This window comes from Anabrus simplex, chromosome 1 (genome assembly GCF_040414725.1).
Source record: "Anabrus simplex isolate iqAnaSimp1 chromosome 1, ASM4041472v1, whole genome shotgun sequence".
Lineage (NCBI taxonomy): Eukaryota > Metazoa > Arthropoda > Insecta > Orthoptera > Tettigoniidae > Anabrus > Anabrus simplex.
In genome coordinates, this window is record NC_090265.1 from 920,126,936 (window position 1) to 920,199,024 (window position 72,089).

A 72,089-nucleotide genomic window follows, 5' to 3' on the forward strand; every position below is an offset into this window, starting at 1 on the left:
TCCCGACCTACCAAGAGAACGAGGAAGCAGGGTGAAATTCCTGTTAGGTGTCCTTCAAACACATGTGTGTGTACCACGTGATCGGGCGAGCAGCGTGATTACGATCGATCAATAAATGCAAGGCCGAGTGACATGAAACTAGGGCAGCCAATAAAAATGACAACCTTCACAGGAATGCAACAGATCCACCAATCAGATATAATTAAGAGACACACCTACGTCTTAAGACAGTGAATTGATGGTAATTCCAAAGGAAATTTTATAGAGGGTTTTTACTTCTGGACGATTGATTTGAGTTTTACTCTGAATGCAGCTACGGTCGAGACTGGACGTCGTTTGCTTTACTGGGAGACTTTGCATTAGAGAAGGCACTGAGGACTGAATAAACTGCAATTCAGACATTTGGAAAAATTCTCTACGATTTATTTATGACTGCCATAAGATAAGTGTCCATCTCCAAATTATTAAACATCGCGTGTGTATCCTGGACTATTGCTAAGACTTTTGTTAGTTTCAGCTTTTCTACGAGAACTCAGAAGAAGGAAGGTCGTTGGTTCGAGCTCTCTTCAAGATGGCTATCCATTTCCGAGATGAATACCACTGTTTCCTGTGCACCTTCAGCTCCTCCACGAGTCACTAATTATGTAAGGCGTCGGTCATGGGCAAGACTTTGTTCGATGGAAGATGATGTGACCACGTACTAGGTCATCAGCCAGAATCCAGTTAACACCAGCCACATGAGTATTCTTTAAGAATTTATCTTTCTATCTTTCTGTAAAATGTTTGTAAAACGTAGCCTTACCTTATTCATTTAGATTTCTATTAGTTTAGCAGTAGTTTGACTTTTCATTCTTCTTTCTTCGGTGGGAGGTAGTTTGTGCTCTGGAATGAATGTGTATTTGGTTCTATTAGTTAGAGATGAGAGTGAATGTCATCGAGAGAGACCTCAACTGTCCTAAAAATCTTAATCTTGAATGATTTTGAAATAATTTGAAAATTAATTGAGACAGATTAGGACAGTGTTCTAGCGTTTTCTAAGTGTAAAATTTCATTCTACGATTATACGACATGTCTGTGGGCTTTTGTTCGTTTAGAGTCATCTGAATAATTTCGTACGATAGCTTTGCAAGTGAGATTAAGCACGGTCAATAATATAATAATAATAATGAGTAAAAATAATTAAACCTAATTACGGGCTAAAAATTGAATAAGGTCATGGGTTTAATGTTGGTTTGTTCTTGGAAAGAATTATCGTGTGCTCACTTTATGTAAAGTAGGCCTGGAACATGGCAATCCTCCGGACGGAGTAATGATGAATTATACGTATATTTTACTGTGCTATTAATTTGAGTATGACTTGCGGATGGACATTATATTTTGTGTGATAATTTATGCATCCATTAGAGTCATTTTGGAAGTAATGTGTCACTGGACATGATTTCTTCGAGCTTGAGTGCAGATTAATCGAAAGCCACGACATTATAGGTGAATAAAAATAAATGCCGCAACTCATGTACCGTAAGCGCGTATTCTAATATTTTGACCTGTGTTGTAGGTATTTTACTTGCTTATTCTGGATGATTTCTGTTTAAAAGATTCCCTTGAACATCGTTGTATAATTAATTTCTGCATAAAAGTGATAACCTCAACTCTATCACATTCTAAATCGATACCTGGAATATACGTGATATTGTCATCTAGAGAATGATTTCCCTAATTTGGAATAAATCGAAAATTTAATAATAATGGGTTAGTGTTCGTGTAAATAATATTATAATATGGTCGTGTACCTATGTGTGAATGTGTGATGTGTAATTTGATTATATTCTGTGTTTTGTGAATATTTATTGAATGATTTTGTGATGATATTCTCCACTGTGCGCGTCAAATTTTGACCGATTTACGTTATTTTTCGCGTGTCCGTGATTTGATGAATTATGAATCTTTAGAAGATTTTATTATAATTTAAGGTAGATTAGGGTCTAATTCACTAAATTAAAGTGAATAAGAGAAGGCAACGTCCGTGGATTGATGTCACGAGACTGAATTATTAGTTATTGTACAGTCACTTATTGCATAAAAAACGAGTGAAGTTTAGGTTGATATGAGTTCAAATAAGAATTAATTAAGAGAAGTTTAGTCACTTAATAATTATAAAAATGAATTAATTGATGAAGGAAAAGTCTAAGGAAGACTTATTAACCACAATTTCTTGAATTAAATATTTTTCAATAATTTTAATAAAGGAAGAGAAAATGATCATTTTCTTGTAAAATAAAATGAAATCCAGACGGAATATTTTATTTTAAGCAATTTGATTATCATTATAGGAGAGTGTGATACCAGATATTATTTTGATTTTCAATCTATTTTACAGTAAATTAATGATCCCTATTATTATTATTACAGACAAGAACATTCGTTGAGCTTTAATTTGATCAAGATCCCTTATATACGATAGCACGAGGAGAAGAGATTTCAAAAATTAATCCCAGATTGTGTAAATTTAATTGTTTTATTGGAAGAGTGTTAGTTTTTAATAAATGTATAAACCTATTTTAGTTTCCTTTCATTTGTTGCTAGTCCTTCATCTATTCCTGCCTTTAAAATTTTCTGCACAGCCGATAGCGAACGGTCCACCTCTGAGACCCTCGCTCTCCGGCGAGCTGAGCCCGGCATGATGGGGGCGGTATATACTGTATATATAGGTTCAGATTACATTTCTTTCATATGTTGCATTAGAATTTTGAATAAAACTTCAGTGAGAGAAAAGTATTTTCAGTAAATAATTGGTAAACTGTTCACTGCACAGGTAACACTTACGTTGGCCTTACTCTCATAACAGTAACCCATGCCAGTGTTTAAGTTCAGGTTATCTTGAATTAAAACGTGTTGTGTTGCTGTCATATGGCAAAAATAACTCCTAAACGATTATTCAATGAAAGAAAATTTAGTGGTAGTAAATACCCGAAAATAGAAACGGAATATTAAAATGGAAATGCTAGTTCAATGGTGGTTGTAGGGAGCTATAATACAAAATTAGGTGTTTCAGTCATCCTTGTGCTTCTAATGTCATTTCTACTTCAGGCATATATTCACTTTGTGTTCGTTGTTCTACTGTTAAACTGACATTTGAAAACGAATTTGTAAGTAAATCTCAACAATATCAGAATTCATCAGATCATTGATTTTCACGTAGTGCTCTCAGCTTTTTGTCAGCTTGTTAGTTGTAGTTGGAGGAAATACCTTATTCCTGAAAAATTCTAAAACTTTGAAGTGATTTCCTGAAAGATTACAAATTTTACCGCCTAATATCATTATTTCAGAAACCATAGTATTGTGTACAGATATATCCAAAAGTGAAGTTTTAAGAACTGGAATATTATAAGTAATTTTCTAAAAAAACCCCGTACTGACACCCCTTACTTTTTTAAAATATTTGATTTAGAGAAACCAGTAAAATAGTGTTGTCCACATGTAATGAGTAATGACATACTACTAGTCTCAGACTGATAATATTATACTGTATAGAGTACGTTAGTCTGGGTGGATGTAGGTCTTGCCCCAATATCAAGTGTAGATTCAAACTTTTCTTCAGTACTCTTCTACTTTTGCCTACAATGAATAATAATGTTCTTTGAAAGGAAGGCTACAGACAACAGAAGAAGCAGAATTGGTGTTAGGGACAAAGTTATCGCGAGTAATTGCTTTGAGCCACTCCTTAGTTTTGTCCTGGTTTCCAGGGAATTCGTGGAATGATAGTGTCCCTTTGCTATTTTTCCTATTCGAAGTACAAAAAGGCATACAGCAATACATGCTCGAATATTTTCAAACACAGTTAAAGAAAAACAAATCACTACACTACATAATTAAAGAAACAAATTGGGGCATAAATTAGAATCCTTGGTTACGACGAAGTTACGGCGAGAAATCACATTGAGCCACTCATCACATTTGTTCTTGTTTGCAGAACATTTCTATTCGAAGTTCGAAAAAGGCGCACAACAATATCACATATTCCAAGATTTGAAAACACAATTTAAATAATCAACTCACCACACTACACAATAGAAAGTAAAGTAATCAGCGCATAACTATCAACTCTCAAAAACAAGTCAACAAACACCCCGTTACGAACACATTACCAACACGTACGACAGCAAACCAATATTAATTAAACTGGAAATGCGGTAATTTGCGGTATAGAGCTTCTTGCCAGTGACTTAGTTGGCCAGCGCTCCAGCGGCATTATGGTGAACCGTTCCAATTATAGCTTTACACTGGGCTTCACAGCGATTGTCCAGGTCGGTCTTGTCCTGGCCCTACCCTAACTAACACAAACCAATGGCCTTGTCCAGGCCCTACCCTAACCTGTCCAGACCAATGGCCTCCTCCAGGCCCTACCCTAACCAATCCAGACCAGTGGTCTAGTTCCTAAGTAGAGAGGTTGGTAGCCTTGTGCAGCGCGAAATCACGTCGTCGGTGAGTCGTCTGCGAGAAATAAACATAGGGCAGTCATACCAAATACAGTAGAGACAATACGCGGCACTCAGCGAGATATCGAGGGACAGTTATTAGAGCTCTCTTTAGCGGATTGACCTGAGAACTACTGATTCTGTCATAAGAGCACGTGTATTTGTGTGTGAAGTTCTTGGTGTTATTTATGCATTTTCAGTGATCTGACATAATTAAATAGTAGCGTGTGTCATTCCTTGATATCTCCTCTCAACATGACGGGAAAGGTATGTGCTGTGTTTGGCTGCAGTAACTATGAAGTAGAGAAGAATGCGCGGTCTTTCGTCCGTTTCCCTCGCGACAAGAAAATGTAATTAATATTGTGTTTGCATATATACCTCCAGTGACGAAGGTATTTTTATAGTACTTCATAATCTTCTGAACTGCTCGACCCATATTTTAACTGGCTTAAAATATAATACGCACATTTTATTGTATAGTGCAGCATTTAACCTTCAATACTGATGTGTTGTTGTAGGTGTGATCTGTGTGTTTGATTTAATTCAGGAAAATACATATGCATATGAGTGTGGCTGGTTGTGTTCCAAGTTACCCCATTTGGAATGCCGTAATGCGTTGTCAAGCACTGAAGAAAATATGGGTGATTTAAGAAATGTATACATTTTGTTGAAACAATATAATGACGTAAATTTGCCTTACCCTAACGTAATGGCATTATGGCAAGTATTGCTTATAGGGAAAGTTTGAATGTTTTTGAGGCTAAATTTATGGATTTTCTTTCTGTTAGTAAGCTTCACGTTAAAAGGAAAATTGTCTAGCTCTTAAATGTAAATTCATTGAATCATGTGTGTAAGGAATGTTCCGATATTTTTGTTGACAAGTGTTTTAATATGATTCAATGCTTTTAAATGAGAAAAAAAAGAAAATCTAGCTGTGAACGTTCAGGGAGGAATTCTAAAGCTAATAAAGTAATCCATAAATGAAAGATCAAGGCCTTTCACAGCAGTCTATTTCACATCTTGTTTATATGTCTAATTTCAGTCTTGAAATACTAACCTGTTAAATAATTCTTCTTTCATTTATCCAGAATTGCTTTTGCAACTTTGAAGTTAATATCTTAGTAACACGTACTTTTTAGACGCGATTTATTTATCCATTTCCGTATATACATTTCCATTGATATTAATTAATTTAGCGCGAATATTTAGGTCAATCCACTAGGAGCGCCACTTGCGACTTGTCTCCCATTTTAACAAGGCTAAACCCGGAAGTGTCGCTTATTGTCTCTACTGTATTTGGTCATACCGCGTGTAGATACTGGCGGTGCAAGTGGTAACCCATGGTACTAACGTTACGTGAACAGGACTGGAGTTATAGTAGGATCGCGTTTCTAAGACATAAGTTTTGAATATCTTCTTATGTTAAACATGGAACTTGTGACAAGTGCTCGTAAAAATTCGCAAATATTTAGCTAAATGGTACTTACGGAGAAACCACGTGTTCTGAATGTTGCTTATGATCAATTTTTGTTATGGCGCAAATAATTCGTCAATCATGTCTTGTTGGAAACCCTTTTACTTGAGTATTTTGAGGTTATGAGTCGTCGTAGTATGGGCCCACACTCAACACGAATTTATACATATTTACAAAGTAATTTTAAAGTGTTTGTGAGAATATATAGTCAATTTACACACACTTAAAATATAGTCTTTGTAATGGGTCTCGAGTTGAGGAAAAAGTAATTATCACTGCTGAGTTAAGGATGAAATCATTTGTAGGCACTTTTAAAAATGTTTTGTTAAATCAATGACATGAAATTTTATGACCATATATTTTCATACTCTAATGGCTTATATAAACAGATATTCCGTAGGCCTTCCTTGAATTGGTTTTTCAAGGATGTGTAGAACAGGAGGGGGGATGTTTGGAATTTCAATGCCTCCATTCAATTGCACTTCTGATTCCTTTCCCTGTTTATTAGTGGAGGCAAATCAGATTTGCTACCATTCCTCCTAAGTTCCACATTGCCATGATTAGAAGCTGCAATGCTGCAAGTCTGCAGTGTTGCATTCATAGCGTAGAGACATGATCGCGTGTCCAACATGTCACTGAAACCTCCCTTTTACCTTAAGGGGGCGTTACACGAGAATGTCATATAGAGTCACAGATTTCTCGAAATGGATGTATCATCAAGAGTATCAGTTGAAAAGCCGCAGAAATTGGCACATTTGTGAAACACACTTTGGAAATTAAAATTATACTGTCAAAATTTACAATTTCTAATAATTGTTTAAACAATTTCCATTTAAATGTTTACAATAATTTCTACACGTATGCCCTTACAACGTATCTTTTCTCAGCAACCAGTTAGTGAACGTGGTTAATTTTTAATATGATTATACCTAAGTCATATACAAAATATCTGAATCAATTATTTTATCTACTCTACTAAAACATTTTAAAAATTATCTCTTTAATTTTTTACAAAATTGGATGACTACTACTTTTTAAAATAAAATGTAAATCAATTTTCAACATTCCGGCCTGAGAGACGGCCTTACCGTCTAAGAGTCCACCTCCCTCTTCAGGGGTGAAATGACGGAATGACATCGTTTTAGTAGTAGCAGTTTCAGCGAACTCCTGCAGTTACTTTATTAAGGCTACAAAATTCGGTTGTGGGTATCGAAGTTCTGCTCTGTCCTGATGTGCAATTTCGACTCACTCTGAAATGCGATGCGTTTTTGTCTTCCGGGACAGTATGTAATTAGGACAATGCTAGGCACGACACCGGCTTTTAATATTTTCTTTACACATTTTTAAAAGTTTCATTGCGAATATGAAGGGTGCAGTACAAATGCAAGAGTAATTCGTTGGAACCCACCTGCCTCCCGTACTGAGGTCTTGTCTAAATTAAGTGGCGCTGAGAATGTGATGGGAGTGGCGGCCGTATTCTATAAAAGGATCTATCCTGGCATTCGCCTTAGTGGAGGAGAAAGGAAAACTACGGTAAACCATTCTCAAGACAGCGGGCGGTAGGGACCTGCCCCTCCACCTACCGAATGCTTAGCTGCCAGGCTAATAAAACTTGCCGCTATTAAGCCAAAGTCTACCGTGCCCGGTGGGTCTCTCTTATTGTGTTCGTTGCGGTGTTTCATGGAAGCATAGGCCTATTTATTTCCTTTGATTGTGAACTCATGTGTCGAGATTTCAGTGCGGAACGCAACAATGAACCGTTTTGGAAGGTACCGGTTATTATGCACAAACGAAGTACAAATTAAAGAATACACGCCATTTTGCACCAATACCAAGTGTTATGATACCACTCTATTTACAAAACATTGTGCGGTAGTACGCCTATCTTCAAAGCCCACCTGATGACCATAGTCGTTAAGGCGTCAAGTTTTTATGGTCTGACACCGAGGTCCCGTTTCTCGATCCCTCTGTGGATGGGGCGGTAGAGTAACATCCACGGTATCCTCTGACTATCGTAAGAGGCGACTAAATATGGTCCCAGGGTCCCTTAGCTTGGGATCGTGAGTTGGCGTTCACGGGCTGAGTCCTTGCCTTACTTCCACGTACTTGTATCAGGGTCCTCATTTCCATCTATCTTATCCGACCTCCCTTGGTCAACTCTTGTTCTTTTCCGACCACGGTGGTATTACATGATGAGGCCTAGTGAAAATGAAATACTCACTCCTCGGATGGCCCATGCTTTCTTTATCCGATACCATCAATTTTTGAAGTATTGAATACCTTCCATTTTCCCTCTGATCAGGTTTTTACAATCGGCTTTTCGTCGCACCAACTGAGATAAGTCTAATGGCGACGGTCCTCTGATTAGTCTTCATAGAGGTTGGTTGCCTAGATGTACTTCCTCTCAAAATAATAACCACCACCACCATCACCACCACCATTTCCGTTGGTCGAAAAGATTTTCACCATCAGAATGTTGGCCGGCAGGATAGAAGAGGTGGTGGTATACAATGTCTAAGCAATGTATTGCGTGCCAGAAGTCTGGATTCAATCCCAAACCTCCCTGCAGTGTTCATGTAGGGTTGCTATGTTTCATAACAGAAAAGCGGGGAAATATTACAAGTACTCTTTATGAACTACAGTTACATAATCAGTTGTCTCGCTATTATCTGTTGCATAAGTCACTTTTGGCCGAGTGATTTTTATTCTGTAGGCCTGTATGTTTAAAAAAGAAAAAATTAGGACATGCATATAAAATATTAGTAATTTATTAGTATGTGGAAGTTAATGATACAAATGTGACTATTACAGCTAATTTGGCCTCATATTTCTTCGCCTTCCAAACCACTGGTAATGTTTACTTCTGCCTTTCTGGAAAATATATTGTACCATTGAACTTACCGTTACATTGTTGGTCGTCTGACTCGGCTGCTTCAGTACAGCAATATTGTACTCTTAGATCTTGGGGCCGTTGTGATTTTTTCTGTCAATTCATCGACCAAACGTTAGGGTTCAGAGGAGAGCATAACTAATTTAAATGAGGGGCAAAAAATGTGCTTACTAAAATATTTATTAAGTTTAAATCACGATCATTCATTTATTAAAATGACAAGAAAGTCACTTAAAATATTCGCAACAATTTAACGCAGTCATAGTGGTTAACGTGATTGATAACATTTTATTGATATATTTATTATTGTTTTCCAAAGAATGAAAAATGGACAGCAAAACCAAGAAAACGAGGATAAAACCTGAAAATCGGGCACCATTGTTCCAAACGATAACTGAGAGATAATCCACACGATCCGTGGAAAATGAGACCTTCAACAAGTAGAATTCCAGATTTACATTTAATTAAGGCTATCCAACAGTTTAATATCCTATCGGATATTGGAAAATCAAGCGAATGGATCCTTAATCCAACGAAATCGACTATCAGTGACTTTGGATAGGTTGCGAAATATTACTCGAAGAATGGTGTTCATTACAAATTAACAGCAATTGTCACAATAAAAAATAAAATTCAACCATGTATCATCATCTCGTGACTCCCTTAAGTTACAGAGGAATCCTGATGCTGAAATATACATCACCCCAAACAGATTTTCAGAAGTAACCAACAACACTTAATCCGAGGGGATGTTACGTTACGTCGTCCTGAAGGAACAAAACTGCGAAATGAAGGAAAACAACTTAATTCATTATGCATTTAGAAGAAATGCAAAACACTGAAGTTAAAGAAAAGTGATAAATCACTTGAAATTGTTCTTACTAAACCAACTTTCAAGTTATAAAACCATTACGTCGTTAAGTTTGTTAAAATAGCAGTCCACAATATAACATAAATAAAAGGATATCTTTCCAAATTTCTATAACTACGACTACAATTATAAATCTGTCTACCTACACTTGTCTCATTAAACTAAACTACAAGTGATCGGTAGATCAACGTCTCACACAAATAATGTGAATAACGAAAAATGAAAATGAAATATATTAACAGCTGACGAATCGAAACCCCATTCGTAGTGTAAATCCTACATAAATCAACTAAGTGTCAACACATGGCATTATCATAATATATCGGACATCCGAACAATACATTTTAAAGTAAAGAAAATAAAATAAATATGAATGAAAGTTCATCGAACTTGAACACACGCGGCTAAGCAGCAATGATCAGTTTCCATTAGCTAGGTTTCCACGTGGGACAACCCTTACGTTCATGCCATTACTGATGCAACGCTCTTATGGGAGCACCTTCTGGCTAGTAAGAATTATGGCGAAACATGGCGTAAATACTACCTACTAATACCTTTCACATTCGTATCCACTACTGCAAATACTAACATCGTTCAAGTCGATTCGCAAAAAATTGACTAACCTATGACTTGACTATGTGCAGATGACGCCCTAATCCTGTCGTTGAGTCAGCGTTACTGTGTCTACTCATCCTTATGTTATACGATACACGCAGCATCCTAAATCTATCGTTGAGCCAACGTTATGGTATCTACATACCATTCATAATGCCAGGCGAAATCGAAACTTTTAGCACAATGTCCGGATATTTCAATCTGATCCTCGTTGAAACTCTAACACATGAAGTGAAATTCGCTACAAAAATGAACTCGAACCTGGAAATATTACTGTCTATTTCTTACAATAAAGCGTGAAATCGAAATTAAACAACATGTCCGAATAGTTTAATCTATTCCTCAATACAATCTCAACACATGCAGTGAAGTTCGGTAAATAAAAACAAACTCAGCTCTCGTTTGATATTACGTAATATCACTAAAACAATTATCACTACCATCATGATATTCACGCACAACTCGAGTGTGAGGCTTCAAACTGACCTTTCATGTTAACACTCCAAACAGGCATCACCGTAACTGTCCAGTGAAGTAACTTTTCATCAATCTACACAAGCTAAACTGTCATTCTAATAAAATTCATTATCCACACTCGCAATGTTTCTAGTCAGCAACATTTTCGTCTCGTAAAGGTACAGAATAGAATTCAATTTACAATAATCAAGTATTATTTAGACCGTGTGTCAGAATGTATTTCGTTCGTGAGGTCGGCTATCACAAAATGCACTTCGCTGGTATCAAATAGAACCGTCACTTAGACTTAATTGCAGCTACCTACGGTCTTACAAAAATAATAATTATGGGAGAAACATCAACTTGTACTTAAAATAGGCGTTACAACGCGCTCACTTGGATTTGGCAATCTTTAAATTCATTCACCGTTCTGGAATGATACAGGACATCGTTCCTCTTATACAGCCTGTCTCAGAAATATTACACCTCAACTTATACACCATGTCACAAAAATTCCTCTCCGACGAAATACAGGAACTTTTATCCTCGGCATCCTGTTCATGTATATCCCTCATAAAATACAGGCTCACTTTGCCTTTAACATCTTCCTAACTATTCTCACAATATTTCATTTCCATTACAATCCCTTTTCTTCTTGCTCGAAACTTTTAAATACAAGCGATCCCATGACCAAACAACTTTATAATGATCTCACAATTTGCTTCTCTAAATTTTCCCTGACCTCAGAAGCAAAATAGCATACCGTGATTTTCTGTATCACAAACACACGGTGTCACAAAATTTAAGTTTCCCCAAAACGCCAACCTAATCATACTTCACTGGATTTCGATATAAGCCGCAAATCTCGTTTGACATTACTGCTGAACACATAATTTATCATCTCAATTTTATCGTGACGTGATTATTATTATAATTATTATTAGTATTGTACCGTACCCAGGGGTAAATACCCTCTAGGACGATGCCTCCATTCCTGTATGAACATCCGACTAACTCAGGATTGGGCAGAGAGTGGGTTGGTCGTCATTGGGTCAGGCTAAAGTCGAAGTTCTACACTTAAATATAAGTAAATGAGAGGAAAATGGAGGTATAACTCGAATGAGAAGCAATAATGTGGGGTAGGATGAATTAATTCATAAATATACCCGAATCATACTAATGAAAAATCAAGTAAATCAATCATAAAATGTCATTACAAAAATGTCAACATTAAAGTAAGAAATGGACATTATAAACGTTAATTGATCAAAGAAACAAATATGAAATGAAGTATCAAGCACAACATGAATACTTGAATGCTTTAAGAAATAATCTTCTTCTTATAGTCCATTGTTCATGTTATATGATAACATATGTACGCATATACTGTTACGTATTTATTTCGGATGGAGTCACCCTTGAAAATATCACATCGATACGGGTTACGAATTTAATTTAGATTAGATTAGAGTCGTCGCAAGAGTAAACGTTGAAAGGAAAATTACAATATAAAAGAAAGTTACGATGAAAAGAAAAATTAAGATAAAGGAAAATTTAGACGCAAATAAACATATGAATTATGAAATACACTAGTGGTATTTCCTACGCTATATTTACACTGAACAAAAATAAGCAAAATATCACATCTATCTACATCGGATAAAAAGAATGAGTCTTACATACTGCACTGATTCTATGTGAATCGCGGTTCACCACAAAGGATCTAGTGAGAATTAGATTGACCGTCAAAATAACTCAGCACTCGGGCTGTTCCCCATTAAACAATAATACAACATATTCAAACAACATGAAACATCATTAAACACCATTTGTCAGAGAAAAGCATGTAATTATCCTTCAATATTCATGTGGAAAGCAATGGAAAACATTGCCTTCTTCTGCTGCATTTGCGCACTCAGCAGCGCGATCATCCGTCACGTATTTCCTGGTGTGCTGTGAGCTGAAAGGAAATGTTGGAACTCAACACTGTACTAAGGTTTGGTTTCTGTTCCCCGAGATTGTAACACGGAAATACCATCTCATTCACGCGTCTAAATAAACACGGCCAATATATCAGCTTGCAATGCGATATCATCTTTCATCGGCTATAAGGAAACTCGCGTACAATCATATTCCTTCCTAGCTTGCTTTCCACAATTTAACACACATCAGACTCATTGGTCTGGAATCAATTCCGTCAATTCTGGTAATTAATATTCTCTCAGAAGACAATAGCAGGTACATATCCACTGCACATAATTCTTTCACTTATCAGGCATGCCATCGGCCTGCATAATCACTTTATAACTCCGCATGCATTATAACTTCTCATATCTCTTACAAATCACATCAGCCTTTTACGTTATGAGACCGAGTTCAATTCCTGTGCAAATCTTTGGACAAAAACAGATTCCAACCTAAATTCGAAGATTCTATTCTTTCAACGTTGTTATACAGCTCCTTACGTACAGCTTCTGAAATACCATGCGTCATGCAATTTAACGGTAACTATCTCACTAAATAACCAAAATTAAATAACGTAGCAAGTGTTTAACTTTGAAATTGGATGAACTTGTCAATCTAATCCTCCTAGCACTAATATACAAGGAAAAATCGGAATAATACTAAACTAAATTTTTTTTTTGCTAGGGGCTTTACGTCGCACCGACACAGATAGGTCTTATGGCGACGATGGGATAGGAAAGGCCTAGGAGTTGGAAGGAAGCGGCCGTGGCCTTAATTAAGGTACAGCCCCAGCATTTGCCTGGTGTGAAAATGGGAAACCACGGAAAACCATTTTCAGGGCTGCCGATAGTGGGATTCGAACCTACTATCTCCCGGATGCAAGCTCACAGCCGCGCGCCTCTACGCGCACGGCCAACTCGCCCGGTGTAAACTAAATTATCATGCTTGAATGAACAACAAATAATCCTAACAATTCCCTCATTATCCCAACTATCTAGTCATAAATCAAAATAAAAATGTAGAGAACATGCATTTCTCTTTTATCCGTATATACAACAATATAAAAATGAAATAAACACATGCCGTCAGGCTTACTTTACGTTCAATAAAATCCCTATTCGAAACTGCACTAGTATTTTAACATAACCCATATAACATTCCATAATTAACACATGCGCCTATTCTTGAACGACTCTCTGGATACATGGCAGCGGCTCACATCCCTGCCTCGTTAGGTGTCTACTCCATGTTGATCACTGCTTCATCACATAAAAATACACTTCCTTCTTCCATAGGCGAAGCCATCTTCTTGCTAAAAGTTATTGAACACTGCAACACAGAAGGCTTTGGATGAATATCTCTTCACCGCTCAATTCTGCACGTGCCGAACAACCCTTTCTTGGCTACAAGCTCAGCTAACACACTGACATATAAATACACTGTAAATTTTACACTTAAGAAGTTATGTAAACAATTATTGAGAGCGGCACGCGGTACGTATCGAGAGTTCCTCACGAAACACGACCGACACGAAAGTATGAGACCACTGAACGTCTCTGCTGCACTTTCTACACTGCGGCTAATTATCACCGTCTATATATTGGTAGTGAACTTTTTACTATAAAATAATCTGCAGTTAACTCTGCATCAGTTAATTTATTCAATTGCACGACCGAAACACTGTTTATTGGTCTTAAAAACCATATACTGGTTCTGATATATTCACGTGGCAACTTTTAAGTACAATTCTCGGAGCACATCGAACAACGTCCACCTCACGTCAGTATCCGCGATTAGAGATGCACTTCTTCACTATCCAAACTGCGCGACCAAAGTGACGCTCTATTTCACTATCCAAACTGCGCGATCAGGGTTGCACTTCTACACTATCCAAACTGCCCGATCAGGGTGACGCTCTCCAGAGCTTGGGGTGCTAAGGAAGCGTGGGTAACCCCCGTTGTTACTATGGGATTCCCGCTTGTCTAGACAAACCACCAATCAGAATGCTTGCCATTCATAATGACACAATAGTAATTATTACGTATCAATAAAACACAGTTCAAATAATAGCAAATCTCTTCCTATAATTTTTATATCGTACTCCTGATCATATTTCACTTATAGACCTGTGGAAATCCGTTAAATGACAGAATTTATCTCAAGCAACTGTACATGTTGGCCAACCTGGGGTTATCTCTTCGCGCGATGTAGCCTATATATTTGCCACATACTCACGTACTCATTGGCTGAATATTTCTCATGGTCAGCATCGTACACGTGCCAAGATGTGCCAATTCCTAGTTAGCTAAGCCATTCTCACGGTCCCGAGGAGGTATGATGGCTCCCCATCGACTTCCGGTCTCAGCTATCCTGCGTTTCATTACTTTACCATATATGACTAAAATTCATATATCATGTCAAATAATAATCTGGGTATTTCTTATGGGACGGCAGGATACGGCTCAGTATTATTATGATTATTACTGAAAAAAATTTATATTTGACTTCATCACACTCACAACGGTTATTTCATCATTATCACTAATATAACTTTTATCGGCCCGAACATTATTTCATTGATTTTCATTGCAATATTTAACTTCACTTCTTAATTTTTTAAAGAAATTTAAGCACATTTTAAAGTACCGCACGCTGATATAAATAATAGACAATTCGCCTCCACACTAGAATAACGACGAGACACTTCCTCATCATCGCAATATACTTGATTATAACGCCACTTTTACAACGCGATGTTCTGATCCGTCTCTAGCCACATCGCTAATATTCCGATACACATCGATGGTGATGGTGGTGATGGTTACAACAAGGCAATCATCATCTAAATAACACGAATCAGAGAGAAAAAGAGAAGGGACCTGACACTTCAGACATGAAGAAAGGCAAGGCTCACGAAGGGAGTGAAAATGAAAGGCTTGCTATTTCTCAGAACCTAACAGCGACGGGGTCGGAGGAGGATAGATCGACGTCGGATAGGATAGATGAAAGTAAGGAACCTGAACCTGGCACAAGCAAGTGGAAGCACTTCCAGGGCTCAGATAAGGGCTACATGGTCATTAACCCACGCTCCCAAGTTAAGAACACCTGGGACACCGTTTAGGCAGGAGATGCTGTGGGTGTTATGCTACCCGCCCCACTCACAGAGGGGCCAGTACACTTTACCCGAGCTACAAAAAGGAAGCTAGCCGCGAACAATCAGTCAATGTTGGACTAATAATTTATTGGAGTCAGCTGGTTGGGTTGAGGGGTGAAAACGGTGTTGTCTATCGCCAGTGCCCCACCGTACTCTGAACGAGGAGTTTTGTTGTTGTTGTTGTTGCTTCGGAGTGTCAAGGGAGTACGTGGACAGAGAACGGCTGTTGGCTGACGTCAGTGTCCTACAGGTGTTATACAGTGAGTTTCTCTCATCGGTTGGCAGGCAGGCGCGCCCAGCTTATCTGCCTTCCCGTTGACTCATCACTCCCCGCTCCGCGGCATAGAAACAAGGACAGCACTTCGCTCACTTTATCCATACATGACATGAGCTAACCTTTAAAATTAAGAAAATAAGAATTAAGAAATTGAGTAATTAATATTTCAGAGAATGAGCTCGTACCTTATGACAGGAGATGTAGGAAATGTTCTCCTCCTGCATCTACACATTTATGGCATCGTCTTAGGAAACTCCGATTCACACGCATACAGTAAGTTCCTCTTCTGTAATTGAAGGTTCCATTTCTAATATTTTCGTAGCCAGCCATGCTGAGCTCTTCTCGGAACGGAACATTATCGTTGCACCGCCCAGAAAGCAAGACGTCGAACCCCGGCTTCTTGTTCAAGTCGTCTTAGGGATTTTTAGGTGTATGTTCTAATCTTTCTACGATTTAATTTACTTTTTCCTCGGTAAGTACACGTTTTTTAATACTTCGCTTCTTATCGGGTAAAGAACCAGTTCCTCTCAATTTGTTTAAGAGTTTCCACACGGTCTCTCTATGTGGAGGGCGTACACCTGGAAATTGTGTTACAAATCACCTAAATAATTCCCTGAAAGACTTTAAAATCACATAATGATCGTACATAAATACCCTTTCCTCTACCGTATATATACACATTTGAAGGCATTATGAGAAATATAGTCCGAAGTAACACTTCACAACTCGAGAACATTTGGAGCGACAGATCAACACTTAAGTTTGGTTGTCAGTATTAAGTAACTCACTGTATTCAACTGTGTGAAATATTGAACTTTCTGTGGAGTCGAACCAAGGAACAGTGCTGATTACTTTACTTTTACTTTATTTCTTTATTTTCCTCCAGATCTACAGTATTTGCTACCTTATTGATCCGTTAATGGAGAAAAATAATAATGCCGAACCTAGACAAGTTCTTTCAACAGCAACTCTACCTAAATATCAAACTATATTCCTACCCAATCTAATAACACTAACTGGTCAAATAAACAGGCAAACAAACACACCAAAATAAATTATCATAAAATAATCGGCACATGCTGACAAATGTCCCGCGGACAACTGTCTTCCGGAGAACCGATAGCCATGTTAATACAGCAATTAGAGGAACAACTGGCGAAATGGCAAAAATAAAATGAAATAAGGTAATACGGCATTCAGGTACCCTGGCGCAAGGCTACCCATATGGAGGATAACGCCCTCGTTCTCCTCTCCTGACTGACACAGCAAGTCATTACATTTCACACCTACATCTCCACACACCAGCTACAACAACTTGCTGCACAGTCATCATATTGTACAACTGCTGAGTTTGTGTCCTACATTACCCTCATGTTTCTACATTGTGCATTGTTCTGCTTTCATGTTACCTCTCATTACTCATTATACCACCATTAACTAACTTCTTGTCATATTACAGATCATCATCATCATCCAACTTATTACCATTTAAATAAATTTATCACTCTTTGCCACCCAACTTTACCAACTATACTTGACTACCTCCCTTTTCATCACACTTTCCACTGAAAATTACCATATACCAGCCATAATTACACATTAATTTCCTCCCTCCAGTACAATTATGACCACCAACAACTTTTCGTAATTTACATACAAAAAAGCAGCAATAGTCATCTTACCATTCATACATATACCAACGAACCCGTAATTTTTAAACTATGCGTCACTACCTCTCTTTTCATCTCTCTTTCCATCACAATTATTATTATAAACATACTCACTCTTAACAGCCTTCACTCAGTATTACCATAATCATCTTACCATTCATACATATAATCACATATTAATTTATACCATCATCCAACTTATTACCACTTAAATAAATTAATCTCTCTTGGCCACCCAATCTTACCAACTATAATCCACTACTTCCCTCTTCATCACTCTTTCCACTCAAAATTACCATATACAACCATAATCACACATTATCCTCCCTCCAGTACAATTATGTCCACCAACCACTTTTCGTCAACTATAATCATACCTATCAAAATCACACTTAACCAATAAATTCACTATACATTTCAAATCCAATTCACTCTGCATTTCAAATCCTCACAGCCAATACAACTTCCTCATTCTTAACAAACTGAACCATCTTTCCTTATATTACCACTATGTCTCCACACACTATTCCCTTACCTACTAACTTTACTTGACTTTTTACTCCTTGTTACTATGCCCTCATCATTTTTTTCATTCCCCACAGATCCCTTAAGCTGCTGCTGCTCCATTTGTTCATAAAAATTCTATTCTGTCCCTGTCTGACCTTTTATTTCCACTCTGCACGTCCATTCATTCACTGTGTTCACCTCTCTGCCTTTCCTCTTCCCTGGCTATGTCCACAGTTGCTTCCCTAAATATTGGTTCTCACCCTGCTGTCCACTGCTCTTTCCTTCTCACTATACACAACCACTCTTTCACTATGTTCATCTCCCTGCCTTTCCTCACTCAGCTTCCTGTTTCCCTTGGTTCTTTCCATGTCACTATGTCCGTCTTCTCCGACATTGCTTTTAATAACTTGCCTTTCTTCCACTCTTTTCCCCATCACTTCTTCTTGCTTCAAATTCTCTTCTAATTCCCGTAATTTTGTCACTGTCCAAAATCTGGTCCTTTGGCCATTGGTTACTACTAATTCCTGACCCCTAATGTGAGCTCTTAATCTTTGAAGTCTGGCACTCACTAAATGTTTCTTAAGGGTTTTTATATTCTTAATCCCTTTTCTTCCCATGCCTCTCTTAACCAAAATTTTTGTACTGTGCAGATTATCCACGTTTCTTGTTACTATTTCCGCCACAGGGTGGATAACAACTTCACTTCTATCGGCCTGTTACCCTGTGCTTTACCTATCCTTTCCACATCGTCTATATCAACTTCACAGAAGTTAATTTTCATTCTGTTTTGGATGACTTCCACAACTTTGTAAATTGTCATCACTTTGTCATCTCCTTTTTCCTCCGGCACTCCGTATATAAATAAGCATTTCTTTCTGCGTTTCTGGCTACTGTCTTCTATTTCTCCCTTCAGTGTCGCCACCTCTTCTTCCACATTCCTTATTTTCTCTTTGAGTGACACAATTTCTCTCTCGTTCTCCACCTTGGTCATTATTTCGTCTGTTTTTCCCTGGATCCATTGCCTCGTATTTTCGAACTCTTTCGCTTGTTTCTGAATCATATTTTTAATATCTTCAAATGGGCATACTTCTTCCACAACCTCCTTTACCACCCTCCTTATGACCTCCACATCTTCCCAGCTCATAATGCCACTGGAAGTCAGGCCAGGGTTTACTTTCACGCCCCCCATAACTATCAGTACCATAATCACCGCTACCACCAATATCATCTCACCCTTCAATCTTATTTCCACTTTACCTCCTTCTCTTTTGGTTGTTTCCTTCTTCCTTCTCCCCTGCCATCTTCCGATAACTACCCGATATTGTTCCACACCAATCACCCGCTCAACCGGCACACTCGACCTAGCACGTTTGCACTCGATGCTTGCTCAGGCTAGACTGACAGTGATCATTATGTTGTGTTGCCAGTAGCCCTTTGTTCAATTCTAGCGGTCTGCACGCAGCTGCTGTACGGGATGACTGACTTGTGAGCGGAAGTGAAAGGTCTGTCAATAAGGGTTACCATCTCCCAGGTAATACCAACGAGCCTGACTTGCTACTGTGTGAAGGGACAAAAACTTGTAAACTGTCGTGGCCCTTATCTGAGCCCTGGCATTGCTTTCACTTGCTTGTGCCAGGTTCAGGTTCCTTACATTCACCTATCCTATACGACCTCCATTGGCCACTCTTGTTGTTTTCCGATCTCGAAGCTATTAGGTTCTGAGAAATAGGGAGTCTTTCATTTTCACTCCCTTCGTGAGGCTTGCCTTTCTTCATGTTCTGAAGTGTCCGATCCCTTCTCTTTTTCTCTCTGATTAATGTTATGTAGAGGATGGTTTCCTTGTTGTAACCACCACCACCACCACCACCGATGTGTATCGGAATATTCGTGATGTGGCTAGAGACGGAACATTCTCGTTGCACCACCCAGAAAGCAAGCGGGTAAACCAAACGAAGAGAACAATACACGGAAAGGCCGGCCACGCCCTCAGGCTAGTTGACTCACTAGTCCCTTTTAGGAAGTTCCGAAAGGGGATACCATAGGGCTAGCTGTTCCTCGGTATGGCTCGTCGGTTTAGATACCGCCATCTTGCATCTTGGCCTCCGTTGTACTCGATGGTTGATGGCATTTATTCCCGTCAGAACGTGGTAAAGGCCTTTCCACGTCGTCTGGCGCTTCAGAGACATGCCTCTCTTCCTTACGCGGTTTCATATCTCCCTCTATTATAAAATACTCTCCTGGTTAAAAGTCCATAAACTACGATATCTTAACATTGGAACTGTCGTATTTCGTCTGTTGAATGAATAAAAAACCCCAGTATCTATCCTCAAAGTTTAATTTACTCTCCTCCTCTCATGAACATAACACACGATCGACTTTAATACCCGTGCATCGTTCATCATCATATAACCGCTCCTTTCAAGTGTCTGGTTTAGACTATGGAATCCCCTTCCAGTCATTGTTAGGAATTGCACCCCTTTAGCCTCTTTTAAACGGTGTTACCGAGATTATTTATGAAATATATAACCAGCTTGTGTAAATGTCAGTATGAATGGAAGAATTAATGTGCTTAGGATGTTTGATTATTTCATTATCAGTTTTCTGAAGTTTATATTAGTTATTATGTGGTTAAGTGTAAGAGAAGGCCGTGAGCCCTAACTTCGTCACAAATGAAGACAAAATAATAAATAAATAAATAAATAAATAAATAAATAAATAAATAAATAAATAAATAAATAAATAAATAAATAAATAAATAAATCTTTCTTTCTTTCTTTCTTTCTTTCTTTCTTTCTTTCTTTCTTTCTTTCTTTCTTTCTTTAACCTCCAGGCTTGGTTTTTACCTCGCACTCAGCGAGGGATCCCACCAAAGGCAGTGTCCTGGAGCGTGAGACTTTGGATCGCGGAGGATACAACTGGGGAGGAAGACGGGAACCCCACCCAAGCGGCTTCACCTGCTATGCTGAACAGAGGCCTTGTGGGGGATGGGAAGATTGGAAGGGATAGACAAGGAAGAGGGAAGGAAGCCGCTGTGGTCTTAAGTTAGGTACCATCCCGGCATTTGCCTCGAGGAGAAGTGGGAAACCACGGAAAACCACTTCGAGGATGGCTGAGATGGGAATCGAACCCACCTCTACCCAGTAGACCTCCCGAGGATGAGTGGAGCCCGTTCCAGCCCTCATATCACTTTTCAAATTTTGTTGCAGAGCCGGGAATCGAACCTAGGCCTCCGGGGGTTGCAGGTAATCACGCTAACCACTGCACGACAGATGCGGTAAATGGATGAATGAATGAATGAATAAATAAATAAATAAATAAATAAATAAATAAATAAATAAATAAATAAATAAATAAATAAATAAATAAATAAATAAATAAAAACTTCGTTTGGCTATTGCTAGCCTGCTGCAGCCCTAGTAATGTAGTCATATTCATCATCATAAAAAATAAAATTATTGTAAATAGTGCTGATGGTTTGATACACTTATTAAAATTAAAACATTCAAGACGACACAATTATGTGGAGTTTTAATATTTTAATTTTAATGATACACTAATGGTGGAACTAAAATTCCGATAACCGGTTTTGAATTCGAATATTTTAATGTGTGCGGATGTAGGCTGTTTTTAATCTCAATAATAGTATCTAGTGAGATAGACCCTCCTGGGAGGTTGGGTGTCGTCTGCTTTAGTCCTGGGTTGTGACAGGCAGAGCCCAGGTAGACGACTCAGGAATGTGTTCTTGGAATAACTAAACTTCTGTGCATTTGAACCAACGTATGGCAGGAGATATGAAGGGAGGAATTTGAGGTGAAATGTAACAGTATTGTATATATTTTATTATCAACGTTACGTTTGATGCTCCACAATTCACAATCTTTCGTACTCTTCTTCACTTCTTTAATACACATTTAAAATGCGGATAATCGAGGATTCACCGTCTGAGGAAATAAGACCAAGTAAACACGTTTGACTTTAAAGGGCTGTTTAAATGTTACATGGCTATGAGCATGTAAGCTGACCAATGTTCTGCTTGTATCTTGCAACATGATCCAGTGGGCTGTGTCCATTGTTGCAGCCAACTGGAACAACAGACTGCTCAGCACAGTCTCAGCATAATTGTATTGTTAATTAAACCCCAAACGTAACCGGAGATGGTTCATTAACCAAGCGCCTCAGGGCCTGACATTGTTTGATATTTTCCGATACGAGTCTGCTTCTGATCGTACGGAATTACTCAGCCAAAATAAAACACAGGCAAATACTGTAGCTGTAGGCGGACACTGGTGCCACCCTGTGCGTCGAGCGCAAGGCGGCCGGGGTACTGTATTCATTAGGATGATGGGAACTCCACCGAGAATCCCGTAAATAAATAAATAAATAAATAAATAAATAAATAAATAAATAAATAAATAAATAAATAAATAAATAAATAAATAAATAAATAAATAAATAAATAAATAAATATTCTGTAAATTTTGTACAATTATGCTATTTACATCATTCACACCGGCCATGATAACCTGTAGGTTAGCCATTAGGTGTTTTTTGGCACTGTGTTCTCCACATGTGTACACAGTACATGTATAAGTTAACTATTGTTGGAGATGGTGGTGGTGATGATTATTGTTTTAAGAGGAAGTATAACCGGGCAACCATCCTCTATTAACACTATTCAGAGGAAGAAATGGAAGGTATCCGACACTTCGAAAAATGAAGGTATCGGTCAAAGAAAGACAAATTCCACGAAGAGCGTGAAAATGAAAGACTCACTAGGCCCCGAATGCTCTAATATTGTCGGGGTAGGAAAAGAACAAGAGTTGACCAAGGGAGGTCAGATAGGATAGATGAAAGAGAGGAGCCTGGCACAAGTAAGTGGAAGCAATGCCAGGACTCAGATAAGAGCCCCCATAGTCAAACCAAACTACGCTTCAAAGTTCGGAGTCACTGTGGCCCCCTTTATTCGCCTCTTACGACAGGCAGGGGATACCGTGGGTGTTATTCTACCGCCCCCCACCCACAGGGGGTTGTTGTTGGAGACGATGGTGGTGGTGGTGATTATTGTTTAAGAGGAAGTATAACCATCCTCTGTTAACACTATTCAGAAGCAAAAATGAAAGGTATCCGACATTAAAAATGAAGGTATCGGTCAAAGAAAGACAAGGGCCACGAAGGTCGTAAAAATGAAAGAGTCCCTAGACCCCGAATGCTCTAATATCATCGGGGTCATAAAAGAACAAGATTTGATCAAGGGAGGTCGGATAAGATAGATGAAAATAAGGAGCCTGGCACAAATAAGTGGAAGCAATGCCAGAGGCTGAGGTAACGGCTCCGTAGTCACCAACCCACGATCCCAAATCAAGAGCCCCTGGGCCCCTTTTAGTCACCTTTTACGACAGGCAGCTGATGCCGTGGGTGTTATTCTACCACCCCCACCCACAGGGAGTTATTGATGGAAAGCAGTAAAAATCTAGCCTCTACTAGTGAAGATGGTGGAGTACTTTGCGAACAACAACAACACCAACAACAACCCTAATAATAGTCTAATAATAACAACTCTTCAGAAAATGCAGCTTACTCTTAACCAGTTGCATAGCCAGGATCGGCCGATTGGCGGTAGTTAGAAATGATGGTAGAACACAATGAAAATGCATGAATGTCTTGTCATTATGACACCGATATAAGTGAATTACAGATCTGTTGGTTCTACAATTATATCTCTGAATATTTTTATTTAGTTTATTGTTTATTGCCAGTTTCTTTATATATTATTTTTGTAAAAGTTCCATGGAGGGAGAGGGGGTCTAACGCCCAGTAACCCCCCACTGGCTACGCCCGTGCTCATAACATTATTCTGAAGATACCTTATTATGAAGTTTAAATTGAACTCACTGTGACATGTGATTTTATTTTTATTTCGTTTTTAGAGTGGGATTTTATGAAAGTACGACTCACTAGAATAACTGAGGGGTATCATAATCTTTTATTCAACTTCGAAATTGAAATACGTAGTTTACTATGTAGTATACATTCGGAAGTGAAGTGATGTCATTGTACTGGACGATAGAGCGTAGCCTGCATCTCCATGACTAAAACACCACCACCTGTTGTCCCAGGCGTTGTGGGTGGAACTTCCATCTGAAACACAATATCAAACAGTCTCTACACAACAAATGTTAAGGTGCACTCATTACGAAAACTATGAAAATAAAGCAATAATAATATTAAAAACAACCATTGTGCTACAATACTGTACATTAGCGACAGCTATTGCTGCGAAAACAGACTAAAAATTAACTGATGATATAGGAAGTCTGAGAAAAGTAACGGAAAATGTACTGAACTCCGGAAGACCATTTATTTGCCTTTAAACTTAACTTCCATTGTGGCTATATGAAAATGAAAATTCACAGCCTGTTTCCAGTCATTCGACCGGGTCAGGAATGGAATAGATGAAGCCCCCATTTAGCGGCGAGGATAGGAACTGTGCCGCCTGCTGAAGCCTGTCGCACTCCTCTGGGACAATGATTAATGAATGGCAGATGAAATAAAATGATATTGGAGAGTGTTGCTGGAATGAAAGATGACAGGGAAAACCGGAGTACCCGGAGAATCTCACATGAACTGATCGCGATTTGAACCACGGAACCCAGCGGTGAAAGGCCGGCGTGCTGCCGCCTGAGCCACGGAGGATTCGTTGTGACTATACATATGGAATGTTTGAACCTTGGCAATTTATAGAATTTGTACAACGAATTTTGTTCGCAAGACTATCACATGTATAATGCTCGATAATTTTCAGTAGGCAACAAATCTGAAATGTACCTATAAATCATTCCCTGAGTCATAAAAAAGCAGTTGCGGCTGGTGGTATCTGAAGCTGGGTGTTGCACTAATATTTTAGTGTCACAGTTTTATAGCTTACAGAAATAACAAGAAACTCTATTATCGTTAATTAATGAACTACATTCCTACTAAATCTGAAATATATCTGGCAATTACAACCCAGGAAATAAGAGGCTAATTATACACTGTAACTACAGTTACTCTTAATAATGTTATTGGCTTTACGTCCCACTAACGACTTTTCACGGTTTTCGGAGACGCCGAGGTGCCGGAGTTCTTTTACATGCCAGTAAATCTACTGGCACGAGGCTGACGTATTTGAGCACCTTCAAATACCACCGGACTGAGCCAGGATCGAACCTGCCATATTGGGGTCAGAAGGCCAGCGCTTCAACCGTCTGAGCCACCCAGCCTGGCGCAGTTACTTTTGCCTCACTTGAATTGAAAATTTGCCGTCCTATTTTTCATTGAAGCAAGATGTTGGTAATATTGTGGGTCGTCTGGTATGACGTGGAAAAGAAATTACCCATCAAGTTGGCCGTGCGGTTAGGGTCGCGTAGCTCTGAGCTTGCATTCGGAGTATAGTGGGTTCGAACACCGCTGCCGAAAGCCCTGAAGATGGTTTTCCGCGGTTTCCCATTTTCACACCAGGCAAATGCTGTGTCTCTGCCATAATTAAATCCACGGTCGCTTCCTTCCAGCTCCTAGCCCTTTCTTATTCCATCGTCGCCTTAAGACCTATCTGCATCGGTGCAACGTAAATGGAATTTGTAAATTTAAAAAATGGAAATGAATTACCTTTGTGAGAGGAAAGTAGGAATGAATTAATCTCCGCAGAGTGGCGCAATCTAACGGGGATATTTCGAACTGTTTCTCGGTGGGGGACTTGCTAGTCTAGTGCAACTCCCCGAGACCGATACTGGCGAGCATCCTTCCTGATGATACACAGGCTTAGGCTCGTCCCTGCTGAGGTACATTGCGTCGCTCTGTCCGCTAGGGAGTTGCCGTAGGAAAGCCAACCCCCTGAGTTAGATTAGAAGCCAGGAGTGTTTGTTGGTCCGTTACGAAGCATTAGTACAGCGAACGACCGAAGATGGTTAATTTTAACATGTTTTCGAATACATGTTAGGTTTACTAAACTAAAACATTAGAAGAAATGACTACAAATGAAGTGCAAAATTATTGGGAGTTGTGCAACCGTGTAACAGTACCACGCACCGCCCCTGTAAAACAGTAAGGAGCTAATCCTGGAATGTGGCTACGGTTAACAGAGAAGGATGCAAAGGACATTGTACTATTATGCTGCCTTACATGGTTCATGAAAGCATTATCATGTAGCATCGTGCCTCTAAGTATGTGGTTTACTTGAGGTTGTGGAAAATAAACCAAACCATTGTGGCAACACGAATTAAAATGTCAATTTACAATTTACTCAGTAAAATGTATTTAGCCGTGCATACATATTTATTTTAATAACCCGTCACTGAATAATTCATTGTAAGTTTCATAATAAATAACTTTTTGAAATATATAATATTCTGAGATGGATTTCTTTCTGTTTCTTGCTTATTAGAAACCAACATGGACAAACAACTAACATTCTGGCGATATCTTGATTTTACAGAGCCATCTAGCTATCTATACTCTGTATAGAGTAATAAATAAGTTACAAGATTGTGAGCAACTCGACAATGTTGTGAGATGAACAGTAGGCAATGGTATGATGATAAACGGGGTTAAAAGTCAGGTTGTGAGTTTCACAAATAGGAAAAGTCCTCTCAGTTTTAATTACTGCGTTGATGGGCTGAAAGTTCCTTTTGGGGATCATTGTAAGTATCTAGGTGTTATAATAAGGAAATATATTCATTGGGGTAATCACATAAATGGGATTGTAAATAAAGGGTACAGATCTCTGCACATGGTTATGAGGGGGTGTTGTAGTAAACATGTAAAGGAGAGGGTATAAAAGTCTCTGGTACGACCCCCCTCCTAGAGTATGGTTCCAGTGTTTGGGACCCTTACCAGGATTACTTGATTCAAGAACTGGAAAAAATCCAAAGAAAAACAGCTCGATTTGTTCTGGGTGATATTCGACAAAAGAGTAGCGTTACAAAAATGTTGCAAAATTTGGGCTGCTCAATTAAGTGGTATGTTCCGAGCTGTCAGTGGAGAGATGACGTAGAATGACCTTAGTAGACGAATAATTTTGAGTGGTGTCTTTAAAAGTAGGAAAGATAACAATATGAAGATAAAGTTGGAATTCAAGAGGACAAATTAGGGCAAATACTCGTTTATAGGAAGGGGAGTTAGAGATAGGAATATCTTACCAAGGGGGATGTTCAATAAGTTTCCAATTTACTTGAAATCATTCAAGAAAAGGCTAGAAAATCAACAGATAGGGAATCTGCCACTTGGGCGACTGCCCTAAATGCAGATTAGTGGTGATTGATCAAATCACTAACATAGAAAGATCCGCACAGACAACTTTCGGGGTGGCATAGGAAGATCAGCGGAGACAACTTTCATAGAGACATATATCGGCGAATACAGTTAACTGCAACGATCTAAGCATCGTATTATTAAATTAAATGACAATTTTTTGCAAATAAAGGAATTAATAAAATCAATAATATTTTTCTAGTAATCCTGACATGGAGACCTTTCTTTTGATGTGTAATACATAGGTTTCAGTATTGCAGTTTTCTCACAATATTATGTTACACGTTCAAATTATATATAGATTGTGTTCCACATTAACGTAAACCTTGACTTTATTTTTCTGAAATGTTGTGTTCTAATACAGTGAGCTCTCAGTTGCGATAAACGGTATTCTGTAAGAAATAAGACGATCCCAGACGAAATTAACTTTACACCAGTCTGTTTTTAGACCGACTTTTATGTACGTAAGTGAAAGTTGGGTGGACTCAGGGTATATTATTCATAAGTTGGAAGTAACGGACATGAAATTATGAAGAGTGATTGCTGGGTACGAACAGGTGGGAACAATGGCAAGAGAGTACTCGGAATGAGGAGGTAAACGCTAAGTTAGGGCAGATGAAACTGTGCGCATGAAATGGCTTCGGTGGTGATGTCATGTGAGGGAACGAAGGAGGACAGGTTACCTAGGAAAATAATCGACTCGGCCATGGAGCATAAGATACGATGGTTAGACTCGGTATTTAATGGTTCAATGATACGAGGAAAAGCAAAGCAGAGTCATCTCCCTACAGTCCATGAAGGCAATTGGAGAAGTGGAAGGTAAAGGCTTCCACTATTCGTAATCTCGGCACTTGATGGCTTAGAGTTATTAGCTGAAGGCCCGGCCGCCTTTCTCCCCGGGAATTAACCTGATATTCATTTTTTGAGCAGGCTGAGTAAACCTTAGGACCATGTGAACCTCTGGAAATGGAAATCTCGCTTCTTAAATTTTTCAGCTTCTTGACGGGGATACAGTAGCGGCGCTAAGAAGCAATAATTGAAAATGGGCCCCATGTTTCCTCATAAGGAACGTCACAAGTTTATTTCGTAGTGCATGGTTATATATTATTACAATGAACAGCAACGACGATAATAATAATAATAATAATAATAATAATAATAATAATAATAATAATAATAATGTTACACAATTTAGCTTTCAAATTCGAAGGAATTAAAGTAATACACTTATATGCTACGGACACACACACACACACACACACACACACACACACACACACACACACACACACACACACACACACACACACACACACACACACACACACACACACACACACACACACACACACACACACACACACACACACACACACACACAAGAAATGCATATTCGAATTATAGCAGCCAAAACACGCTGACCATCACAATATTAAGAAATAATCTCGTTCCGAGAGGACCAAATAATTTACAATTCAATCATCCATCGTAGGCCCACTTGGCTACACTGACTGCCAAGAGTTTATACACAGGCTTGAAACCTCAATATTTATAGTTTAGATAAGGAGGGTGTCTTTGTTATCGCATCTTCGCTGACTACTGGGTTCTCAGAACTGGCTAATTACTTCCAAAGCCTTGTTGCTTGTTGTGAGTGGCCGCAAGACATATTTATTATTGGAACAGTTTGGAAAACCCACATTCTTTCAGAAATAACTACCGTACTCCTATTGATGAAAGAAGCTCTGCACTACGACGGCTTAAGTTTGGAATAACCCTATGTAATACAAATAATAATGTGTTGTGTGCTGTACCTTTATCAATATGTAAAATTACTCTTCAGCTACTGAATTAAGAAACAGTCATGGGCCCCTCACAAGCCATGGGCGGGATCTGCGGGGTCCTTATCGCCGCCACTGACGCGGAATCGAACCCACGTCTTTCCGGGTAGGCCGAGCTCGCCTTTACCACCTCGGCCAAGCAGCCCCTTCAGTGATAAGAGGCGTGGAACTAAACGAGACAACAGAGCTAGCAGCAAATAAAGTATTATGGAGGCGCTTATTTAATTTACAGAGGCTTACAGACTGAACACTGAAAGATGTTTATCACGGTTGAAATACATAGTTTATTATGAAAGCAGAAGTTTCCGTGGCTCAGGCGGTAGCGCGCCAGCCTCTCACCGCTGGATATCGTGGTTCAGATCCCGGTCACTCCATGTGAGATTTGTGCTGGACAAAGCGGAGGCGGGACAGGTTTTCCTCCGGGTACTCCGATTTTTCCTGCCATCTTTCATTCCAGCAACACTCTCCATTAACATTTCATCTATCAGTCATTTATCATTGCCCCACAGGAGTGCGACAGGCTTCGGCAGCCGGCATATTTCCTACCCTCGCCGCTAGATGGGGGCTTCATTCATTCCATTCCTGACTCGGTCGAATGACTGGAAACAGGCTGTGGATTTTCATTATGAAAGCATAACAACGATGCATGTATAGTATGTTCTTTTCTGCAGTCTCTATGTTGCTTCGAACTCATCACCGTAGAGAATATACGACGACTGTGAAAATCTTTCTCCCAACAACATTCTGAAGAGTGTAAAATTCCAAATTATTCAAATTCATAGGAATTGAACATGGGCAGACAAAGGTGTCTAAAAATAATCTTACCGGGCGAGTTGGCCGTGCGCGTAGAGGCGCGCGGCTGTGAGCTTGCATCCGGGAGATAGTAGGTTCGAATCCCACTATCGGCAGCCCTGAAAATGGTTTTCCGTGGTTTCCCATTTTCACACCAGGCAAATGCTGGGACTGTACCTTAATTAAGGCCACGGCCGCTTCCTTCCAACTCCTTGTCCTTTCCTATCCCATCGTCGCCATAAGACCTATCTGTGTCGGTGCGACGTAAAGCCCCTAGCAAAAAAAAAAAAATCTTCGTTTTCCTATCGTTATTCCCGCACTGTGGCGTGGTCCGCTTGCCGGCACATCCGTTTCCATTTGACCTGATCCAAGGCATCTTCATGTGTGACGCCCATGTACTCCAAGTCATAATAATAATAATAATAATAATAATAATAATGGAACAGCCGGTCGGCATTTAAGAGAGCTTAATGAGAGAGACTCTCGTAGATTTACAAGAATGTTAAAGAAACTTTTGTCAGAGAAAATTTCCAGCACTTCTTCATCTTTCTTCTTCTTCTTCTTCTTCTTCTTCTTCTTCTGCTGCTGCTGCTGCTTCTTAAACAGTTTACCCTCCAGGGTTTGTTTTTCCCTTGGACTCAGCGATGGGTCCCACCTCTACCACCTCAAGGACAGTGTCCTGGAGCTTGAGACTTTGGGTCAGGGGATACAATTGGTGAGGAGGACCTGTACCTCGTCCAGGCGGCCTCGCCTGCTATGCTGAACAGGGGCCTTGTGGGGAAGTCGGAAGATCGGAAGGGATAGACAAGGGAGAGGGAAGCAAGCGGCCGCGGCCTAAAGTTAGGTACAATCCCGGCATTTACGGGGAGGAGAAGTAGGAAATCACGGAAAACCAAATCGAGGATGGCCGAGGACCACGTTCCAGTCCTCGTACCACTTTTCAAAATTCGTGGCAGAGCCGGGAATCGAATCCGGGCCTACGTGGACAGCATCTAATCACACCGACCACTACACTACAAAGGCGGACTCCAACACTTCCATGTTTCATTATACCGATAGAAGTAGAAAATACATCATATTATTATTATTTCGGATAGAGGGAAGCCTATAATTATGTATGTTTCGGGGAGTCCAGACCCGATCTGTAGCTGAGAAATATATCATAAAAATATCATAAATATCATAAAAATGTTCATTTAGTTCGAAACACCAATAAGGAATGAATTCAAAGAGAATGAAAATGTTCTGAAATGAAAGGCAGTACGCGAAGGATATACCGATTAGTAGACCTATATGTAAATGTAATCGAATAGAAGCCATAATGGTATGTAAGCATGGACTTTAATGACAAGTACATTCGACTCTTTCTGTGGATCATCCGTGAATACATCATCCACATTTCACAACCAGTAAACTATGATTTTCTAAAGAACATACTTCCCTTCTCTGTCAATTACTAAAATTCATTGCTTCAATTGTATAATCTTTCTTTCTTAACCCGTTTACCCTCCAGATCAGTTTACCCTCTCGGACTCAGCGAGGGATCTCACCTCTACTGTCTCAAGGGCAGTGTCTTGGAGCTTGAGACTTTGGGCCGGGGAGATACAACTTGAAAGAAGGACCAGTACCTCGTCCAGGCGGCCTCATCTGCTATGCTGAACAGGGGCCTTGTAGGAGGATGGGAAGATTGGAAGGTATAGACAAGGAAGAGGGAAGGAAGCGGCCGTGGCCTTAAGTTAGGTACCTTCCCGGCATTTGCCTAGAGGAGAAGTGGGAAACCATAGAATAAAATCACACAAACACTCTGTGTGGCCTCTCACACATGAGCGGATAGCCAGTCTCATATGCAAGATGCCACCCCTATATTTAAAACATTGACCTACTCTACCTACTATGTAGCCCCTCACACGGGCGGAAACCACGGAAAACCACTTCGAGGATGGCTGAGGAGGGAATCGAACCCCCTCTACTCAGTTGACCTCCCGAGGCTGAGTGGACCCGTTCCAGCCCTCGTGGCAGAGCCTACAGGTGATTATTTTTCCGTATCGGCGCCAAAACATCGCAATGGAAAACATGGATAATATGATTTCTCATATCTTTCCACACAGAAGTATATATCAGGATTCGGTCCTCTAAACACTCCAGAAAGAACATCAAGAAGAATTACAGTATAAAATGAGCATTTTGACACAAGTTTATCATTGACACAAAAAGTGATTATCATTTCACTGACCTGCGAATTCAAACTTTCCGATCATTGCATGACGTTTTCATAGCGATCTTTTATATTTCGGGCATGCTGATTCCGGAACTGAAGTCAGTTTTCCCTTATTATATCAGGTTTTTGTGGAAATTCAAAATGAAAATTTGATTTGCAGCACGCGCACATGCAAGATTACTATTATAACATGTAAAGAACGCTTCTTTCTTAATACTTTCACCCATCTGAACACTTCCATCTTACACTGGTATACTTATTAACGTAATATAAAGATATGTAGTGTATTGTGTTAACAGATCTGTTAGAAAAACACAGTCAAATGAACCAAAATTTACCACGCATTAAGCCTCATAACGTACTGAGAATGGTAAGTCTACGGTTTCAATTTTATAATGTCCTACCTTAGTATAAGAAACGTCTTCGCCTTGCTTTTTGTGTGTGAGGAGTAGTTGGACCTTCTCTCTTTAGTAACCAGCAGAAATATGCCAGCATGTTTTTGTTCCATTTCCCTTGATATCTGCGTTCCATTTCCTTGCTCTTCGCTCAGCATTCCTAGGTTCTCAGGGAAATAGTCCAGATGTGAATGTAACATGTGCACATTCAAGCTCATTTTGCAGCCTAAATCTTGGAAAGAAACAAGCAATATAGCCATCATTTGTTTGTAGTCTGAATCCTTTGTGTTTCCAAGAAAGTTATTGAGCACATTACGGAATGCTGTCCATGCCGATCGCTCTGCAGCGCACACAACGTCTTCAACATAAGCATCAGAAAAAAGTTTTCTGATATCTGAGCCTGTGAAAATACCCTCATTGATTTTGGAATCACTGATGCCTGGGAATCGATGACACAGATACTGAAGGCATTCACCTTCATTGTTTAGGGCCTTAACGAATTACTTAATAATCCCTAGTTTGATAAGAAGCGGAGGTAACAAGTATTTTGCTCTTGTGAACAAGAGTTTCTTGGTTTATGTTTTCGACCCTACAATCCATTGTGGCCATTCTTTTTGAGTTCAGTGATGTAACCTTGTTCGAGTGTCCCAATCACACAGAATATCTATCAGAATCACTTTGAAATCACCACATACTTGCCACTTGTGTTCCTGGCACTTCAGTTTACACAACAGCATTTCGAGATTTCCATATGTTTCTCGCATAATAACTGAATGAGCAACGGGAATGGATGCAAGTTTGTTTTCATTGTGAAGAAGGACGCACTTCAAACTACGCTTGGAGGCGTCGATGAAAAGTCTCCAGTCAATAGGGTCATACACTACGGTGCTTCTAATTTTAAGATAACATCCGGAATGTTGTTGCAGTAAACCAACGCTCCCTCTTCAGAAAATAAGGGTGTAAATTCTTGTTCGCGATGTCTGTACCAATAGTACGTCGTCCATGGTGCCAACGTGTTCCTTTCATGGAGTCTAGACCCGAGTAACTCGGCAGATTCCTTTGTAAGGCCAAGATCTCGAACGACGTCATTTAATGCTCGAACAGTCTCGGTTCTTTTTCAACACATTCAGGGGAGAAACCACAGTCAGAATTAGTGCCCGCCATTTCTGCGTCAGATTCAGAAGAGGGGCAGTCCTGTAAATGTTCTGGACCCTGTGGTACTGGTGTATCAGGGCCATGAGGAGCGGGTAAAATTGCAGATCGAATATTGCTTGGATACACAATGTTACCTTTGTTGCTGCTGTTAAATCCCTTCACATTCACAGAACAGAAGTAGCAGTGAGCACTATGGTCTAGGGGTTCTCGCCGCACCATTGGAATACCGAATGGCAACGCAGTTCGCTTACCGTTCACCCACTGCCGTAACTGCCCTACTGTATACAGGTTCTACAAGCCTTATGTGGTGCCCACGGCTTGTCTTGGTCTCCAAGTTTCAAGCCAAAGTAAGCATAGTAGGTCTTTCTCACGAACTCGATTGTATTGCGCCGCTGTCTCATCGGCACGAAACTTCCACATATATAGCAGAATGTATCTGGATTGTTCTTGCAGCCACGTCGTGGCATGTTGATGTAAGTTCAATAAAAATATTAACACAGTACGTCGCTCACATATAGAACGCTTATGAAGACAAACATCTCTTTTCACTAGCAAGCGAAACACAACTCAGACTGTCGCGGACGAAGCACAACGAGAGAAACAGAGAGAATGACGCCACTCAGCCAAAACCGCGCGCTGCCAGCTATGATGTACATAGTTGCCAGTTCTACACTCTGAGCGTGATAATACAGGACTACGAGATGGCTAGAAGACGTCGAATTAATAAAGTAATAAAAATAAATTAATAAAATAATATGGAAATCTAAATTAAAGCAACACTGTTCCTAACAACGTAAGAAGTGCATGAGTGCATGTGATGAAATAAACGTAATATAGAATTTTTGAGAAAATGTGATGTGATGGGGAAAAGTTGACATCGGATCCTGATTCAGGATGCAGAAGTCTTCATAAAAAGCAATACAGGATGGCGGCAATAAAACCATCGCAGGACAGTGAATCAGAACGCAGCACATAAAAAGAGCTGTTTATCATATCAAACGTTTTTAAAAGGTACATTAAATTTTAGATAATTTTTAATTCATTCATGTGAAAATGACAGCAATTTTTTTAACAGCCAATTACTTGAACATTTGTATTTGCTACTCCTAAGCCTAGAAACTCTAAGTACATCCTTATCATAAATCACTACTTACAGTAAGTAAGAGTGAAGGAGAGAGTTCTCATTTTTCATTTTCAATTTTTGTTAACATTTCGTGCAATTCATGAAAACAGTTTATCCGATTTACCCGCAACTCGTAAAAGCATTACCATGACGAATATATTTATTTTATCGATTTCTTTTACTAATATTAAATGAAAGTGAAATATTAGCTCATTTCAATGATGATGTTTTGTAAGATAGGAAAAGGGGATGGCTGTGATCAATGATGTTTTAAGTTTTCAGAGCAGATTTAATTAATTGATTTCAGAATTTTAATTCCTTAATTTCACTTTTCTTTATCCCAAACTTTACATTTTCGAATAAATGATGGTATTTTAGATGAATTTGAGGTGTTATTTATAATTTCGATAGTATGGCAAATTAGAATTAAGGCATTAGATAATTAATATTCTTGCATCCCAACGATACGTCGGATGGAGACGTCTATCATTATTAATGACAGATAGGATATTTATTAGTGTATCGTCGTTACCTTGGATCCCATGTAAAAAAGAAAATATGAAACACCCTGAGAAACCGGTCGGGATTTCTTTTGCGTGACCCATCCTGAACGCAGAATGGGTGCAATAGGATAGGACAGAATTTACATGGTGTACGAAATTACGAAGATTTACAACATGCTTTGAAAAATATGTTGGGTTTGAATAGTTAACCACTAGTTAACCACCCGTGTCTTTAGGCAATCAGCCAGATTAGTTCACAATAAAGAATTTCAATAGCACAACTGTAAAGATAAACTTAAATAATCGGTTTTTAATTAATTAGATTTTACTAACGTGATTAATTGTCCACTGCATTGCCATTCGTTTCTTACTGTAGTTATCATCGGCCACTTGTAAAGAAAATTGTGGTGAGTTTCTTTTTTGAGATTGACTTTGAACACCATTTTTTCAGTTGTGACAGAATTGCGCTTGGTGCCGTTTATATCAAAGCCGTCAATCAATCAATCAATCAATCAATCAATCAATCAATCAATCAATCAATCAATCAATCAATCAATCAATCAATCAATCAATCAATCAATCAATCAATCAATCAATCAATCAATCAATCAATCAATCAATCAATCAATCAATCAATCAATCAATCAATCAATCAATCAATCAATCAATCAATCAATCAATCAATCATGACCAGCATTTAGGATTGAACCTAGGTGGCAGATTCCCCATCAGTTGTTTATTTTCATAAATTATTTCAAAGAAGTGGAAATCTATCGAACATATTGCTTGCTAAATTATTTCAAATTCCTCTCCCTATAAATGAATATTTGCCCCAACCATTCCTCTGGAATTCATACGTTTAAAATCTCCGTTCAAACTTACTCTTCAACGAAAGCCATTCCAAGCCATCCCTCCACTGGCAGCTCGGAACATACCGCTTAGTCGAGCAGCTCGTCTCCTTATTCCCAAGTGTTTTTTCGGAAATCGCCAAGAACATATTAATTGTTTTATTTTCATTTTTTACAATTTGTGTTACGTCTCACCAGCACAGATAGGTCTTATGGTGACGATGGGGCAGAAAAGGGTTAGGAGAGGGAAGAAATCGATCGTGGCCTTGATAAAGGTACAGCTCGAACATCTGCCTGATGTGAAATGGGAAACTACGGAAAACCATCTTCGGGGCTGCCGGCAGTGGGGGTTCGAACCCAGTATCTCCTGAATACAAGCTGACAGCTGCGTGACCCAAAGCACGCAGCCACTCACTCGGTCACCCAGAACAAATAGTGCTGCTTTCCTTTGGATCTTTTCCAGTTCTCAAATCATCCAGATGAGGGCCCTGAGTCTCTTCGAAAACCGTAAAAGTAGTTTTAGTCGAAAGTGAAACAAATAACATTGCTAAGTGAAAAAATAAAAGAAAGAAAGAAAGAAAGAAAGAAGAAAGAAAGAAAGAATGAATGAATGAATAAGACGTCGAGATTGACGATGTGTAACACCTAGTACTTACGTTCAAAAATATTTTTTAACTCATAATGAAACTCGGGATTTTCATATGAGGCATCAACCACACCACTAGGTCCTAACATTAAAATGCTTTCGGTAGTAGCAAATTTAAACATTCGAGATCTGCTCGGTGTGTATCAGACAGTTTTGATTGATTGATTGATTGATTTATTTATTTAATGAAACACGATTATCAGAGGAATATGTTCTACCTTTACCGAGGCACTGGAAATATCTGAAGAACGAGCCATCATCTCCCAAGATTGTATTAAGTACCGAAGTCTGCAGTTTCTTTCGTTCCTTACGGATTTATACAGGGTAGGCCCTATATCTAAAAAATTCGTAACAAACGTCGGGGGGGGGGGGGATTCCTTGGATCAAAATAAGAAGAAAGAATGTTTATGTACATACGTCCGGCGATGCGTTGCTGTCTTATATCTGCGCTGGAAACGTGATTCAGGCTGGTGACACCGGCTGAACATCTCAGCTTCTTTGTCTCCATGATACCTAGTCGACATTCTACATCTTTTCGGTGTTTGCCAACAACCTAGGGTCGTGGTCTGCAAGGTTGCCTTCCCCCCCGGGCAGGGAATAATGGAATAGTGTGCGGCTTTTATCGCAGGTTCATATAATACTAAAAATGCAATCTCTTTTGTGGATAGTTACTTCTGTTATCAGATTCTCAATACAGTAAACCCAGACAGGACGTTTTTCCATTACTATTGAAATTTGTTGTGCTTTTAGGATATTATTTAGTTTTAATTTAACTGAAAGTTATGAATTAGCTCTCTCATTTGTCAAGTGCGTAATTTTGATTTTTATGATCATGCACAAATGTACATTTTCTAAATTATGATTGTTAAACATAAATGTTTTACCGCTGTTATCGGGCATTTCTGAGGTCGAGATGGGCACCCATGCTCCCTTTGGATTTGGACAGGAATTTAAGGCCGAGTGTCATTTCCTGAGGCCTCTAGATTTTTCGCGTAAAATTCCCAATCCCATATGACAGGTACTGGAAGCCCGGCCGTCCGCAAGGGTAGCGAGCAACAAAGCCACTTCGCTATCGTGCTTCAATAATAATAATAATAATAATAATAATAATAATAATAATAATAATAATAATAATAATAATAATAATAATAATAATAATAATAATAATAATAATAATATAGATAGACCAAACAGACGATCTCGTTAGACGAGTCTTCGTTCACGGAACGGGTAATGCAAAGAAATAAAGAATAAGTGCTTTACGTCGCACCGACACAGATAGGTCTTATGGTGACGATGGTATAGGAAAGACCTAGGAGTGGGAAGGAAGCGGCCATGGCCTTGATAAAGGTACAGCCCCAGCTTTTTCCCGGAGTGAAAATGGGAAACCACGGAAAGCCATCTTCAGGGCTGCCGACAGTGGTGTTCGATATAAAAATTTTGTGGACCACTGCCCTGTGTAGTACGACAGGGCGAAGAACAGAGCGATAATAATACGATCTCAGCTACCAGGTTGCAGACCTCCCGAAATGTAGCACAGGTCAGGGATTTTTCTCTCGACCCTACGGCTGGTTCCAGGTCCACTCAGCCTATGTGATTAGAATTGAGGAGCTATCTGACGGTGAGATGGCGGCCCCGGTCTCGAAAGCCCAGAATAACGGCCGAGAGGATGCGTCGTGCTGACCACACGGCCCCTCGTAATATGCAGGCCTTCGGGCTGAGCAGCGGTCGCTGGGTAGGCCAAGGCCCTTTCAAGGGCGTTAAGTGCCGTGGGGTTTTATTATTATTATTATTATTATTATTATTATTATTATTATTATTATTATTATTACCGAGCTCGATAGCTGCAGTCACTTAAGTGTGGCCAGTATCCAGTATTCGGGAGATTGTGGGTTCGAACCCCACTGTCGGCAGCCCTGAATATGGTTTTCCGTGGTTTCCCATTTTCACCAAGCAAATGCTGGGGCTGTACCTTAATTAAGGCCACGGTGGCTTCCTTCCCATTCCTAGCCCCTTCCTGACCCATCGTCGCCATAAGACCTATCTGTGTCGGTGCGATGTAAAGCAACTTGTATTATTATTATTATTATTATTATTATTATTATTATTATTATTATTATTATTATTATTATTATTATTATTAACTTTCAACTGAATAAATGAACAGGAATATATTACTTCTGGTCAGATCGTCTGTTCAATGAATTTAAATATTCAAACAGTGTTGTGGTACATTGAACCATTTAAGCCTACTAGAAAAACTTGTATAAATTGTGGGCACCAATTTCTTATTATATTCGTAGACAACCTCTGTGGTGGGCTCTGTACATTTTTCTCTGTTTCTTAGCGTTTTATTTTGTATCAAATAGACAGGAAATGGATTTATTACTGTGTTTAAAAATGTATTTTGATGCAATTTATTTCAATGATTGTACGCGCAGGTAGAGTCTACCCGCTTTCGTTAGCGGTATGCTGTGATGAATGTAGAAATAACCTGATAATGAAAAATGATTATGAGGATGAAATTAAATTAGAGGCCAGGATATGGTGAGCGCTTGGGATACCTGGAACACTCATGATGAGAGCTGTATATTGCCTCTATATTCCAGGAAGTGAGCTGTAACAAGAATGTCCCACTTGGAAATCTCTATAAGCGACGCGTTGTCAATTAATAACTTCAACTGTGAACGTTGTGTATTCCTGACTTGTATGTGAAACATTATAATGTAGACAGGCAAGGGCGTTATTAAAATTTAAAACAATATTATTGACCCACAGGATACAGTATATTATTACTTATTTGGAAGTAATAGATATGAAGGGAGCGAGAATGATTTCTAGTGCCAACGAATTGAGCAATGGCAGGAGCGTACTCTCAATGAGGAAAGAATAATGAATGAACTCTATGAATGAAGCTACGCGCATAAAGTAGTTTCAGTGATAAGATCATGTGAGGCGAATGGAGGAAGATTAGATTACCTATGAGAAAGATGGATTCGACCAATGAGGGTAAAATAATTAGCAAGAGACCAAGGCGACGATTAATAATTTCGTATGGCTATTTCTAGCCGGGTGCAGCCCTTGTATGGCAGACCCTCCGATGAGGGTGGGCGGCATCTGCCATGTGTAGGTGACTGCGTGTTATTGTGGTGGAGGATAGTGTTATGTGTGGTATGTGAGTTGCAGGGATGTTGGGGACAGCACAAACACCCAGCCCCCGAGCCACTGGAATTAACCAATGAAGATTAAAATCCCCGACCCGGCCGGGAATCGAACCCGGGACCCTCTGAAACGAAGGCCAGAACGCTGACTATTCAGCCAACGAGTCGGACAAGGCGACGATAATTAGAATTAACAAGCACGAGCAGGTCAACTGCTAGGGTGTCCGCCATCCAGACAAATGAGGCACCATCATTATAGTCCCCTGTGTCTGACCGAATAATTTGTCCTATTTATTATTTAAAAACCAGAGATGAGGAGCTAAACGAGGCTAAAAAACTAGTTTGTAATTAGAAGATTTTGAAGGTGTTTAGTTCATTCACGCACGCTTTCAGAATGAACGCTGAAAGTCTGTAGTGAAGAGTATGTATGTATGTATGTATGTATGTATGTATGTATGTATGTATGTATGCATGTATGTATGTATGTATGACAAACTTGTCTACACCACTTTGTTTACCTCCCCTGGCGGTCCAAGATGGTGTAGCTACTGTAGCCTTCTTTAGATTAATTAATACGACAGTCCCGTGTCGGTAGATTTACTGGCACGTTAAAGAACTCCTGCGGGACTAAATTCCGGCACCTCGGCGTCACCGAAGACCTTAAAGAGTAGTTAGTGGGACGTAAAGCAAATAACATTATTATATTATTATTTAGATTAATTTATAACTCTGAGGTAGTTCAGTCCATCGAAACTAATTCAATACAACTTACATTTAGAAAATACCTGGAAAAGAAAACATTTATTAATAGATTGCACCCAGTAGCGTAGGTAAGGTTTATATCCACCCCCTTCCCCCATGAGGCAGTTGTGCTCCTTATTATAAATAGATACTGAAACATATTATAAACATCCATTCGCATAAACATCCGTTTTAAATGTGTTTTATTATTTGTTGTTATTATTCATTTCCCTCCTGTAAGAGCCTCCGTTTGACGTTCAAACAACGTAACACTATTTTGAAGTGCTATCTCCAAGTGGATTTTGTTTTATTAAGGCAGGGCCTCTCAAACGTCCAAAATCTCACGCTTGCAAACAGCGGCGCAAAGTTCTGTGCACAGTGCATCGGTCCCGCTCGGCTCGGCTCGGACCAACGCTTCGTCTCTGGGCTACTCGGCTAAGCTCGGCTCAACTCAGCTCGGATTTGGAGCGCTACGGAGCAAGTGAGGAAGAGGGAGACAGGGGGAGCGAGCGAGACAGGCGTGGGGAAAGGGAGAGACAGTGCTATTGCTCCAAATCGAGGATTAGGGGTCTGCACTCTGGTCAACCAAGCGAAGTCGTCTTTTGCACCGTGCACAGTGCATGCACCAGGCCTGAGAGGCCCTGATTTAAGGCATGGCTCTTAGTGCCAGGAGTGTTCGAGGACATGTTCGGCTCACCTGGTGCAAATATCTCTATTTGACACCTATGGATGACCTGCAACTTTGGGTGTGAGATGATAATGAGGTAGGTAGAGGGTAAACCCGGTGTCGGCACATATCCCGTCAAATAACTCCAAGGCTTAACGTCTCCATCCAATGGACGAATCACAACAGCGTCACATGTCTTCGCTCCATATGAACACTTTGGAGAGGTCTAGAATTGAATCCAGGCTTTTGGCAAGCAGCCTAGTGATTATAAATTTTACACCACCACCTCTTCTACCATCCAGGGTTTTAGCTATTTTACTGTTGCCCTCATACCCTAAAAATGAAACAATTAAATGTTATTAAATGAAGTTAATGCAGAATCTTTAAACCTCTATCAAGTAACACAAATAGTATGGTAACTCCTTTTAACGTGATGCTCAGTGTGTCACCAAGTAGTTCTCCATGTTTTCCATTGTGAGGTTTTGGCGCTGATCCGAAACATCTCTTGTAGGCTAAGAAGGAGCGTTCAACACCGCAGGAAGTCACTAGTGCATATTTTAAGATATAAAACTAGCTGGGTGAAATATCTTCCGGGGGCTTTTCTTGTTCGCCACTAATGATCTTGCAAACATATGGAGAGCCTGAATAGCCTAGATTTCGTTTCAAGGCAGCACGTGGAGTTCTTTATGAACTCTGACCAATGAATTCAACCCACACTGGCATCCTACTCTTAAAACGGGTTCTAGGAACCAGGAAGCCGAACACACGTTTCAAACATCGGGGATCTTGGCTCACGACCTGTTTTAACATGAAATAAAATTTGTTTCGGCCTTTTCTAAATTGAATACCTTTCTCACACTAACTTAAACTCAAAATTTAACCCATGAAAGGGGCCGTTTGTTAAGAAGGGAAATTTCTCCCTCTACTCCGTAAATAGCTCTAATAGAACCCATGGCACTACAGCCCTTGAAGGGCCTTGGCCTACCAAGCAACCACTGCTCAGCCCGAAGGCCTGCAGATTACGAGGTGTCGTGTGGTGAGCACGACGAATCCTCTCGGCCGTTATTCTTGGCTTTCTAGACCGGGGCCGCTATCTCACCGTCAGATAGCTCCTCAATTCTAATCACGTAGGCTGAGTGGACCTCGAACCAGCCCTCAGATACAGGTAAAAATCCCTGATCTTGCCGGGAATCGAACCCGGGGCCTCTGGGTAAGAGGCAGGCATGCTACCCCTACACCACGGGGCCGGCCGTAAATAGCTCTCCGACTCAAAATTAGACCTCATACCTCAGGGAAGAGGGGGTTTCTTCTCTGACGGGAGGTGACTACCGCCTCTCAGCCAGATCATTCTTCCCCCCCGCCAGTGCAAAGCCAGAGATTTTCCCGACTCATCGGCATTTCTCCGAAATAAAAATCCACAGCCTATTTCCAGTCATTGGACCGGGTCAGGAATGTAATGAATGAAGCCCCCATCTAGCGGCGAGGATAGGAATTGTGCTGGCTGCCGAAGCCTGTCGCACTCCTCTGGGGCAATGATAAATGACTGACAAATGAAATTAAATGTTAATGGAGAGTGTTGCTAGAATGAAAGATGACAGGGAAAACCGGAGTACCCGGAGAAAAACCTGTCCCGCCTCCGCTTTGTCCAGCACAAATCTCACATGGAGTGACCGGGATTTGAACCACGGTATCGAGTGGTGAGAGGCCGGCGCGCTGCCGCCTGAGCCACGGAGGTTCTATTTCTTCGAAACAGATGAGTAAATAATAATAATAATAATAATAATAATAATAATAATAATAATAATAATAATAATAATAATAATAATAATAATAATAATAATAATAATAATAATAATAATATAATTTAATGCAGGCAATGGCCAAGAAATAAATACAATATCGTACATTGCTCATTCACTACAAAATGAAGTCAACAACGTTGTTCTTTCCGCACACTCTCGATGATGGTACCGATAGCATTGTTTCTTGCACAATTTGCAAGTACAGTCATTAGTAGGGTCGTGATGTCTTGTCTTGTCGCATATTTTGTGGTGGAATCCATGCACTGTGAATCGCGCCATAATATGTCGCAGGTCGTAATTTCGACGTTGCCAATCTTGAGTCATCATAGCATCTGTGGTGTAAAGCGTTTTCGCCCTGGGACTCCCAGGTAGTCGCCCTCAACAACAAAAACAATAGGTCATCCTTGATTCTGAGAAAGGATTAGTACTGCTGTATGCAGTCGAGGCATTCGGATCTACTGCATTTCACAAACAAAGGCTTAGAAATCCTAATTTTAAAGGAATTTTAAAGCCAACTTTAGCTATTGAAATATATCTATGAGATGAAATTCGCCAATTATTTTACTATAGTCTGAAAATCAAACGAGCTGACTCAATTTTGTTTGTGTAATAACATAGATCACACAAATCTTACATTCTTCACAGAATATGTAAAGGTATGTAAATTACTATATGTACAATGAAACACACATATATAACCATCTCAGAGCCACAACTCGCCAACTAGGAAAGGAATGGAATATACAATTACATAAGAATCCGGGCCCCGAGTGATTACTCATGTTCATCACAAGAGAGACCCGAGAAGATAGTAAGCCACAGTTAAAGACATTATTGGGTAAATGAATTAATTCAACCCTGACGTTTTAGAGTCAAATGAAATATCACTATTTTTGATTATCTCGATTATTTGTGGACAGTTTAGTTTTACAGATAATATAAAAGTAAATCAGCACTAGAAGGTAACTATTATAAGTGGAGTTTGCTTACTCACCATGACCTGGTATCCGCGATCATTCCTAAGCTTAAAGGCTCCCACCCGTCGGTCTCCGTAAGGTCTAGAGATCATCACGGGAACCCCTTGCTGATTGTACACCAGCCGTGGCTGACGCGTAGTATCAGCTACAGGATACATTGGTATGGGCTCCATATCTTGCTGCTGTGTCGGGTATAACGGTATAGGCTCTACATTCTGAATTGATGTCCTTTCAGGAATATTTTGTTGTTGTTGTAGAAACGGTCGAGGATACATCAGAAATGGATCCATACTCTGCATAGGAGTATTTTGCTGATACTGTTTGCCATACTTAGGACCATTTTGTACATTCTGCAGCAATGTTGGGAGTACATCTTGTTGGTGCTGCAGTAGGTTCTGAGGCACGGGTATGCCCTGTTGATTCACTATAAAATGTACTGGTCCTGAGTTCTGCACAGGAGGAGGACTATAAAACCTACCTCCACTTCCCACATGACGAATCCCAGTTGCGGAATTCAGAACATCGTCAGCCGGTCTATCGTCCTCTGGGACCCCTATGGCAATGCCCACATCAAGATCTCGAGACGATGGTTCTAAGAACACAGGGTTTAGGATCTGTTCACCTCTGATTTGTCGGCCTTCAACGCTCTGCGCAAGAAACGCTAAGAACAGCATCAAGAGTACGTCCATGTCGGCGATATACTTTAGACTGCAGACACATCTGCCACAGCTGCTTTCGTCAGGGATTAGCTCTTCTGACGTATAATCCTCTTACCTGTTGTCAACGTCTGCAGCACTCCTTTACTCTCATCATATGGAGTTCACTTTCGAAATTAATGGCAATTAGTTCAGTCAGCTATTGTTATAACGTTCAGTGGCCTTGGGTGGATAATATTAAATTAATCTTGTTCAGACTGTGTTCTCGTATTGAAACAACCGTATGAGAAAACGGATAATTTTAACTTACAAACCCACTTAATGTTTATAGACTATGTAAAAGCTTTCAATTGTCTGATTAAAAACAAGCTATGAAACATCGTGAGAGAAAAAGGGTTCACTGGACACTTAGTTACTGGAGTGAAAAGTTGACCTTAAAACTACTAAAAAACATACCCTTTGTTGACGAACTAGTGTTTACGATGTAACCGCTTTACGTAATTCTAAAATATTCCATTAAACAAAAGTCGGTTAGCGTACATTTAAACATTTTCACTCTATAACATTTCTTTGTAAGCCTAATACCAAAGGAGATACGTAGAATTTTTTTCCATGTCTTAAGCGAATCTTAGTACGTTCATAGATTTTACCTAAAAGTAGTTTACCTTTAAGTAGTTTTGTAGTGATAGGCGTACAAACGGACAAACATAAAAAGACACACATGGATTAAAAATTAAAAGGATAGGAAAATCACAAAAATTGGCATGGTTTTGTAAAGAACTATCGAAGTTTGAGCTTTATATATTCTGTACGTACATGCATAGGCCTATATCATCATCATCATCATCTGTTTACCCTCCAGGTTCGGTTTTCCCCTCGGACTGAGCGAGGGATCCCACCTCTACCGCCTCAAGGGCAGTGTCCTGGAGCTTCAGACTCTTGGTCGGAGGATACAACTGGGGAGTATGACCAGTTCCTCGCCCAGGCGGCCTCACCTGCTATGCTGAACAGGGGTCTTGTGGAGGGATGGGAAGATTGGAAGGGATAGGCAAGGAAGAGGGAAGGAAGCGGCCGTGGCCTTAAGTTAGGTACCATCCCGGCATTCGCCTGGAGGAGAAGTGGGAAACCACGGAAAACCACTTCCAGGATGGCTGAGGTGGGAATCGAACCCACCTCTACTCAGTTGACCTCCCGAGGCTGAGTGGACCCCGTTCCAGCCCTCGTACCACTTTTCAAATTTCGTGGCAGAGCCGGGAATCGAACCCGGGCCTCCGGGGGTGGCAGCTAATCACGCTAACCACTACACCACAGAGGCGGACATAGACCTATATACATAGTAAAATATTCATTGATATAGGCAACAATATTAGTACCGGTAAGCGATCCGTAATTATTATGCATGAAAGTATCAAAGTTATCCTGTATCATAATCGCTTTTGAAGATAACAAACATATCTTCGAGTCCTTCAACTTCAACCTCCCACCAGTGTGCCATTATCGAATCAATTAAGACAGGCGTGGTCATGATATCATCGAAGAATAAAGCAAATCGTGCATCCGCGGGCTAAGTAGACTATGCTGTTCCTCAGCTCAATCTGTGTTTGTACCGGTTTGTCACTGGATCGGCAGCCTGTCCAAATACACCAGTACCGGACAGCTCTGTCTCAACAGCTAGATGGCGGTAAATCTTAAACCTCCCCTCTCAATGCCAGGTAATCAATCAATCAATCAATCAATCAATCAATCAATCAATCAATCAATCAATCAATCAATCAATCAATCAATCAATCAATCAATCAATCAATCAATCAATCAATCAATCAATCAATCAATCAATCAATCAATCAATCAATCAATCAATCAATCAATCAATCAATCAATCAATCAATCAATCAATCAATCAATCAATCAATCAATCAATCAATCAATCAATCAATCAATCAATCAATCAATCAATCAATCAATCAATCAATCAATCAATCAATCAATCAATCAATCAATCAATCAATCAATCAATCAATCAATCAATCAATCAATCAATCAATCAATGTATTTAGGGCATTCACCCAGGTGGCAGATTCCCTATCTGTTTTCTACTAGTAAAGGAATGGAATATACAGTTAAATAAGGTTCCGGACCCGAGTGATTACTCATGTTCATCACAAGATAGACCCGAGAAGACAGTAAGTCATAGTCAGAGTAAATAAATTATTGGGTACATGAACAGCTTGAGTGGAGTGCGAACTGCATACTTGTCTATGTTAAAGTTGGGTGGAATGCATCTACACTCATCGGAAATATTTTTGATAAAATAATTGAACAATCATATTAATTAAGAACGAAATTTTAAAATATGAAATGCCTCCTTCATAAAATGGTTATATATGTGATTCATTGTACATATAGTAAGTAATATTACATACCTTTACATATTATGTGAAGAATGTAAGATTTGTGTGACCTAGGTAAGTAGCCTATACAATCAAATTGCAAAGACATGGACATTTATTGAACATCTCCCCTTCCTACAAACGAATATTTGCCTCAATTTGTCCTCTTGAATTCCAACTTTATCTTCATATTGTGTCCTTTTATACTTTTAAAAAGTTACTCAAACTTATTCGTCTACTAATGTCATTCTACTCCATCTCTTCACTGACAGCTCGGAACATACTACTTAGTCGAACAGCTAGTCTCCTTTCTCCTAAGTCTTCCCAGCCCAAAGTTTGTAACATTTTCGGAACGCTACTCTTTTGTCAGAAATCACCCAGAACAATTCCAGCTGCTTTTCTTTGGATTTTTTCCAGTTCTCGAATCAAGTAATCCCGGCGAGGGTCCCATACACTAAAATCATACTCAAGTTGGGGTCTTACCAGAGACTTATATGCCCTCCCCTTTACATCCTTACTACAACCCCTAAATACTCTCATAACCATGTGCAGATCTGTACCTTTTATTTACAATCCCGTTTATGTGATTACCCCAATCCTTTCCTTACAAATTAACACCTAGGTACGTACAGTGATCCCCATAAGGAACGTTCACCTCATCAACGCAGGACTTTTCCTATCAGTTAAAATCATAACCTGACTTTTAGCCCAATTTATCGTCATACCATTGCCCGCTGTCCATCCCATAACATTGTTGAGGTCCTTCTGCAGTTGCTCACAATCTTGTAACTTATTTATTACTCTATGTACAGTAAAACATCATTCGCAAAAAGTCTTATTTCTGATTCCACTTCCTTAATCATATCATTTACATATATAAGAAAACATAAATGTCCAATAATACTGCCTTGAGGAATTCCCTTCTTAATGATTACAGGATCAGATAAAGCTTCACCTACACTAATTTTCTGAGTTCTATTTTTTATAAATATATCCACTCATTCAGTTACTCTTTTGTCCAGTTCAATTGCACTCATTTTTGCCAGTAGTTTCCCATGATCTACCCTATCAAGTGCCTTAGATAGGTCAATCGTGATACAGTCCGTTTGACCTCCTGAATGTAATATATCTTGCTGGAATCCTACAAGCTGAGCTTCAGTGGAATAACCTTTCCTAAACCCGAACTGCCTTCTAATGAACCAGTTATTAATTTCGCAGACATATCTAATATAATCAGAAAAAAAATGTTTTCCCAAAGCTTACACGCAACACGTCACACTGAGTGCTTTTTATCTATCACCCTTTTCTTTATACACAGGGGCTACTATAGCAATGAAAAGACTTTAACCAAGGGAGGTCAGGTAGGAAAGCTGATAGTGAGGAGACTGAGCAAGTAAGTTGAAGCAATGACAGATTCAGCTATCACCCATGCTCCTAGGTTAAGAGCTCCTGGGATCCCCTTTCATTCGCCTCTTACAACAGGTAGGGAATGCTGTGGAAGGATGCTACCGCCTCCACCCACGGGGAGTACCAGAGCAGAAGTTCTCAGTGTCTTTACATCCATTTTGTACACTAGATTTACGGAATTTCTACTTAGAACGATGAATCCAAGTTGCAACTTCCATTTGTTCATATAAATCGAAAATAAAATGAGAAAAGGAGTGACTTAGGAGATTTCAAATATAATAGTTTTTCTTTCATTTCGTCAAAGCCAAAGATGTGACCGAGACGGAAATCAATAAACTTGTTCTAGGCCATACCAGAAGATAACAGTGCACTGTAAATACTATACGTCAATGCAGATGGAACCGAGCTTCACCGATATGGATATATCGAAATTTGATCTGCACATGTGGAGATACCACGTCTCTTTCATTCTCATATTACTCTGTAATCAATAGAATCTGAATAATCTCGGAGGTGTGTGACATACGGTAACTCACTGGCCGACATGTTTCAATACCCCGATAGTCGTGACGTCCTTACTCGGTGTTTGGATGCAGTCATTTCTAAGTTATTATTATTATTATTATTATTATTATTATTATTATTATTATGATAGTGAAATCGCAATTGCAATGAACAATATTCTGTAATAAGTTAATTGAGCGTCCAACTCTGTGGTGTAGTGTTAATGTGATTAGCTGCCACCCCCAGAGGCCCGGGTTCAATTCCCGGTTCTGCCACATAATTTGAAGAGTAGTATGAGGGCTGGAACTGAGTCCACCCAGCCTCGAGAGTTAAACTGAGCAGAGGGGAAGGGGGGATTCATATTTTCACCTCGGTCATCCTCGAAGTGGTATTCCGGGTTTTCCCACTTCTCTTCCAGGCAAATGCCGGGATGGTACCTAACTTAAGGCCATGGCCGCTTCCTTCCCTCTTCCTTGCCTATCCCTTCTAATCTTCCCATCATCCCACAAGGCTCCTGTTCAGTACCCCTGTTTAGTATAGGAGGTGAGGCCACCTGGGCGAAGTACTTGTCCTCCTCCCAAGTTGTAATCCCCGACCCAAAGTCTCACGCTCCAGGACACTGCTCTTAAGGCGGTAGAGGTGGGATCCCTCGCTGAGTCCTATGGGAAGACCAACCCAGGAATGTAAACGGATTAAGAAGAAGAAGAAGGAGGAGGAGGAGAAGAAGAAGAATTAACTGCGCTTTCGGTCGAAACTATCTTTACATCAGTCTGTTTTCAGACCGACTTTGTTGTACGTGAGTAAAAACTGGGTGGACTCAGGATATCTTATTCATAATTTGGTAGTAACAGATATGAAAGTAGCGAGAATATAATAATAATAATTATTTATATCACAGCTTCCCTACTGGCTGTCATATATGGCGCAGGCATCACCTAAGAGGTGCACTGTGGACATTTGTATTGAGATAATTTTCTTTTCTCAGTGAGCTAAAAGGTGTTATTTCCTACCAGTCCACAAACCCCACTGAAATACTCACTACCAACAGACCATACGTGCAATACATGCACACCAGTCTTCACAGGGAATGGCTGCAAAAAATGTATTACTAGTGTCGCTTATAGCACTGCAAATATGGGTAATATTGTCAAAACCCATGACGAGATTCAGACAGGTCAATAAATCCAACAAACTACTATTACTGTATTGCAAGGATTGTTCAAGTGAAACATAGATTAGTGTCCAGGAAATTACAGCATGTATTGGGCAGCATACACTTTGTCGAGTCTTTGTAGAGTAAAGATGATAGTTTGAGAGAGTCTATAATCACCTCTAGCGTTGAACAAATTTTTCAGTACCCTCCATAATAAAGGACACTGATTGCTGGTTGAACCACACTCCCACAGCATCTGAAACCGCTTGATCGGAGGTGAAACTCTAACTCTTCACAGTTTTCTTCAACAGACCAAAAATTAACCATGGGGAAAGATGTTGGATGTAAGGCAGGTGATCCGTAAGACCCCAGCGAAAACAGCACCGAGAGCGCCGACTGTCCATTGCTGCGCTGGTGACGTGTTGACGTGCTTTACCGTGGAGCTCAAGCACATTGCGTGATAGTTTTCAGTCACCACTGATCTGTATTTAGGTCTGTCATCTATTAATGGTTTAACTAATCTTTTCTGAAAAGATTTCAAAAAGTTGGAAATCTCTCCTTGGTAAATTATTTCCGTTCCTAATTCCTCTTCATAGAAAGGAACATTTGCGCCCCAATATGCCCTCTTGAATTCCAATTTTATCTTCATATCGTTAATGGTGATGTCGCATGGTATTTCATGTAAAGTTAATACTGTTATTTGTTGACATCTATTCTTGCTTCCTGGCCGGAGTTCTATGTGTGAAATATTTTTATGACGTGTGTTTGTTTCAATCTGACGTTGTCTCACTTCGTTATTTCCCCACTGAAATTGCAATTAGATTTACAATAGAATTATGTGATAACACTGCTTTTCTTGTATAATTATTTATATTTTGCTTTAGTGAGTTGCACTTCATGACGTTCGACTTGTGATGTTTTCTTTAAGGTGACCTGGAATTAACTAGCATAATCCTCTCCTCAACCTCTCATGTCACCCACCGATGTCTACTATGCTTTTTCAGGGTTATGGTCTGATATGATTGTAGTTGTTTTTTTCGGAACGTTCCTAGTTGGAACATCGCGCTCTCCGAATTCTCTTGGAAATTCCCGCTGTCTTAGAATATGTTTTTACAATAAAAACACGCTTCTGAAAAGAGTACTGCATGTCCGTGTTATGAGCACAAAACCTCGAGACTGAACTAATTAATAATAGTCAACAATATCCAACAAAAGCCATAACAGTCTACAATGAGTGATAGGGGTACCAACAGAGATTTCCCAGAGCAATTGAGACCACTAAACTCAATTTCAAATTTATATTGGCTTCCAGAAGGAAATTATAACATTAAATTTGTAAACATTTTTATGGATCGCCCACCATTTTTCTGTTTTTAGGTTTCTCCGTAAAATTTATGCTTAGCTACTAATGTTCTAAAGGCTTAACGCTTTCTTATGACGTCTTCAGTGATTTTCAGTTCTTGAACATTTTTCTTTGTTTCCTCTAGTTATTTTATCTTGGAATTCTGTAAGTTTATTAGATTAAATAAAATCTTGTGGTGAACCAGTCTGTTAGAGTGTAGAGGTGTCTCTTGATGGAGATTCCACATTTCGTGCTGGACCGTATATTTTCCCGAGAATTTTCAGTTGTCGCTTTTGAATTTCTGCGATTTTAGGACGACCTCCTAAAAGTAGGGTTTTCCATGCGTATAGGACTTCTGTCAATTCTGTTTATTATTATTATTATTATTATTATTATTATTATTATTATTATTATTATTAACTCTATGTATAAAATAACATGTTCTGACTGACTGACTGACTGACTGACTGACTGATACATCATCGCCGAGCCTAAACTACTGGACATAAAGAAATGAAATTTTGGGGATGCATTTATATTACAATGTAGGGCTCACTTAGAGATGATTTTTCGATATTCCCTCGCTAAGAGAGTGAAAAGGGGGCTAAATTGTTAAAATGAGTGTATCTATATTTCCGTCATTAAATAGTATAAAAACGTGAAAAAATGTATTTGGCATCTCGTTTGAAAATAAGGAAATACATATTTTTTGTTTTCGGAAAATGCTCTTAAGGCGGGTGAATAAAAGTGAAAAAGGGCGTAAATACCTTTTATGAGGATACATATATCTCAAAAACTGAAGATGTTACAATAATGAAAATTGGTATTTGTAACCTCCTTTAAAAATAAAGAAACACGTATTTTTTCTTTTTGGAAAATCTACTTAAGGGGGCGTGAACAGGAGTGACACAGGGGATGAATTTTTAAAATGAGTAATTCTAAAGTATATCTAAAAGAACGTAACATGTTACAGACGTGAAAACTGGTATTTGGAATCTTCTGTAAAAGTAAAGGGGCACACATAATTTTTCTGAAAATCCACTTTAGGGGAAGTGTTAAAAGGGGGCGAATTTTTTAAATGAGCATATCTACAGTATATCTTAAAAACTTAACATATTACATTTGTGACAATTGGTGTTTATAATCTCTTAATGTTTGTTTTAGGAAAAATCACTTAAGAGGGTAAAAAGGACTACTTTAGGGGATTGAATTATTTTGTTTAGGATGCTGGTATCTCCAAAACTGAAGATGTTACAGACGTGAAAATTGGTATTTGGAATCTCCTTTAAAAATAAAGGGACACGCATTTTTTGTTTTTGGAAAATCTAGTTAATGGCGGGGAGCGAACAGGGGTGACGAAGGGGGGGGGGGTGAATTTTTAAAATTACTTATCTACAGTATATCCCAAAACATAACAAGTTACAGGCGTAAAAATTGGTATTTAGAATCTCCTATAAAAGTAAAGGGACACGCATAATTTGTTTTCTGAAAATCCACTTAAGAGGAAGTGTTAAAAGGGGGCGAATTTTAAAAATGAGCATATATAGAGTATATCTCAAAAACTTAATATTACAGACGTAAGAACTGGTACCTTTCACCTCTTCTATATAAATAAAATCGTAACGACCGTGTGTCTGTACATTGATTATTTTGGCGAAATTTCCGTACAGTTATCCGTTTCAGGTGTGATAATGACCATCTGCATCATTTTTAGCTTTGGTGTCTGTTTGTCTGTTTGTCTGTTTGTCTGTCCTTCTATAACTTGAAAACTACTGGATATATTTCCACCAAACTTCATATTTAGAATCCACCTGTCCTTGGGTAGGTTTTAGCGCAAACATCGTTTCTAAATCCCTGAACTGAGCGGGGATTTTTACGAAACCGAAACCGTGATTTTGCACTCCTTCAAAGTATACACAACCGAACATAATGGAAATATACGTGCCTTAATGAAAATTAATTTCTGAACCTTTTTTTCTCATGTGCATCACTTCGATAACAGGATTTAATAAGGGAGATATTGAACCATACTGTTCATGGGCCAATAGTATAGATTTTAGTATTGGATATTGGGATTACATAAGACCACCCACGAAGTCATTGTCTTCTAGTATACTTCATAAAAGAGTCCAGAAGAAGCGTTCTTGTGTGAAGTGAGCTAGAGCGTCATTATGAGAAATCTCCAGAACCTCATTAAAGGGAGTTATGTCCCAAGCCAAGCCTCTTAATGAAGATTGGGGACGCTTCCCGGATCCCGGTAAAACTTACATTAGGAGGGAAGAAAGAATTAAAGTAATATCTTTGGTTACGGAAGAGTTGCATTGGATTTGATACAAGAATTGCAACCTGCATAATTTCTGCTTAATTTTGATATGCATTAGGGCTGCAATCATAAATAAGGTACTTGACGTGCGTTGTGCGGGAAAACTTCGAGTCGCGGGCGCGCGTATCCTGCACGCGATCAAGCGGCGTGGTTACGCTAAACTGGATTATAAAAACAAGGCCGCCTGGCATATCAGTCTCATTCTTTGACCAGAAGGCTGCTTGAACGAGTCGTCATACTGCGTGTTGGTACTGAGAACAACGCTTTGTCTTCGAGCTGCACATACAACTAGTACTACTGTATCTGCGAGGAAGTAAGTAATCAACTTGAATATTCAGCTGAATTCTTGATTTTACCTGTGTTGATATGCTATGGTGAGATGAGGTACTGCTTGTAAGAGACTGATGAACTAGTAGCTTCATATTTCTGTGAGGTCAAGTTGTAACGGACGTAATGCTAGAATAAATATAGGCTCAGGGTAGTTCTTCAAGCACTACATGTTGTCCGAGTGAAGGGATGAAATAACAGTGACTAAGAATAGTGAAGAAACTATAGCGTACCAGGTTTAAAATTCTGAACAAGACTTGGTCAATGTAACGCGTGAGACACGATAGTAATGGAAACAGGCATCGAGTTTGGACAGTCTGTAATGAATGAATTTGTTTTCAGTTACCCCTGCATCAAGCCAGAACGAGCTTTCACATCATCATTTCGAGGAAGCCACAACCGGAGCTGAAGCCAACACGACAACGGGCATCGATCCAGGAACGTTGGGAGTACCTGATCAGCGCGACGTCGAAGGGGACATCTTCCAACCATCTAAGGAGCTGTACGAAGGAGTCACGCAAGAAAGAATGTCTCCAAGTGGTCAACAGTATCTGATGCAAGCGTCGCAGTCTGTCATGATGTGGTAAATTCAGTGGTCCACAGGGAGGGCCGCTCCGTCATGTCATCAATCACATAAGGTCAGAGCTTTCCAATTCTGTTTCAAGCATGTCATTTAAATTTAGATAGGAATAGGGGAGCCGTCAGTCAACAGATTAGTTATGGTAGGAATTTCTTGGTAATATAGAGCTAGGCCTCAAGCTCGAACCCCGTACATTAGGGTAGATGATCGTTTGTAAATTCCTTGTTGGTGTGTTTATTTTTCCTTTGATAGTATTATATTAGCGTACGTGTTATCTTTTTGGGTCAGGTCGAACTCCCTTGGTCATAGTAGGTTAGTCTGACAGGCAGGCACTTTTTATTGTGTCGCGTTCAGGCATTTGTCTCTGCAGACGTAGATGTGTATAGTTGTGACCAGGATGTAACCCGTAATTCACCTAGCTTCACTGATAGGGCGAGCGAGTCCGAATATTTGAGAGATATGAGCATTATGCATGTAGCTGACTGTATGTATTGATATGAGAAAGCCCAGTACAGTTGAGAGTATATTGGATGTATTGGAGATGCCTTATTATGGCCATGTGACTATCGCTTAGTGATTTGTGTTTTTGGTAGTACCAAGGTTGAGCCCATGGGAGGCGGAAGTAAGATTTGTGATATTGCTGGTGATATTGAGATGAGGGCGGATAGCCCAGGTGTATTTAAAAGAGGGCTTTTAGCAGCAGATTACGTTAGGTGTTTTTGAAAGGCGAGATTTCTTAGCCTGCAGCCCAGCTGAGCTCGTAAATTATGTGGACTGTCGCTTGTGAAGTGGTCGGAGGGTGAGGGTTGTTGTGCCTGACTTCACAGTCTTGATACTGGGTTATATTGCCGTCTGCAGCTTGTCGAGTGTGTTAAGGGGAGGAGACGACCTTGATGTTTTGAAAGCAGGGAGAGATTTTTTTAATGTTCTATTTGTTCTACGTTAATTTTAACACTGGCCCGTTTGATATTGACACCTTGGATATGTTGGTTGTGTTCTTTTTATATTGTTGGTATATAAATATTATACGCCTTACTCTTCATGGGACTAGGGTTCGTAACCGAGTCAGGACACTGTACATTATGTGGTGATATTGGTTTGCACCGGGGTTCGATGGTACGAGGCATAGTAAATTTTATGGGAATTACTGTTAGATGTGTATTTCAGCAGATATCCGTTTTTCTAGATTTCGTTACTTACACAATTGTAACATGCTTGTTACAACACAGCTGTTTTCGTGAAGGCAGTGAACTGGTTGTCATCGGCTCAACGTTATCTTTACCCAAGCATTTTGAAAGCTCTTATATTTGTAAATAGATTCTGTTATGTAATAAATCCCTATTTGTTAAACTTTGAATGCAGCGATGTTTCTCTTAGATTTTTTAAATTTTAATTTAGCTGATTCTTACCTGATTAGTCACATATCCTAGTGTTTTATCTTTATGTTGCCCGTTGATCCCCATGTTATCCCTGAGAAGAGCGCTTTTATCCGGCTGAGTAAGGATGTGTGTTCAGGTAAGACTATGTGCACCAGCTCACGTTTGTGAGAGTTCATTCACTACTGTACCCTGGGTTCGAGACCGGCTTTCGCCTGGCCGGAACTCTAGGGTCCTGTAGGGCACAATATCATTAACGGACCGTTTTTCGGTACAAATCCCAGCGGACTTAACGCGAGAGCGGGTGCGTGTAAAGCGTATTTCTTACAACTTGAAAACTACTGAAGATATTTGAACCAAACTTTATATATAGCATCCATCTGTCCAAGGGTAGGTTTCCTTGGTGTCTGTTAGTTAGTTAGTTAGTTAGTTTGTTTCTTTCTTTGTTTGTTTGCCTGTTGGTCTGTTTGTCTTTCTATAACTTGAAAACTACCGGATATATTTCCACCAAACTTCATATTTAGAATCCACCTGTCCTTGGGTAGGTTTTAGGGCAAATAATTTTTCTAAATCCCTGAACTAATTGGGGGTTTATACGAAACCGAAACCGTGATTTTGCACTCCCTCAAAATATACACAACCAAACTTAATGGAAATCTACCTGCCTTAATGGAAATTAATTTCTATACCTTTTTTTCTCATGTGCATCATTTCTATACCAGGATTAATAACGGAGATATCATTAACTGACCGTTTTTCGGTACAAGTTCCACCGGACTTGACGCAAGAGCGGGTGCGCGTAAAGCGTATTTCTTACAACTTTAAAACTACTGAGATATTTGAACCAAATTTTATATTTAGCATCCACCCCTCCATGGGTAGGTTTTAAGGTTTATACCATTTCAAATTCCCGGAATGGACTGGGGTTTTATAGGGGACCGAAATGGTGATTTTTACTCTCCCACAATAAATGAAGTACAAGACCAACCTGACTGGAAATCGATCAAACTGTTTGGAAATCCAATTCTAATTTATTTTTCTCATGTGCATTTTTCAACGGGAGGATTAATAAGGGAGATAACATGAAAGGTCGGTATTCAGGCTAAGTCTAGCGGACATATCCCAAAAGGTGTTATACGTGGAGCAGATTCCTTATCTATCTAGATAAATCATATCGTAACGACCGTGTGCCGGTGTATTGACTATTTTGGCGAAATTTTCGTACAGCTTTCCGTTTAAGGGGTAATAATGACCACCTGCATATTTTTTAGCTATAGTTCCCTGGAAATCCTAAATTTTACCCCCCCCCTCGCCCAAAATCAAGATTGCCTCACAATCTGCCACACGAGCTGAAAAATTGAAATTAAGCAAATTTATACGTTTTAGCCAGTAACCTACGGAAAACTTCCAAGATCTTCAAATATTTCACTTTTTATGCCGAATAATATCGAAATATAGGCAATTTAATGATGGTGAAGACCTTCGTTTCGAGGTATTTCGCGGCTAAACGGTAAGTCCTATCACAAAACGGATGGCATGATCTCCGTTAAATTTCGAGTGACCTACAACTTTGGTCCTGTGATATTTTGTCGTATCTCTCTCTCTCTCCCTTATAGGGTAGATTTGGCTGTATATTTCGATGTTTCATAAATTTTGTGCTTTTTACACGTGTATTACTTAGTTTGACACACTTATAAGAAAGGCAGAGTCATCGAATTTGGCACGCACATTGACACGACCAATGGCTATGTTCGAACCCAATTTCATGATTCTAGCTTCCACATAAGTATGTGAAAAATAATGTAAAATGATGAAAATGTACCCAAATTTCACCCCATTCAAATATCGTAACTCAATCGAACCCATAAATATGTGAGATACGAGAAAATGTTTTAACACCAAATATGTAGAGCGATAAAGTGACGTCTAAGGGTGAAAACCGTTTGTTGGTATGATGTACCGTTTAGGAGCAGTAAATCTCGAAATGAAGGTTTGCACTTTCAAACGTGCCCATGCTTATCTGTCATTTATATAAATATAATCGCAACGACAGTCTGTCTATACATTGGCTATTTTGGCGGAATTTCCGTACAGTTATCCGTTTCAGTTGTAATAATGACCATCTGCATATTTCTTAGCTCCGGTGTCTGTTTGTCGGTTTGATTGTATGAGTTTTTATAACTTGAAAACTACTGAATATATTTCTACCAAACTTGATATTCAGAATCCACCTGTCCTTGTGTAGGTTTTATGGGCCAATATTATTTCTGAATACCTAAATTTACTGGGGGTTTATCCGAAACCGGAACCATGATTTTGCACTTCCTCAAAATATGCACACCCAAAATTAATCGAAATCTACAATCCTTAATGGAAATCCATTTCTAAAACTTTTGTTCTCGTGTGAATTTTTCGACAGGAGGATTAATAAGTGAGATATCATGAACGGTTGGTTTTGCAGGTTAAGTCCAGCGGATGTAGCCAAAATATGTTGTACGTGGAGCAGATTCCTTATTTATCTATATAAATAAAATCGTAACGAGTGTGTGTGCCTGTACATTGACTATTTTGGTGAAATTTTCGTACAGATACCCGTTTGAAGGGTAATAATGATCGTCTGCATATTTTTTGGTTTAATTTCCTGAAAGTCATAATTTTTACCCCCTCACCCAAAATCCAGATTGCAGCATAACCTGCCAGACAAGCAAGAAAATTGAAATTTGGCAAAATTATACGTTTCAGCCTGTAACGAACGAAAAACTTCACAGGTCTTTAATTTTTTCATTTTTTATTCCCGAAGAATATCGAAATATGAAAGCAATTTAATGATGGTGCAGACCTTCGTTTCGAGGTATTTCGTGGGATAAACGGGAAGTCCTATCACATAACGGATGGCGCAATCTTCATTGAATTAGGAGTGATCTTCAACCTTGGTCTTATGGCTTTTTGTCTTATCTGTATCGCTTATACGCTAGATTCGTCTCTATTTCTCGATTTCAAGTAAATTCGGACTCTTCACCTATATAATTCATACTTTCAATCACTTACAGGAAAGATAGTATGATCAAACTCTACACGAACATTGGCCCACCCAGTACCCATATGTGAGCCAAATGCTATGTCACATAATTATCCGAAAAGTAATGCAATGCAAGATAATCTTACACAAATTTCAACCTATTCAACGTTTCAGACTCAATCTGACCCATGAATAGATGAGATGCGAGAAAATATCATAGGACCAGCCATTCAGATCGCTAAATAGTGCGCCTCGCGGTCAATCCTTTGTCAATATGACGTACCGTTTAGCAGCAGTTAATCTGTAAATGAAGGTCTGCAATATTGTAAACATGCATATACTTTCGTAAGTCCATCTATATATATTCATTGATGTCGATTTGTAGCGATCGAGAAAGTGTGTGTCTGCTATTGTAATCAGTACTCCCTACACCGACTTTGACTGCTGGCAGTAGGAATGGGGTCCTTCTCCAACTCCTGTGTAACTGGCATTAGTAAGGAGAGCCTACCATTTTAATGAATAATTCACTTTTCGATTTGTCTTGCAGAAGGCAAGGGATCGTGCAGTTTTGTTCGAAAGTTCCCTACCCTATTGTGTTTGGCTCTATGCCAGATGCCCTCCATTATGAACAAATGTTCCAATCTAAAATTTGACTAGCATTAGGCATAGTGGCCTGCTATTTTCATGGAAATTCACTACTTCTGTGTGACTGGCAGTAAGCTGGCTGGCAGCAGTATAAAGGGCCTGTCATTATAATGATAACTGCACAACTCAATTTTGACTGGTGGTAAGGAAGTTGCCTGCTATTATAATAAAAACTCCTCAACTGTAATCTGTCTGAAAGTAGGAAATGGGTCTGCCATTGTAACTAAAACTCCCCAAATCGATTGTGACCGCGCAGTAGGCAATGGGGCCTGCAATTATAATGTAAACTTGCCAACTCGATTGTGAATGGCAGTAGGCAAGTGAGCCTGCCGTTATCATCACAACTCCGCAACCCTCACTTTACATTGGAAACAACGTATGTGGACCTCCCCATGCTGTTTCTCGGATAACGCTAAGAGACATGCAATTTTAAAACAATCTCATTTACTGCACGCACAGTATTTACGTCGATATCCGTATACAATGTAGAATACCGTAGCGAAGCACGGGTACATTTGCTAGTTTAAAAATAAAGTAACACGTAGTTTTTGGTTTTAGGAAAATCAGTTAAGAAGGAGGGGTAATAAAGACTGAAAAGGGGTTGAATTATTGTTATTAGGATAATTGTATATCCAAAACTGAAGATGTTACAGACCTGAAAATTGGAATTAGTATTCTCCTTTAAAAATTCAGAAACCCGTATTTGTTTTCTGAAAATTTCTTAGGCGGAGGGGTGTAGAAAGAACTGAAAAAGGGGTTGAATTCTTTTAAAGAGGATACTTATATCTCAAAAACTGAAGATGTTACAGACATAAAAATTTGTATTTGCAATCTGAAAATAAATAAAAGGTATTTTTTTTTGAAAATCCGTTATGGATGGTGTGGGTGAAAAGAAGTGAAGAAAGTGGTGAATTCCTTTTATGAGGATACTTATATATTAAATAGTGAAGACGTTGCAGACCTGAAAATTGGTATTTGGAATTTCCTGTAAATGTAAAGGAACGCGCATTATTTGTTTTCTGAAAATGCACTTAAGGGGAAATATTAAGAGGGCTGAATTTTTAAAAATTAGCATATATACAGTATATCTTAAAGACTTAAAATATTACAGACGTGAAAATTTGTTTAATCTCCTTTAAAAATAAAGAAACACGCATTGGTGGTGGTGGTGAATCAACTCGGGGTGTGTGTGTGTGTGTAAAATGAGTTGAATCTTTTTATGAGGGAACAAATAAGAAGTGAACTTAAAACAATACACCCTTAAGGGGTTTTGACTGGGGGGGGGGTGAGGAATGATGACAAAATTATGCATTTACATGAAACCGATTGAATTACGTTAAAATTTCATATGTATCCTAGGTGTTAAATAACAGAAGGTTTGACAAATTTAATCCCTCGGAGTTAAATGAGGGTTACGATACAGAAACAAATATATTCCTTCCTTCCATCCTTCCATCCTTCCTTCCTTCCTCCAAAATGGTTTAACGTACGGAGACAAAATTCCAAATAGCGGCATATATTTTAAATTCTAGGTGTGAAACAGGAAATATTTTTAAACGTTTCATCCCTAAATTGTTAAATGAGATTAGCTCCGTAAATGAAATTATACATCCCTCCAAAACTGTTTGACGTTTGACCGTTTCAGGCACGAAATTAATTCTAGTTGTTAATAAACATTTAAAAACATTCACCCTTTAAAAAGTATTCATTCCTCTATTAATGTTCGACGTACAAAATGCAAAGTTTCACAGATTGGTCGCTTTTACAACCTAGATGTTAAATAAGATAGGGTTTAAAACATTAACATTTTTCCGTATGGGGTTCAAATGAGTATTAGATCAGAAAATAAATAATCATTTCCCCCAAATTATTTGACATACGACCTGAGGGCGTATTTTATAGGCTCAGTTGGCAGTGGGCTCTCCAAAATGTAAAACTTTGAATAATAACTTTTCGTTTAAAACCGTAACGAAGCACAGATACGCGAATAAGCCCATTATAACTACGCAGAGTACTTAGATGCTTGCATTTGCCTTCCTTTGTTTCTGTATTTCTTTCATTCTTGTTTTGTGAGCTTTCTTTCTGTCTTTTTTTGTCTTTTCTCTTGATCAACTTGCCCTCAGTGAATTTTGGATCTGAAAATTACCCTGTTTTCGACACCTTCTGATGTAATTACTAGTTGTTTCAAATCCGTTTTGATTTCGCCAATCTATTTCATTGTGTCTGTTTTAGCTTTACTCCTGTTTTCATAGAATTCGACTATTTGTTTGGTAAGTCTGTCTGGATGCATTCTTTGAATATGTCCATAGAATCTTAGCCTGCGTTTTCTAATGTCACTGTGAATATTTGTGTATTGATTGATTTCCTGCCTGCCTCTTAGTATTGTCCGTCGATGAGTTTTGGGTCTAGAATTTTTCTTATGATTTTGTGTTCCTTTCTCTTCATGTTTTCAATGTCTGTTTTATTATTATTATTATTATTATTATTATTATTATTATTATTATTATTATTACTATCGTCATCATGAATGCTACTCTTTATGTTCAATGTGATATGTTTAAGAGAATCTCGGTTCTATTTCCGACAGTGAAGAGTCAACTTTGATTGGCAAGCGCCATGAAAACGATTTTTACATGCTGGCAGCGAACACATCCTGGCCGAGGGGAACACGCGAGAGCTTTTTATGAAATCGGAAGTCAAACTGTTTTCAGTTGGTATCAACAATGTGTGCAGGGCAGCCTTCTATTGATTCACGTTCTCGTTTCCCGTTGGGGGCGCCCTGGGCCCTAACCTAACCCCACCTTGGGCGCCTCCAACAGATTGAACTTAGTATCAGCAACACTTGCGGCTATTTAACAAAAGGCGATACTCATTCTCGGTGTCCATGCATGGTATATTGTAATTCTACAGATGTTTTAATCCTTGGTCGATGTCAAGGATTGCTGTAATTGAAACATTCATTTTTAAAGTAACCTATTTTTTCGTTTTCTTTTTTATGCGAGAAAATGTACTTTCCAATGTAGACACATTATTACCGGGCGAGTTGGCCGTGCGCGTAGAGGCGCGCGGCTGTGAGCTTGCATCCGGGAGATAGTAGGTTCGAATCCCACTATCGGCAGCCCTGAATATGGTTTTCCGTGGTTTCCCATTTTCACACCAGGCAAATGCTGGGGCTGTACTTTAATTAAGGCCACGGCCGCTTCCTTCCAACTCCTAGGCCTTTCCTATCCCATCGTCGCCATAAGACCTATCTGTGTCGATGCGACGTAAAGCCCATAGCAAAAAAAAAAGACACATTATTCTATGCAGAATTACTGCAAGTCTGATGTACATAATAGATGCGAACACAGATAACTTTAGCTTTGGTTATGAAAACTCCCTAAGTCACTAGATTTAAAATATTTTGTAAAACTGTGTATGGCTGGGATATTGCCGACAGGGAGATGGGCTGAAAGTATGTTCATTTCGAACAAAAAAAAAAAAAAATCTACTAAGTTTCACACCAACACTTCAATTAACTGCAAATGGGAAGCTACTTTACAGCATATTCATAATATGTATAAACGCTTTCAAAGTATGATGATTCGATGCTTGAGATGAAATTCAGGAAGGCGTAAAAATATTAAAAATAATACTCGAAAGTTATACCGAGTGTAACAATGTAAGAAATATTCGTAAACATCTAAGGCGGTTAGGCGTGGAATCAGGGGTAAGGATTTTTAGAAAGGGATTGGAATAACTTACCAAGGGAGATGTTCAATAAATTTCCAATTTCTTTGAAATCATTTAGGAAAAGGCTAGGAAAACAACAGATAGGGAATCTGCCACCTGGGCGACTGCCCTAAATGAAGATCAGTATTGATTGATTGATTGTCGTCACTTCAAGAATGGTCTTCTACGCAATGCCTAGGAATTCGCGTGATTCATTTTGCTGAACACACTCAGGCAAACAACTTCATGTCTGAAAAAGTTAATATGACTTCTTAGGAATGGACAGGCATCCTAAAAATTTAATGTTAATTACGCCAATCTAATAAGATATCCCAGTAATAATGGAGACAAGAAGGACAACATCGAAGATACGTAAAGGAGAATGGAACACCAAGTCATATACTTGGACTCTCCTCCTATTAATGATAGACACCACAAGGCTAAGCACGCAATAGTGACATGCTGAATAGGAAGGGGGTTGAACTGTCATGAAGAAGTCCATAGTCTTGATTCTCAAGCGAAGATTTTTTTTTTTTTTTTTTTTTTTTACAATTTGATTTACGTCGCACCGTTACAGATAGGTCTTATGGCGACGATGCACAGTGCGTAATTCCAGGAATCTAGCCGGCCAAAAATCGCATCTCGGTAACTAATGGACCGATTGACATAAAACTTAGTATGTAACTGCTATTATTGGAGATAATTATGTGTGTGGTTAATCACGTACAAAGAACAAATTACTACGCCAGGAATAGAATTAGTAATCTTTGTAATTTTAATCATTTTTCGTTATAGCTTTAAGAAATTAAATAAATGTTCATAGTGCGGCTTGCTGTTTAGAATGTTTAAAAACAGATACAGGAATACATGTACTTGCCAAACAATTCATTAGATCATTAGGTCATTTGATGCAGTTACATCAGAATCGCTATCGTCAATCTTCTTCGGCAGAATCAGATACAGGAGGCTCAGACAGTAAGTTCTCGTGAAAGCGGAATCAACTTCCTCCTCCTTGGCTTCCCTAAGCTGGTAATATAAGAGTCCGATGATATAAGCAGCCTACGGAAAAGGTCAGCATTTGTGTCTTTCTGGAAGGTTTCCTATATCTTTATTCCTGGTCTCCTGGGCTTCCTCGGAGAGTTGTCCAATAGGTATAATGCAGTGCCTAATGACTTCCTCTCCATGAACCAAGAGTTTGTGCAAAGTTACAGGCATGTAGTACGATTTGTATTTTTGTAAGTACAATTTGCGTACATGCCAAATGCCACTTTATCAATGGCATACTCATACGAAAGAGTTTCTAAGATGGTTTATTAAATTTATCCGCAGAAGTGGAAACCTCTCTGAAGAATCTTCTAGCGGTTTTCAACATTGGTATTGCCAGCACTTTGCTTCGGATATCAACCAATAGACGCGTTTCCTCCCTGAACTTCTGTAGTGAAGTCATCTACAGTATTTATTTATTGCGTGTGTATTTTAGGCTTTAAATCAGTGCGTAAATGTATTGTGTTGAGTGAGAGTTATGCGATAAGCCTACGTGTGTGATTTATTTCTTTAACATTGATACTGTGATCTTTTGTAGCTATCTGCAGTATTTATTGCGTCTAATTTCTAGCTTTTATTGTCCGGATAAATTTATTAAATGCAAGTGAATACATCCCCTGCCCCTCGAGCCCATAAAATTATTTGTCTATTTTCTCTCGCAATTTGCCTAATATTTCAGTGCTGAGGTTTCTTATGTGCCGTAGTTTACCTCCGATTCTGTACAAACCAAAAGTGGACCCTGTAAACCCCACATCCCCTTTAGTTCATGAAAGTAATTTGTAGCTTGGTTTCTTCAGCCTTTTGTCTTGAACTTACATACTGAATTTCACAAATTAATGTGCCGCCGTTTTCCCGTGATGGTGTTGAGCGGATCCATTCGATATGGCAACCCTGTTGTTATAAGAACAATACTGTTTTCTTAACATGAAATGAGCTATAGTACTAGCAGGCTCATCCTGATATTGTTGTGATGCACGTCCTTCTGCAAGGCTCGTTCTCTGTTCGAACCAACTTTTATTGTACTTCAGCAATTTGTCCCTTTTTCTACTATATTTTGTCCAGCGTGACCGAATTTTAGCACACAAAATACCGGTAGATTTCCTTATTGACTTGGATATATCCTCGGAACAGTCTTCAATTCCTCAATTACAACATTCGCAATATCATCGTTCCGCTTATATTCCCTGCCGTTCCTCAACAGTTCGAAAACCGACCTCCGGGTTACAGAATACATGGCTTCTGAAAAAAATTAATTACTTTCATGGTCGCGCCTAGTCGCAGCAAAATGTTACAGTTTTCTATTCATTAAAGTATAGATAACTCCTCCAAAAGACTTTAATTGCGGAAATCAAAGGCAATTCATTTTGAGAGCTCAAATTTGTATAATCAGATAGCGCTTGGACACCGTGTACCTGAACTTTAAGTGCATATTCCGGACAACAGTATAGTAATTTTCAGAAAATGCTGCATACTATATAAAATGCATACCTTCATCTAGTATAATCACACTGCAAGCTAAAGAAATATTTAGTTCTGACGTCTTTACTGAGCACTCACATAATAACTGCGCGCTCGCCTCGCCAGAATATGATGCCCTAACGGAGGAGAGCCACTTAGGCCTTCGGTGAGATTAGATAATCAGACAGCGCGACTTTTCAATACTTAATTACTGTACCCAAGAGTCTTATAAACACGAGTCACAGAAAATGCGCACTAAAGACAAGGGTTGAAAATATTTTTGCCCGGCTGGATGCTAGAAATTACTCACTGTGCGATGGGATAGGAGTGGGAAAGAAGCAGCCGTGGCCTTAATTAAGATACAGACCAAGCATTAGCTTGGTGTGCAACTGGCAAGCCGCGGAACACTATCTTCAGGGCTATCTCCCGAATGCAAGAGGACAGCTACGTGACCCAAACCGCGCAGCCATTCACTCGGTCAATCTGTTCATAGACATCGTCGCATTTAAGAGAACGTCACTCCACGGTACAATTTGAGAACAACTCTCAAGACCGGGCAAATTAAGTTATAAAGAATAAAATCTACGAGTAATGCAATCCATATTATCTTGCTTGAAAAGTATTTGATTGCTATGGAAACGTAGCCTACGTAGTCCCTTAAGTCGTTGTTGTTTGGAGACCGAGGAACATACATACATACATACATACATACATACATACATACATACATACATACATACATACATACATACATACATACATACATACATACATACATACATACATACATACATACATACATACATACATACATACATACATACATACATACATACATACATACATACATACATACATACATACATACATACATACATACATACATACATACATACATACATACATACATACATACATACATACATACATACATACATACATACATACATACATACATACATACATACATACATACATACATACATACATACATACATACATACATACATACATACATACATACATACATACATACATACATACATACATACATACATACATACATACATACATACATACATACATACATACATACATACATACATACATACATACATACATACATACATACATACATACATACATACATACATACATACATACATACATACATACATACATACATACATACATACATACATACATACATACATACATACATACATACATACATACATACATACATACATACATACATACATACATACATACATACATACATACATACATACATACATACATACATACATACATACATACATACATACATACTCAACCCTCTACCCTTCCTGCCTTTGAAATGTGGCGCCGGCTCGAGACATCCCAGGGTCGCTGACTGGGTACTACCCTCAGAGATATCTTCAGATATTATAAACTAACCTTAAATTAATCAAGCGGGAAGGATAAAAGAGAAGAAATAAAATAATTAAATAAAAATCCGAATGAGAACATTTACGAATGCAAAATTTATTGAAAAGGCTAAACTTTGGCAAAGCAAATATACTTCTATACAAACAATAAACTCTTCGGACCAAATATTGTTCACAACCTCTATCACCCTCGACTATAAAATATCAACCTCATGACTCATAGATTTCAAATCCTTCTAAACACATTACTTCATCTTTATTACAATTCCCTTTCATCTTATTCATCAACTCTACTTCAGTACTTCAAAATTTTAATCCAATTCCATTCCACTCATATTTTGGTAACACCATATTTCAAAATTTTCAATAATAAAATATTATAATAATCTATCATCATGACCTTTGTTAATTTGTCAAAGTACCTTTTTAAAATGTTAATACAACCAAACTTCTTCCGTTCATTCTTTGAATAACAAATTCGTATTTGCTCTCCATACCTTTAAGTTATTTCCTCACCATATTATAAACCTTGTAGTTACCATTTACTAAATACCAAATTATTTATTTAAATACACTCTTCAAAATGAAATGTATGAGGCTGTGTAAATTCATTAAGCAACATCCGCCGTATAATTCACAACTCATCTTTAATTAATTAAATCCATTAAATTCATTATAATTTACAAATTCGCAGTTATCAATGTCGGTATAATTGTTACCTTGAAAATCATAAATTTATCCAATTACGTTTGTTAGATTTGGTAATTCAATCCAAAAAATTTTATATATCATAAAATTATTCATCACAAATTTTATCTAAAATAGTCCCTATTATTATTTGAGTCCGAAACTATTTAACTTATTCTTTCTCAGTACCATCCTCCCCTCATATAATGCTGATAATATGGAACACACGCACGAAATCGAAAAGTAACCCTGACATAAATAAATTAAATTAATTTACCCATTCATTAAAATGATAAATATCTCACATATGCTTAATTAGCTGTTTTATCATACACAAAACATATGCCTACCCTGTAGCAAGAAACCCTATACTATAATGTTAAATACATCTTAACCTACACTGATTCTACAGACAATGGGATGAACCTCATTGCCGCAAGTATAAACAACCACCGTGAACTGAATTCAACATCACAAGAAATATTGCAACTGCAAAATCAAAATTTGCATTGCCCACATATTGAAGAACATATAACATAAACAAACACAACATAATTTCAATCAATAGTCACAGGGAAAATCATTATACACTGGCTCGGCCGGGCATCGAACTCCGACCCTCAACATGGCATCATTACAGTGACCTATCATTACACTTGCCGCAATGATCTGTCACGAAGTCTAGCTATCATTATTTAATCTAATTGTGCTGTCCTGAGTTCCACAAACAGAATTTTCTTACGGATGAATGCGATATTTTGTTACTTATAAGACCTTACTACAGCTGCCATAGCCTCTCTAATACACAACGCGCCGTCCTGGTCTGCTGCCTTATCTCACGTCCGACTCATTTCATTGACACGGCATTCTAACATGTTCGCACCCACTTAAATTCTCTCTCTCTCTACTCTAAATGAAGCCATATGTTCCTCCACAATATCATGCGCCTGTGCGAACAGTTACTAATTATATAATACTCTCAATATATTTTATTCATTTCATATTTCACGTATTATTCTACATTTCTCACTCCATTATCAGGAACACGTATATCATTATGCCGGTATTTACATATATATATGGCGCTACACAATCATTGGTTCGACTCTTGCGGTCGGCATTTTGTGTCTTAGAGGTCCCTATTTCAACACTAGCTAACTACTTCTCGGAAAAATTTTAGGATGACAATTATTCCCTATAGCACAAAATTTCTCATTGATTAACGGTGCACGTTACTTACTGATGACATATATTTTCCAAAATCCCACTGTAATGTACCAGAAAGTCCGGGTTCGAATCATGGGTCAGTGAAAATTTTCTTGACGAACTTTTCATGCGACATGCCAGGTTAATCTATCTATTCCCTCTAACTAATCCTTACTGATGCCTCCTACGTCATTAAATATTCACACACGCACACGCTAATATTTGCTAGAAGATCACGCACTGAGAAAAAAAAACCATGTTTCACACCCGTAATGGAAAATCATTATTTACACACATTATTTCCACACTCGCGAAGACCATATTTTAACACACGCTAATATCACAATATGTACACCCCCCTAGGCATCAGCATAAAATAAAACCTAAAAAAAAACCTAACTATCCTTGCTACAGTACTTATAAAGGAAAATAAACAAATAATCATGCATTAATTTATTTACAGTTAACAGCTAATCATGCACATGCTAGATAATGAATCAGGGTACTTATCGACTCGGCGACGCTCCATACTCAGCTCCACGGCCTCATGGTTTCAGGTCGGCCCCATGATGTACTTAAGCCATCATGCTAACGGCCTCAACCTGAACCCATACCATTCTCCACAACCATGGTCTTCACTCTCGTTGCTTTCATGAAATCACACGCTCATCACTTCTTACTACACTAAAATACATATTAAAAAAACACAGATATAGTTAAATTATTCTAGCACATACACTTATTCACAATTGTAATATACACTTTGTCTCTGCTTTCCGCGAGTTTACACGTGGCACTGCGATGCGTCCTTGTTTGATCTCGCTCCGATCCTAATTTTCAGTTAATGTTGTAAAAATTCACCTTCTTGAATTTACAAAAATTTCGGTCATTATTGAGTTAAATGCAAAGTCTATCGGACCCGTAGTATCTTCGACAGCTAGTTATTTGATAGGAAATGCTCTAGATTAGGGTTCTCGTGAACCACATACACGTACGTCCGACACGTTCAAATTTCCATAGCAGAGTGTCTGTTCTTAGCGGCTCGCGTCCTCTCCATGCACGCCGGATTCTGGATATGGAGCTCGGGGAACCCCATTAACAATGATGTAACATCCCGTCACATATGCCTGCGATTATTTATTCCAATAAATTGTTGCAAATACGCCGTCTTTAATTATTGTTCTCAAAATGGTTTAATCTTGTTTTCACCTTATCCCCTGGTGGATTTAATTATTTTAGAAGTCATTTATGTGGCACCCATCTTTAATTTACCCCCATCATTCCAAAACCTGCTCTGCTGCGATTCGCTGCCTGAAAATGTTGCCAACTTAAATCTGGTGACTTTTGTCATCACACCTCATGGAATATTCCAATGCTTTCCATTTCATCATAAGATGACCTTGACACGTGGAACTATCTTTAAACCTGGGCAAGCGAAATGGCGCCACACATCCGGCCTACAATGTAACTGCGGCTATTCCCTCATATGCCATTTTTTTAATTTCTAATATTTTTAAAGACAATGATATGAGCCAATTGGGCTCATCTTTCCCCCACTTTCTTTTTGGAAAAATTACTGACAAGGGATTTTTCCTACCACACATCTTCCAAATATATCATTGTCTTTCCATTATTTACTTAACAAATCCAGATTTTAGACTCAAATTTTCTTCCTTAAGACGAGTATTATTCATTGTTAACTTAGTAACCACCTTCTCCATCATTCCTCTTAATTCAATTAATTCTTCACAGGCACATTCTCCGCCAGAACTTTCGTTTTCATCCATTTCTCCTCTGGGCATCTCGTATGTAGTATCGTAGGTTAACATAACATCTTCTTCTTCTTCATCTTCCATCTCATCGTCTTCTCCACCATCTTCTTCTCCTCCTTCATCTTCTTCAGGATGTCCTTCAAGATCGTCTTCAACTACCAACAATGCGTTTTCTTCTTTACTCCTGTTCCTTCCAAGGAAAAACCCGGAGCATTTGGATTTAAGCCCCTGGCTTCCTCTCTCTGTGTCATGTCATGATTTTCCTCAATCTCTTCTCTACATCTCCTATCCGGATTCCCTTGTTGAATCGCACTCTTCCACTGGTCTGACGACACTCCTTTCGTGGCCAACTCCTCAACATATCTTCTAGACTCATTCCTGCGTTCTTGAAGATCCATTCTGTCATTTTCTTCTCTTCTTGGTCGACCTCTTGCATCACCTGATCTATTATATGGTGGATATGGTCTTCTCATTTCTCCAAACCTTCCATATCTATATCGGTACCCTTGTCTTCTGTTTCTTCCATAATTCTGATTATAATTTGACTCATAACT

The 72,089-nt window shown here is 39.0% G+C and overlaps 1 protein-coding gene across 1 annotated transcript; it reads right to left on the bottom strand.

Moving 5' to 3' along the window:
• Positions 1 to 24,323: 24,323 nt before the first annotated feature.
• Positions 24,324 to 45,224, bottom strand: LOC136874872 (uncharacterized). Its single transcript, XM_067148571.2, has 2 exons — positions 44,523 to 45,224; positions 24,324 to 24,492 (listed from the first exon to the last, which is right to left on the bottom strand). The coding sequence occupies exons 1-2, from the start codon at positions 45,192 to 45,194 to the stop codon at positions 24,403 to 24,405; spliced, it is 762 nt and encodes a 253-aa protein (XP_067004672.2). The 5' UTR covers positions 45,195 to 45,224; the 3' UTR covers positions 24,324 to 24,402.
• Positions 45,225 to 72,089: the final 26,865 nt, after the last annotated feature.

Bases quoted from the DNA above. Each gene is read 5' to 3' on its own strand.
- LOC136874872 (XM_067148571.2), bottom strand. From the start codon at position 45,194: ATGGACGTACTCTTGATGCTGTTCTTAGCGTTTCTTGCGCAGAGCGTT. The intron at 24,493-44,522 runs GTGAGTAAGCAA...ATTGTGTTTCAG, and splicing joins ATCGCGGATACCAGGTCATG to ATGGAAGTTCCACCCACAAC.